Source organism: Paroedura picta, chromosome 13 (assembly GCF_049243985.1).
Source record: "Paroedura picta isolate Pp20150507F chromosome 13, Ppicta_v3.0, whole genome shotgun sequence".
NCBI classification, from domain to species: Eukaryota; Metazoa; Chordata; class Lepidosauria; order Squamata; family Gekkonidae; genus Paroedura; species Paroedura picta.
The window spans coordinates 43,175,036-43,243,410 of record NC_135381.1 but is presented as its reverse complement, the minus strand read 5'-3'; the positions used below and the strand labels follow the sequence as shown (position 1 = coordinate 43,243,410).

Genomic DNA, 68,375 nt, shown 5'->3' with positions numbered 1-68,375 from the left:
TGGGCATTCTTCTGCACCCACAAACACTGCACTTAGAGTTGGGCTGCCAACTCCAGGGGGGAGATTCTTGGAGATTGGCTGGGGGAGGAAGGCAGCTCCTGCAGCATGACCACCCTGCTGGTTGGGGGGGCCTGGGGAAGGAAGTCAGCAGGGGGGTCATGCTGTAGAAGCTGCCTTCCCTCCCAGCCATTTTCCCCAGGGGAATTGATCTGTCCTCTGCACACCAGTTATCGTTTTGGAGCTTCTCCAGCCCTCCCCTGGAGGCTGGCAACCCTAGCATAAAGGCAGGATGGAGACCACTGGGCTGCCAGTCCTGTGCTTCTTCCCAGCACTACCCAGAGTTGGTTTCCACAACAGAGGAAGAAAAAAGGGGACTAGCAAAAACATGTGAAGGAAAGATGTCAAAGAAATGTCTCCCTATTTTAGGTCTCCTTTACCACTATAAGTCAAAGAGGAACTAACAGAGGCCTTCTTACTTATCCAGGCAGGAGTAGTTGTGGTTGCCAAGGGAGCGGTCACACCTCCAGAAGGAAACATGGGCACTCTGTACTCCAGGGTAGCTGTTGGGTCCCGTGCAGCTGTTGTCGATGGTATGCTGTCGAGGGTCCTCATTGTGTCCGGAGAAGTCTTTGTGGGCTGCACCCCAGAAGTCACCCTTTCTGTCCCCTCAAAGGCACTTGCTACTCGCACCAGCAGCATTAAAACACACAAAGTTACCTTCCTCATAATGTATACTTATGTTAAACAACAGCTAAAATGAAAGAATACCCCCTTCAATAAGCTTAAAAAATACACAGCCACAGGAATGCCCCATCTTTTATACAGCCTCCCCACCCCTGGAAGCTTGAAAGTTTTCCAGTCTGCCCATCAGCCAGGTCTGCACTAACCACCTTCACCTGCCCCCCTGACGCCCCCCCCCCCCAGGACAGTCAATTGTGGTGGGCTGGGAAGACTCAGAGGTAAGACAACTCTGTGTGTTGACTCAGAAGCAAGCCCTGTGATGAGACACCCTTCCCAAATCCACAGGTCCCTGCCCTGGGAAGAGCCCCATGCCAGCTGTGTTTACTCCAAAGTAACCCAGGCCCATGTGTGCTTATTCAGAAGCAACCCCTTCACGGTCAATGGAGCAGCCAAGAAGAAAAGCAGACATCTATCCCAATGGCAAGTTGATAAAATGTAAATCAAAAGCAAAGCGTGTCCTTTCAGCCCCTGAATCCTGCATTTACTGGCTATTGCCCACCACTTTTTCTGCCAGGGTTCTGATCCAACGGGGTTCCCAGCTGAATGCTTCTCTGCCAATAACTCCCCAGGGCTTCTCCTAGTCCGTTTCTAGTTTTAACTTCACAGTGACTTTATAAGTGGTCTCTGCCACACAGTCGGCCTAAGAACGGTCTGGCAGACAACTATAGACACATTTTGGGGGGTCAGTCTTGGGTAAGGTGTCCAAAAGTGGGACAATCTGGTCACCTTAGTCTTGGGGTAAAACTCCACCTGTTGGATTTCTGCCCCTTTCAGGGCAACTGTTTGGGAAGTGAGTAGATTTAAAGGTTTCTGGGCTCAGTAGGTTGGACTCACACATAAAAAGGCTTGGATCCTAACCTTTACAGTCAGACCGGATACCAGTTGGCCTTACTCCCAAGTAAACATGTGGCTTGGTCACCTGGGCCAAATTTTGGATGCAGAGAATAAGCTTCCAAGGAACCCTCCTCAAGAGCATCCATTATCAAGCAATGAGCTCCACTGATCATCCTCGGGCTTTCTCCTGAGTAAGTTCATACAGGTTTCAGTGACTTGGCAGGAAACACAGCAGGTGGGTGTGGGGTTCTTCCCAGCACATGGTTCCCTGAAGCTGGAAAGGGTTAACTGCCCTGCTGGGTGAGTCCCAGGTGGTGCAGGTGAGGGTTGTTGGTGAAGATTTGGGTCATGATCTGGGGATTAATTAGGAACACCTGACAGGGTTGCATAAAGCCTAGCTGGTGGGGCCATTTCGTTTGTTGGGGATTTCTTTGGGAGGGGGGAGGGAGTGTGTCTTTGTGAGCCATGGGGCACGTGGGTCTGTACATTCTTGTCCTCATGAGCCTTCTCGTGGTGGCCTTTGAAAGGAACAGGGATGATGTGTCTCCGTGCTGGGCCAAGGGCAGGGAGCTGACTCTGGCCCCGGATCAATGCCCAGTGGAGTTCCAAGGAGCAGATCCCAAGTTTTGCTGCCGGCTTTGCTACGGGGCCAACTGTTGCCTGCCCAAGAGGCCCCGGGTGAATCAGGACAGGTGCCCCCCAGCTGCCCGGCTGGTGGGAACCACCCGAGTTGGTAGAGCAGTCCCTCGGACGGAGATTCCGCATGTCATGAGTAAGCCATGTAAGTATACAGGTCACTTAAACAGGGGGACTAGTTTCATTTGTGGACTTCCATTTATTTTTTGCCCCCACCCACCAAAGAAGAGGGAGGCTTTAAGTGGGCTTATTTTACTCTCTTCTGTTTTGTTCTCACGCCCACCTTGGGGAGGCAAGTCAGGCCGAAAGGGCACAACTGGCCATGGGAGCTCAATGAATGTTTGTGGCAGACCAGGGATTCAGACCCAGGCCTGTGTGACAGTCTAAGCACAACACTGTTCTTTCCTTTTCCTTTCTCAAGGGATGAGGCTCCTTACTCTCTTCCTTCCCTTTGTACTCTTACTCGCTCCGTCTGTCTGTTTTATTCTTTTCTCCAGAGCCTGAGTTTCCCCTTGGGCTACCAGCTCCAGGAAGGGAAGTAACTGGGGATTTTGGGGGTGGAGTCTTACAGGAAGGGCGGCAGGGACCTCAGCAGAGTCCTATGTCATAGAGTCATAGCAGCTTTTTAGCCCAGGGGATCTGGTCTGTATTGCTTGTTGATCAGTTATAGGAGTGGGAGCTCTCTAGGTCCCAGTGGGGGCTGGCAGCTCTACTTCCCCCTTACTTAATAGCTGCTATAGAAGCAACTCTGTGTGGTGTGTGTGTAGACTTTGTAGAAAGGGCCTGATGAGGCTACTGCTTCTATGATTGCAAACTACACCATCTTTTGAGCCCCCCCCCTTCCAGTTTTAAATTGGGGGGGGGAAGCCCAAATGCTTTCGTCACAATTACTAGATCCTCCCGAGAAATAGGCTGGCCATTTCTGGGTTGGGTGATACATGTGGAGATTGGGGAAGGGGCCTCTGCTGGGTCTAATACCCTAGAGTCCACCCCCCTCCCCAAAAGTAAGCATTTTCTCCCAAGAAACTGATCTATGTTGTCTGGATAAATAATTCTGGGAGATCTCCAGCTGCCATCTGGAGGTTGGCAGCTGGTAAAGGGGGTAGAACAAGCAACCCAGCAACAAAGGCCTGGGGGTTGTGCAGACATGTGTGTGTCCCGTCCCCCCCCCCTTATTTCACTTGAGGCCAGTCTTCCCTTAGGGAAGTCAACTTCCAGATGGGACCTGGAGGTCTGGAATGCCAACCGATCACCGGACTGCAGAGATTAATCCCCTTGGTGAAAATGGCTGCTGGGGGTGGGGAGGGGGGCTCTATGCCATTATACCCTACTGAGGTTCCATCCCTTTCCAGTCCATGGAAAAAACCTCCAGGAATTGTCTACCTGGAGCTGGCAACCCTAGGGGCAAAAGACACCCCCCCCCCCCATGCTGAATGTGAAGCTCATGGTTAAGTGACAGAGGCCCTGCTTGGCTTGAAGAGCCCCCTCCCCCCACCCCAATTCAGTGCATGGTATCTCTAAAGGATCAGGTAGGAGGTAATGGGAAAGACCTCTGCCTGAGACCCTGGAGTACAGAGTCTGAGTAGACAATACTCCATTTGGTGGACCAGTGGTTTGATTTGGAGTAAGGTAGCTTCATGTCATCAAATGTCATCCCACTGCTTAGCACAGGAGATGCTGCAGTTCCCCCTGCTGCAAGACTTTGGTTTAGCAAAATGCCTTTTTACCTGCAACCTAAACCAAACTTGTGAGATCTCAATAGATTTTTTTGTTCGGTTCCGCTCTTCCCTAGAAACTTCGGCCCTCGTGGGGTACCTGTGCTGTGTTTGGAACAGGCACACCCTGGGGCCTTTGGTGCCTGAGTAGGGGGCAGTCCCTGTGCTGCCCAATGTCCAAGTTCAAGGTAACAGAGGGCCCACATTCAGCCGGTGCTTCGTCATCTGCACTGGTTACCAGTCGTTTCCGAATCAGATTCAAGGTGTTGGTATTGACCTTTAAGGCTATACGCGGCCTGGGTCCTGTCTACCTGCGGGACCGCTTGGTTGCTTATGCCCCCCGCAGGGCACTCCGCTCTGCGGGTATGAATTTACTGGTTGTCCCGGGCCCACGGGATGTTCGCCTGGCCTTGACCCGGGCCAGGGCCTTTTCAGTCCTGGCCCCAACCTGGTGGAATGAGCTCCCAGAAGAGCTAAGGGCCCTGCGGGATCTACCAGCATTTCGCAGGGCCTGCAAGACGGAGCTCTTCCGCCAGGCATATGGTTGAGGCCAGGGCAGCTCTCCCACTAATCCATCAGAGGATCCCCTCCAATATTGAGATCTCTAACATCGAGATCATTGTTAGATCTATTGTATTGGTGCCACCCTCTTCTGCATGTTATTCTCCCCACCAGGCTGAACTTGGGGGGAACTCAGGTAACTAATATCAGAATTGTGACCACCACCGCTTATATGTTATATGTGAATTGTTGTTGATGTTAATTGCGGTTTTTATGGGGATTTTATTGTGTTTTAACTATTTATGTTGTAAACCACCCTGAGACCTATTTGGAGAAGGGTGGTCTAAAAATTAAATGATAATGATAATGATAATTAATAAATAAATAAACAGTGAGTGACCTCTCTTTGCTCTCCGGCTTTTCTGCCTGCTTGGGGCCTGGATTTAAGTGGAGACAGCGCAGGTCTTGTGGAGGTGGGTCTGGAGGACTTTGGGGGAACTGAGTTGGGGCCTCTGCAGTGATGGCTAACCTGGACTTTCTTTGTGTTTTCAGTTGGCTGGTTTACTACTGAGATCCTTGTTGCATTTGTGATGGTGACTTTTGTCCTCACGGTCTTCATGATCTGCAACTTGGACTGCAGGAAATGCTGGAGAAAACACTTTCGATTCTGCTACAACACTGAAGCCAGGCTAGAGATGGAAGCGGAGGATGAAATCGAGGCTGCCGTGGTCCGTTCCAGCAGCCCTCGTGCGTCTGACAGCTGCCCCGAAGCCTGTTGTCTACCCACTACTCCGTATGTGGAAGACCCACCACCTTACAGTGTGGTAGACCCATATCCTGAACAACCTGCAGCAGACCCTCAAGGAACTCATGATGGCGTGCCTCCATATCCTGCAGGACCTGTCGTGGTCTTCCAGCGTTCACATTCTCAACTGCAAGACGACAAGGTGGTTATCATCCCTGGGTCGGTGACCTCACCTGAGGCAGCTGCTTCTGGGGGTGAAGAGGGGGCAGCTGTGACTGGCAGTGCCCCAGAGCAGGTGGTCCCCTTGAAGGTGGCTGCTTCTGGTGATGCCCCAGAGCAGGTGATCCCCTTGAAGGTGGCTGGTTCTAGTGGTGCCCCAGAGCAGGTGATCCCCTTGAAGGTGGCTGCTTCTGGTGATGCCCCGGAACAGGTGATCCCCTTGAAGGTGGCTGCTTCTGGTGGTGCCCCAGAACAGGTGTGCCCCTGGGAGGCAGTTCCTTATAGCAGCGCCATGGACAAAGTGTGCCTGTTTGAGGTGGCTGCTTCTGGTAGTGAGTAATGAGGACACCTCCTTGTAGACCTGCTTTTAATGGAGAGGCTGAGACGCCTCCCTGCATACTGCATAACTGCAGCTTGCATTTAGGGTTAAGATAATGGAATAATAGCTGTTTCTGCTTTTAGGATTTAAGGTCCCCCATGAGTCTGATTTTAGGTTTTAAGGTGTCCACCCCCCTCCCCATGAATCTGTTTTTAGGATTAGAGGTTTGTGATTTCCCTATTTCTATGCTTTTAAAATTATGTATCAACTAGGCTTTTAATCCACACGTTTGAATACTTTGCTCGCCCAGTGCTGTTGATATCTTGAAAATGGTTTTTTTAACTGACAAGGGTGAATGAAAAAGCCTTTGAATGTCCCCCTCCCGACAATACTGCAACTCAGAGATGAGCCGGTCTTAGAGAGAGGCACCACTCCACCTGGGCATAACTGACAATGCCTGCATCTTAAGGGGGGGGGGGACAGCTTTCAGACGAGGCTGGAGGGATGGTTCATGTCAGCTCCATCCTTCTGGTCTTGCCACTGAGAGGGAACAAACTGGCTTTGGGGAGCCTAAGCCACCCAGTTTGCATCTGGTGATGTCATGAACATTCAGCGGTGCTTTGCCCAAAAGTTTAAAAGGCTCAGTGAAAGCTTCTGTATCTCTTCCAATGGAAATCTCAAGGAAGGGCTGCACCTCTAGAGGGACAGTACACTGGTATGTCCAAAACACAGGTGGTGATGGGGGTGGGCTATAGAGGGGAGTGGTTTTGTTTTCATCCAAGTATGGTTCAGTCCCAATTCTTTCTCTTTACGGGGGCAGCTGTATACAGTTCGAGGGGCATCACTTTGCAGCCACGGTTAGTCAAAAGGTTGATACACCTTCAGTTTTTAAAATCTGTTACATGAAGGGGAAATATGTTATTGGACAGCTGTGGGCAATGGGCCGACTTACCCAAGAAGAATTATTTTGTTGGCTGTCTGTTCTTGAGCATTAGCTGGGGATATTTGCAAAGCCATTTGATGCACTGAATTTCTTCAACTTGGGCATTTTAGGAACCATCCTGTGTATTCATGTTGACAAGGTCAAGTGGACACGCAGCAATGTCTGTCCACTGGATGAAATGTGTTGGTTTTTGTTGTCTGTTTTCAATTTTCTGTTCTGTAACTTTTTGAATCAAATTACCAATAAAAGTGTTGTGGTCTCTTTTCTTCTTTATATGGCTGGTGTCCTGCTTTTCCTTGTGTTTGCACCTTGCCCTAGCTGGGTACCTGGAAGCAGCTATTTAACAATCCTGGCCAGAGTTCTTGGGATTCTAGAGATGTCACTGTCCAGGGGTACAACTTGTTGGTTGCTTCAAGGCATGGGGCTTTGCTCAAAAAAGGGGCATTCAAGGGTAGCTCCAGTTAACAAGCAGGGGATGAGTTCACTGAATAGGCACTAGCTGTATGCACTTAGAGAAAGCAAAACTGATTTCCTTTATATCACGTTTTTGCTCAATGGGAGCCCAGGCCGGCTTCTAGTGTACTGCCCCTTCTCCAAAATGGGGTGCTTAATGCATTTTTGACAAGTGATTCTGTAGGACTTTTTAGTGCATATGTATTTCTTGTCCTTCCTAATTTGAAGTTACGATTATCCTGCTAAGAGAGCCAGCTTGGTGTCTTGGTTAAGAACACTACTTATCTGGGGAGTGGTCCCCATTCCCCCACATGCAGCCAGCTTGGGTGACCTTGGGCTACTCACAGCCCTGATAAAGCTGTTCTGACTGAGCAGGAATATCAGGGCTCTCTCAGCTTCACCTTCCTCACAGGGTGTCTGTGGTGGGGAGAGGAAAGGGAAGTCGACTATAAGCCACTTTGAGACTCCTTCTGGCAGAGAAAAGCAGCATTTAAGAACCACCTTTTCTTTTTCATTAATATCAGGGCTCTCTCAGCCCCACACCCCTCAAAGGTTGTCTGTTGTGGGGAGAGGAAAGGGAAGGCAATTGAAAGCCTCCCTGAGACTCCTTCAGGTAGAGAAAAGCAGTATATAAGAACCAACTCTTCTTCTGCTGTAACATCAGGGCTCTCTCAGCCTCCCCTCCCTCACAGGGTGTCTGTTGTGGGGAGAGGAAGGGAAGGTGAATGTAAGCTGCTTTGAGATTCCTTTGGGCAGTGAAAACTGGGGCATAAAACCCAACTCTTCTTCTTCAGTTACATTCCAGGAGATTTCCAGAGTCTACCTGGAGGCTGGCAGCCCTAAACGGAGAAAATGCTATATTTTTGAAGAAGAAGAGTTGGTTCTTATATGCTGCTTTTCCCTACCCGAAGGAGGCTCAAAGCGGCTTACAGTCGCCTTCCCATTCCTCTCCCCACAACAGACACACTGTGAGGTGGGTGAGGCTGAGAGAGCCCTGATATCACTGCCCGGTCACAACAGTTTTATCAGTGCCATGGCGAGCCCAAGGTCACCCAGCTGGTTGCATGTGGGGGAGCGCAGAATCGAACCTGGCATGCCAGATTAGAAGTCCGCACTCCTAACCACTACACCAAACTGGTAAAGATGGACTTCATGAAGGACAAAAATAAGGTAGCAGGAGGCACAGTGAGGAAAGCTACAATTTCTGCAGAAAAACATGATTTCCTTCAAGCTGGTATCATGTCAGCCCAAAGGCAGCCTCTTACATGGAGAAAGTGGGCTAGTGGGATTGCTGTCAGTGACCTGTTGGAGATGATGATCATCAGCTGGGGGCTGCCTCCTTTCTGCTGAGGACCTGCAAGGCACCACCCATTCTGATTCAGCCGTGTCTCTCCAGAGGAACAGCACTAGGGAGCATAAGAGGTTCTGCATCACAAGTTGGCAGGTGCCTCATCTTCTGGAGGTGGACAATGGAAGACTTCCACAGATGCCTCCATCTCCTTGGTCCACCCTGACACATTTCACCTGCCCAAACAGCCCCTGAAAACAGCAGCAGGAGACTCAAACCCTCTCTTGCCACAGCACCAAACTGCCCCTACTAATAGCATCTGTCTTGGGACCCTCTGCACAGAACAAATCCCCTAATAACAGTCCCTAAAATGTGCAGTAGACTTAGAAAGAGGAGCCCCTCCCTAGCAGCTTTTTTATGCCACCCCCCCCCCCCAAGCTCTCCTTAATGAGGACTAGAAACCTAACTGGTCACCAGTCAATCTGATGTTAATGAGTACCCCAACCACCCACACCTGCCCTTGTCAGAGGTTGGTCCAGGTGGTTCCAGAAATGTCAGGTCTGGAGAAAGAATTAACAGTTCTGTTTCCACTGATAGGGAGAGCCGGCCCCAAACCGCCTGTGGGGCTTACTCCCAAATATCGGCTTAAACTAGAGTTGCCAGATCCAAGCTGGGAAACTGGTTGCAGATTGCAGATTGGTTGCAGGAGTGTAGCGCTTTCCGGAGGGTGAATCCACTTTTGGGGATTTCCCTGAAAGCGCTACAAGGAAGCGCTTTTTGCAGATCGGTTTCAGGTGTGTGGCAGATTGTCAACGACGTTGTGCATAATGGCAAATCAGTAGCGTTTTCAATTGGCAACCATTGTGCGATTTTGAAGGTGTGCGAAAAGCCCCTTGCTCAGAAGTCCCCAAGGGGAGGGGGTATTTATCCCCCCTGTGAAGCTTCTTCCTTCCAGGGGCACATTTAGCAGTGCCCCTTCCCTGGCCCCGATTGTGAAGGGGATCTCCTGTGTCCCCCTACTCAGGAGTAAGTCTGCTGCTGGGGCTGAACGGGGCTTGCATCCGAGTCAAGGGCTGCTCGGGGGAGGGCCAGACTTCGGAGTCGACGCCAGCCCTCTGCACGGCACGATTCGGCTTGCGGGGAGGGGGGGGTCCTTCTGCCCGGGGAGCGCGATGGGCGGCAGGTGGCCAGTCCTCATTGAGGTCAGCTGTCGGGGAGGGGGCGGTAGAAAAGGCGGGGAGAAGCGGGGCTGCCGTCGGGCCATGGCGAAGGCGGCGGGGCTGGGCGTCGGGCTGCTGCTGCTTCTGGTTCTGCTGCGGGGGGCGTCTCTGGAGTGGCCCCCGGGGGGCCCCTGCTGCGCCTGGCGGGCCGAGAGCGTGGAGTGGCCGGTGGGGGCCTCGCAGTGCCCGGCCGAGGGGACCCGCCCCGACGCCAACGCCTCCTACTGCTGCGGCCTCTGCTTCTCCGGGGAAGCGCAGGACGACGACGGGGACGCCGCCTGCCCGCCCGCCCGCCACGAGGACTGGACGCCGCTGCGCTCCGCCGCTTCCCCGGAGCCCGGTCGGTGAGCCTGGGGCCCGCCCCGCCCCGCCCTGCCCTGCCCTGCCCTTCCCCGACGGCCGCCCTCCCCTCTCCCCCCGACGGCTGGCGGCCTCTTACGGTCCCCCTCCTGCCCGTCTCTGCGCCTCCCCCGACGGCCGCCCGCCCGCCCGCCCGCCCACGCACGCGGCTTCCTGCCCTGCCCGGCCTCTTCTGGCGCGCCCTCCTTTGCCCTTCCCCGGACGGGCGGGCGGGCGGCGGCGGCTTCCAGGCATGTGGGCGGGGGCGCCCTGACGGACCCTGCCTGCCTGCCTGCCTCCCTCCCGGGGCTGGGGCGGTGCCTGGAGCCGCGATGGCTGCTTTGGAGGGGGCTCCCTGCCGCCGCCCTCCCTCCCTCCCTCCCTCTCCGGCCTGCGCACCCCAAACTCCAGGAATCCCCCGAATTGGGCGAGGCAGCCAGAGGCCAAGAGCCCCGCTGGGATTTTGGGCAAACTGCCTGGTCAAGAGTGGCAGCCTCCAACCCAAAGAACCGCGCCTCCCCCATGTTCAGGTAGCTGGGTGACCTCGGGCAGTTCTCCATGAGCTCCCACAGCCTCAGCTACCTCCCGATGTGTCTGTTGTGGGGAGAGGAAGGGAAGGCGATTGGAAGCCGCTTTGAGACTCCTTTGGGTAGAGAACTCCCCCCCCCCCCTGAATCTTTTCCTCCCCATCTTGTCTACTGACATCCAGATGGTTTTCAGAAGTTGTGGTTGAGCAATCAAGCTTCATCCAAACTTGCTCTCAGCCTACCCTACCTCACAGGGGCGTTGTGTGGGGAAAGTGGAGGGGAGGCACATGTTGTCACCCCTGGGGAGGCAGGTGGGATGCAGTTGTGGTACATAAATAGTTGGCTTTCCGGGGTGGAGAGACCCTCCTGGCTGGCTTCTTTCCTTGCTCTCTCCTAGAGGGGTGAAAATATTCCAAAATCACTATCTGGATTGGGGGGGGGGGTTCTTTGATGTCTCCCCCCAAGAAGCTCCTGCTTAAGGACCTTGTTGGTTTGGTGCTTGGAAGCCTCAGCGACTGGGTGGCCCTGTGTGAAGTGGATGGGCAGGGCTCCCTGGAGCATCCAGCTCTGGAGACCCTTGGGGCTGGGCGGGGGGGGGCTTTATTGGGGCCCCCGAAGTTCCCCCTCTCCTGATGGGTCCTTTCCTTTGGTTGCTTTCCTCTCCTGAGAGCAACTGTAGGCTGGCCTAGGGACCTTCCTGCACCTTTCCTGTGGCCTGTGACAAGGTGTGCTCCTCTCCCCACCCGCCCCTCCCAGCGAGGGCTTTCTTCTTCCCTCCATGCTGAGCTTCACCCTGGGGAGGCCGGGAAGAGGGTGGCGAAGTGGAATGGAGGAGGCTGCTAACCCCCCCCCCCCTCTGTCTTTCCCCAGGCTTCTTGGCTCCGGCCCTCGCTCTGATTGTGCCGAGCGTGTTTCTTATCTTCTTCTTCTGTGCATGGCTGTGGCTCAAGGACCAGGAAGAGGGCCCCTCTTACATCTCCGGCCCTGTGGGTGGATCGTCTTCATCTCTTGTCCTGTCCCAACTGCAGTCCCGGGACCTCCCTCCTGATTATGGGGCCTGCGCAAGGCCAGCTGCGCCAGCTTTCCTGAGGGGCCCCCAGGAGCTCCGGGACTTGCCTGGTCTGCCTGGAGAGCCCCCCGTTGAGGACGTCATCTCATCTCCTCTGGAGATTCTGGGGGCCCCACCGGAGGAGGAGGTGGCCACTGGGGGCCCCCCGGGGGAGGCTGCCTTGCCAGCGGAGCATCCCAGGAGCCCACGGCTTGAGGGCTGACCTCCAAGGACTGCATGTCTTGCAGTCCGAGTGGTTTTTTTACCATCAAGGGAATGGCAGGGGCTATTTTTAAAGTGTTTCCAAGAACATTTATACTTTTAAAATCATTTCAGACAATATTAAGACTGTGTTTTATATGGAATGCTGGAAGGTGTCACTTAGTCAAATAAACAGATCCAGTAGGAAAAGCCACGTTTTGTGCTGACTCTTCTTTCCGTTCTGATACCCTGTGCTGTAGATCTCCAAAACGGACCCTCTGGAGCCCCCCCCCCCCAATTGACTGGCCTTGTCCTCTGCTGGGCGGCCAAGACCCCCTTCATCTCTACAGCCCAGCCCGGCCCAGGCAGGGAGGGGGATCCAGACGGGCAGCCCCCTTAGTCCCTCTGTAGCCGCCACACAGAGCCAGGGCCAGGAGCCCCTGGAAGGCTAAAGGCAGGAAAGCTAACTGGGAAATAGAATCGCCACCAGTTGGCCCCTGTCCCACAGAGGAGGTCAGCGGGGCTGCCAATTGGTGGGAACGGAGGCTTGGACAGGTCATGCCAGCCCTTTTTGCCTCTGGGCTGCCCTAACTGTCATGTCCAACTCTAACTTCCTTCCCTTTGCCTCAGACTACTGTCAGAGCTGGCAGGAGGCTGATGAGTACACTCCCTCCCACCCCTTCTGTGCTTCCGGCATGCTGTGAAGGAGCCTCTGACAGCCCCCCACTGAAGGGAGGGAAGCGTTTCCAAGAGTAAAGCAGGGGAGTCTGTTGGGGTCCTTGTGCTTTCCCTTTCTGCCAAACAGTTGGCTGACAGAAAAGCCCCTTCTCACTTAAAATACTGCTCTGGCCAGCAGATTAGAGGCCTACTGCACAGGGTTGTTGTGCAAACGAAACTGGATAGTGCTGCAGAGGTTGTTTTGCCTCCTGTTTAATCTGCACAACAACCCTGTGCAGTCGACCTCAAGTGTTTCAACTCCACAACAACCTGTGTGGGAGGCCTTAAATGTTTCTTCTCTGCAATAACCCTGTCTAAACTCCTAAGCAGCCCTTTCTGCCTGGGGAGCTGAACTTTATAGTCTGCAGGTGAGCTGCAGTTCCAAGAGTTCTCCAGGCCCCACCTGGAGGTTGGATCTATTCTTGGAGGTTTGGAGGCGGGACTTCAAAATCATACAGTGCCTCAGAGACTGGCCTCCAAAGCAGCGGTTTTTGCTTGCAGAGCCAATCATTATAATCTAGAGACGATGGTAGAGGATGGGGTGGAGTAGTGTGGGTGTGTCCCTCCTGGGCTATGGGCTTTGGCCAGCCCTTACCAGCAACTGTTTGTATTCTGGGGCACAGACCAGCATTGGTCCTGTGAGTCTGGAAAGTGCAGGAAGATCTAAATAAAGAATATTTACAGCCTGAAACTGTAAATAATGAACAAGTAAATGGCTGGATTCAAATGTAGCATTGTTGGTCTGATGTAGCACAATAAAATCAGAGTCCAGTAGCACCTTTAAGACCAACAAAGATTTATTCAAGGTTTCGAGGGCAAGCACTCTTCTCAGACTAAGAACAGTGGGAATATATAAACAAAAGTTAATTCTGTTACATGAGTAAACTGTCACAGCATCCACACACAGCCACATGATAATTCTTTGCTAAACCAATCAGTCAGACCCCTCAAATTCAGTTTTAGTTCACAAAAACATAGGAGAAATAAAATTGTCAATGCCAGTGATCAATTTATCCAATTTCATGTTAATGTATACTTTTTTGAGCATGTTATGCCAGTGTGGCATAGTGGTTGGACTATCCAGCAAGAATCTGGGAGATCTGGTCAAATTCTTCATCTATAGTGAAAGCTTGTTGGGTGACCTTAGGCCATGCCCTCTCAGCCTAATCTACCTCACAGGGTTGTTGTGAGGATACAGTGGAGGAGTGAATCTTGTAAGCTTTTTTGGATCCCCCATTTGGCAGAATAGCAGGGTATAAAAAGGCCTTTTCATGTAATGTACAAGTCTTGCTACTAGCATCCAGAATAGAAGCCTAGTATAGGTGAAATAGTTATCTTCTGTAATATTAAAGAATGTGCTGGCTTTTTGATTTTTGCAAGTTAAATTTTAGAAAGCAACTTTATTAATTTGCTTTGGGAATGACGGTAAAAAACTCAGAACTGGAATGATGTTTTATGTGTCCTTTAAGTGTATGGATAGTTATTATTTCATGTGGATATGACAAACTGTTCTTTTCCTATTAGTCTTGAAGATTAATTGTTCAGGTGTAGCTTGTGAGACTTGTGGGTCTGTGGTCATTGATGCAGTTTTGATAATCTTAGAAAATATGTAGTTTTCTACATAAGCAGAAAAGATTCAAGTTTTATCCAGCAGCCTGCTAACTGTAGAAGACAATTGAATCCCTCCAAGATATTTTGGCCCTTCAGTGATCTGATACCCCTGTTCTTCCCAGTTGCTTTCTGGTTTTTGCGTCGGTATCCATAGCAACTACTATAATTTCAGTTTCCTCTTTTTCTCTCTGTTGGCGAATGTTGGTGACACCATGTCAGCTGCTAAGCCTCGACCTCGCGCCTGATCTAGTCAATTTGTTCTTCTTTAGAGACTGCTTTGTAGCTATTTCATCTGCTTGAAAATGGAATGGTTACATTTAGGTTATAATTATAGGTGCAAGGTATGGGCTGCATACTCTGAACATTTGTCTCTGGTCTCTTTTGAAAAGATAAAAGTGGGAAGATTCAGAGATTCAGAGTTCAGCGAGATCTGAACATGCTGGGAAAGGGGGCAACTGAGGAAAAGATGCCATTCAATAAGAAGAAGTGCAGAGTTCTCCGTCTGGGTCACAAGAAGGAGAAGCAGGCACAATTGAAGGGGAGAGGCTGTTGGAAATTTGTAAGGAAAAAATAATAAATCACGCAGACGTGTGTAGAGGTTCGATAAAGCTGCACTGTTATAAAGACAACAGCCTGTCTTTCTAAATGACGCCATCCTGGCTTCTGTTGCTCTAACGGAACTTTCTCTTCAGTTGGGCATCTTGCCTCAGAGCAGGGGTAGTCAAATTGCAGCCCTCCAGATGTCCATGAACCACAATTCCCAGGAGCCCCTGCCAGCATTCGCTGGGAATTGTAGTCCATGGACATCTGGAGGGCTGCGGTTTGACTACCCCTGCCTTAGAGCCTCACGCACTCAAACTTCCATTTTGACTCCCAGACTGTTGGAGGGACCCCCTGTGGGCTGCATGCCAGCAAGGTGCAAGGATACAACAGGAACAGGGCTTTATGTCTTTCGTGACTGAGGTTGCTTAAGCTAGCTTTCCCAGCAGATATTCTTCTGGGTATCAGTGTGTGTGAAGGAGACCTCGGGGTACTTGTGGACTGTAAGCTGTAAAGAAGGGGAATACAGAGGCATCACATCTTTAAATAGGACAGGGTCCTATTAAATAAAAGAGTAAGGCCACCTGGGGAGGAGTTAGGGCGGGCCCTGTCCAGGATAAAAACTCAGAGGGCCCAATCAGGAGCCGCGAAGTGGCTCCTGATTGGGCCCTCCGAGTGTCCATCCAGGGCCAAGCAGCCAATGGGGAGGCGCGCAAAGTGCCTTCCTAATGTCCTAGTCCTGCTGTAGGCCACATGGGTCAGAACACACCTTATGAGCAAAAATGGGTACATTTGAAGTTGTGTTTCCAGTTTGTGTTTGTTGTACTTATCCATGTTATTAAAATGTTTGTTTTTGCATTCATTACTGACTGGCCAAGTAAGTTCATGATTTTTGAGGGAAAGTGGGTGAAGGTGCGAGATGAGTGATTCACTGCTTAAGCAACATACGTAGCCCGTTTGCATTTATTTGCCCCGGACATGGCTTGGCTGGCACACAACCCCAAGGTCCCCTTGGCACGTAACTTCCCTTGGATGACTCCAATTGTGGAAGATGACCATGGTTGGCAACACCAAACCACAAGATGACTTGCTGTTGTAAAATTTCCTAAACAATTTTAAAGGCCGCAGTTTCCGTTCGCTTTTGATTTTATCTCCTATGTATGACCTTAGGAGTGTTAAGCTCTGTGCTGCCTGCTAAAAAAAACTCTAGCCTATAGTTACCGCTGTGCTGTGGGAGGGAGGTGACACCCACAACAATCACCTGAGCATCATCTAATTTGGCTGAGACTTGATTTCCTAAAACTGTTGAGGGTGTGCTGTCACTTTAGACGGGCGGTTCTCAAGCTTCCTAATGCCGCGGCCTTTTAATTCAGTTCTTCATGTTGTGGTGAGCCCCAACCATAAAATTATGCAAGTGTTCTTTCACAGAAATTAAACCATAACTGACCAATGGTGTGAAGATCCATTGTTCAGGATTGGATATAACTTGTTTTATTCTGGGGTTTCTCAGTTCAGTTCTGCCTCTTGTCCCACCATGCTGATCTCGCTCTTTCCCACTGCTCCAGACAGACAAATGCTCTATCTCGATCTACCCCGCAAGGCTGTTGTGTGGATGGTGCCCCCCCCAGTCTAGCTGCTTGCCCTGCTGCGACCCCTGTGAAAGGGTCGTTTGACCCCCAAAGGGGTCCCAACCCCCAGGCTGAGAACCACTGCTTTAGAGTCATCGTGATCAGACTGACTTCTGTAACAGCCACATTGCCTCATAGGCCACAACACTGTGCGCCACCCCCCCCACACACCTCCCACACACAATAAGGAGCACAGCAGGGAGAGGCTGATGGGGAAGGGAGAGTAAATCAACTGACCATCCCAAGGCCAGGGGCAAGTGACCAAAAGAATATTCAAGACCACATTTTTCAGAAATAATTCAAACTCGGGGTTAAGCTTTTAATGGTCTCTAAGACAGATCACCGTCTGTGGGCCGGGAGAAGGTAATGCGGGGCAGGCAGCTCTTCATTTGGAGTCCCTTTTCTGTTCTGTTTTTAAATGTTGCTGAGGGGCTGTTTGGTAGTCTTTCAAAGTTCCATGCACGACATATTCTTTTGTGAAATCCTTAGGCCAGGGGTAGTCAAACTGCGGCCCTCCAGATGTCCGTGGACTACAATTCCCAGGAGCCCCTGCCAGCGAATGCTGGCAGGGGCTCCTGGGAATTGTAGTCCACGGACATCTGGAGGGCCGCAGTTTGACTACCCCTGCCTTAGGCAGACGCTGTTGGCTGGCAGTTCCAACACAACCACCCTGTTTCCCCGTGCGTAGAGAATTGTCCTTGCCAAGATATACCTTACTAGCAAGAAAGCCCATTGCAACCAGGAATGCAATGGGCGCTAGGACCCAGGGGACACCAGGAGGTGTTTTTTTTTCTGCTGCGTGGAGCTGTGAAAGGCTCCGACAGGGCTTTTTTGTTTTCTGCTGCTTGGAGCTGGGAAAGGCTCCTGCAGGGTTTTGTTTTCTGCTGCTTGGATCTGCGAAAGGCTCCTTCCGGGGTTTTTTTTCTGCTGCTTGGATCTGTGAAAGGCTCCTGCAGGGTTTTTTTTTTCTGCTAGCTCTCGTGGGCGTGCCGGCTTGGAGCTCCTACAGGGAGCTGCTGCTTGGAGCTGGGAAAGGCTCCTTCAGGGTTTTGTTTTCTGCTGCTTGGATCTGCGAAAGGCTCCTACAGGGTTTTTTGTTCTGCTGCTTGGATCTGTGAAAGGCTCCTGCAGGGTTTTTTTTTTCTGCTAGCTCTCGTGGGCGTGCCGGCTTGGAGCTCCTACAGGGGTTTTTTTTCCTGCTGCTTGGAGCTGGGAAAGGCTCCTTCAGGGTTTTGTTTTCTGCTGCTTGGATCTGCGAAAGGCTCCTACAGGGTTTTTTTTTCTGCTGCTTGGAGCTGTGAAAGGCTCCTTCCGGGGTTTTTTTTCTGCTGCTTGGAGCTGTGAAAGGCTCCTTCCGGGGTTTTTTTTCTGCTGCTTGGAGCTGTGAAAGGCTCCTGCAGGGTTTTTTTTTTCTGCTAGCTCTCGTCGGCGCGGCGGCTCGGAGCTCCTACAGGGGTTTTTTTTTCTGCTGCCTCTCGTCGCGCTAGCGAAAGGCTCCTCCGGGGGTGTTTTTTTTTTTTCTGCTGCCTCTCGTCGGCGCGGCGGCTTGGAGCTCCTACAGGGGTTTTTTTTTCTGCTGCCTCTCGTCGCGCTAGCGGCGAAAGGCTCCTCCGGGGGTGTGTTTTTTTTTTCTGCAGCTTCTCGGCGGCTGGAGTCTTGTGTTGTGTTTGCGGCAGGGGCTTCCTTGGGGCCGGCCTGACGCGGTGAGAGACGCTTCGCGCCTCTCACCACGTCAGGCCGGGAGCAACTGCGAGCCGCGCTGAGCGCGGCTCACAGTTGCTGGGGCTGGGAATCGGAGGGACCAATCGGCAGGCGCTTCGCGCCTGCCGTTTGGTCCCTCCGGTTGTCTGTCATGAGGAAGGGTCCAATCCGGACCCTTCCTCATCCCGGACACATCCCGCCCCAGAACCCCTTACTGTTTTATTTAGTCCGTGGCGCCCGCGGCGCCACGGGCGGTGTACAGATGTGTATTTGGGGAAGTGCTTAATTAAACGAATTTTGGATGTGGCCACCTCAGCTCACTGGACAAATCCCCTCCCCCTTTCTTAACACATGTCTGGTTTTTGTCCACCCCAAATGCAATTCAAGCCATGTCGCCTACATTTCTGTTTGCTAAGAAGTTGTCAAGTTTGTCTAAGAAAGACCACATGCACTCAAAAGCTCTTGCCTTGGATAAATCTCTGTTTATCTTAAAGGTGCTCTTGGTGTTTTTGTTGTGCTACTTCAGACCCACACGGCGACCCTCTTGATTCCATTCTGCTGCATGTCAAAGCAGTCGGTAGGGATGTGATAATCCCTCCCCCACAGCCGCCCTCTGTGTCCAGTTCCAGACAGAGGAGCACAGCCATTGAATGACGGTCCACCGAATCCCGGCCCCGTGGAGGCGCTGGGCCAACAACTCGGTGGTCAACCACGTCAAACGCGGCCGACGCATCAAACATCCCAAGGATGGCCGAAGGACCCTGTGAGGGGATCCCTTTGGGGCACTCCATGGAGACCTGGGAATCCCTGGTGGGAGGGGCCACTGCTGAGGGCGCAGGGGGCGTGGCCTCGGCGGGAGTTCTCTAGGGCTGTCAGTCAGTGAGCGGCAGTCGGGGAGGCGGGCCCTGAGGGAGTCCCAGTGACAGCTGAGCGGATGGCATGGAGGGAGGCTGGCTCTGGGCATGGAGGGGGGTCTAGGGGGGAGGATATGAGAGATCCTCTGGGCCAAACCAGGGGAGCACGGCGGCCTCAAGACTCAAAGGAAATTCAAGTGACCCTGGAGCCATGGCAGATCTGCCTGCTGGAGATAGTTGGGGGCACACTGACCCAAGCATATCTCACACAGAGCAGTTAATGAAAGACATATGAATGGACTTCCATATCTTCATGTTAAACCGTTTAAATAAAGACTCTTTATTAAGAATGTACCAAAGTCCCTTCTTCATAGGAACAATAAGTGGGAGTGTCGGAAGTGGTAAATCTTCCACACACCTACTGGGGGAAACTTTAACCCAGGTAGTCAAAATCTCACCCCCCCCCCCCGATCCAGCTGGCACCGGAGATCATCCACCACGGCAACCAACACCGTCTCCAGCCCATGGCCGGACGGAAGCCTGACTCGTATGGGTCGAGCACCAAAGCGTCCTCCACGTCGGCCAGGAGTTCTTCCGCCACAGCCCCTTCAACCACCTTGTCCAGAAACGCAAGATGTGAAACTGTGGGGTAGTTGGCTGGGTCCTGCGGGTAAAGAGATGGGTCAATCCACCGCCTTCTTCCAGGCCTCTGGGAACCGCCCTGTAGACAGTGAGCGGTTAATAACCTCACAGGCCTGCTACCTGCTGGTCCCGTGCCTTGAGCAACCAAGGCGGGAAGGATCAAGGGGGCAGGTGGTTGCCCTCACCAACCCCAGCAACTTGTCAACTTTGGTCTCTGAGAGCGGCCTGAAGCCCTCAAACATATCCCCCCCCCCAAAAAAATGGCCAAGTGGCCTTTAGTGCCCTCTCTGCATTAAACATCCCAGTACAGGATGAGAAATATTAAACTCCTTTTCCTGTGGCATATCTTGCCTTCGCAAAATTCTTGTCCTGAATTCAAATAGCAAGACAAGGTAGATGGGCCTGGGCCTGTATATCTAAACTCTTAGCTTTTTCTCATGCCAACATGATATAACTGGTACGGCCGAGCTTACGGCAGCTTAAGTTGCACACTGAATGCTTCTCCAGGGGGAAGACTTCAACACCCATCCCTTCCCAGGCTGTCCCCTACCCTCCCCGGCTGACCATACTTACCTCCACCCCGGAGTTGGTGCTCCCTGTTGCAGCTGGAGGGGGCCGCTCTTCCCCCTCAGGCCCTGGTGTCTTCGTGACATCAGGGGGGGTCTTCTCCACTGGGGGGAAGAGCGGAGGTCTTCCCTGGGGTGGGGCTGCTGCTGGGGGGGAGCCGAGGGGCCCTGGCTCTCGGATGGGTAGCTTTAAGCTTACCCACTTCGAGCCACGGCCGACCCTTACCAGCCCCCGCCAGGCTGAAGCAGCCCACACCCCGATCCTCCAGCCGCGGTGGGTTGGTCTTCCTGGCCGCCTCTGGGAATTAAAAACAAGAACAGCAAAATGAACAGAGTCACTGGGGGAAAATGACCCCCCCCCCCGCCAGCTCTTCCGAGGGCTCTTCCCTTGGGCAACAGTCAGGAACCCCGAGCGGCCCCAACCCTCTGCCTTTTGGAGCACGGAAATCCCAGCAGCCCATCCGGGGCCTCGTCACGGTCCGTTCCGATTGCTCAGCCCTGTGGAGCAGCTGGAGGACCTCAGGCAGAGGTAAGGCCTCAGAGGGAGCTTGTGGCCCTGGACAGCTCCAGACCCTCTCAGTTGGGGCACCCCCTCTCCCCGTTGTCCTGCTCATGTGGGGGGTGGAAAGAGAACCCTTTGGGGCTTCCTGGGACCCTCTGTGCTCTCCCTCTCCCCCTCCCCTCCACGGTGAGTGCTGGCCCCTTTCCTGGCCGCTGGAGGTTCTTACTGTTGTTTGTAAAAATAGGCGGCCGGCGGCCAGGTTCTCCGCTGCGGGGGGCAGATGTTCCCAAAATATTTCTTCCTTTTAGACGGAATCGATCTATTCCTGCAGAAAAAGTGGAGTCAGAAGAGAACTGAGCTAGTTAATGATCCAGGATCACACACCGGCTAGGGGGAGACCTTCAGCTAGAGGATTCCCTTGTTCCTACCAATTCCTCAACACACCTTTTTAATGCCGGCCAAGGAGCTTGCTTATTGTCCAAGGAGGCTTATCGGATGAGTACCCCAACTGGGGCCTGGACAATGGCTGTGAGATCAGGAGGAGGAGGAGGAGGAGGATCAGGCATCCTCTCCCTCCAGAAAGCAGACTACAGAAGCTGAGGCCTTTGTCCCAGGCGACCCCCTCGTCTTCAGACGGCCCCTCTAAATCAGTTTGCTCGCTTGGAGGAAACTCCTGACAGCATCAAGGGGGGTGATGAGGGGGGTGAGGTTAATTCTATCCCAAAAAGACCTGCTGGATATTCTGCCCCAAAAGATCTGCTCTAAGACCTCCGTAGCCAAGAGGTTAGTGGAGACCTGAGGGAGAAATGGGCGGAGCTAACTGCCAAAACTGCCTCTTTATCTCTTGGCTCTCTAGAAGAAAGACCGGCTCCCTTTCAGACCTGACACCTTGGCATCTTTGGGGCATGTTCTCCACATCCTTCACTGCTCAGATGCCCCCTCCCCAGCTAGCCCGAGTACACAGATTGGGTTACACAATGGAACAGTTATGCAAAACAAGGCTATACGCCGTCTGAGTCCAGTGTACCTGCAGGACCACCTCACTGTCTATTCCCCCCGAAGAGCCTCCAAGCGGCTGGTGGTCCCTGGCCCCAAGAACGCCCGCTTGACCGCATCCTTTCTACACTTCCCTCGGAGGCTGGCTTCTCAGAGAGGAGGAGAGGGAGAAGGTGTTTCCTGGCCTGAGAGATTCTTCTAGAGACCTTGAGGGGACCCTAAGCAAGGAATTTACTGAGATGGAGCCTTTGGCTGGTCTTACATTAATTGTAAATGTGGTCCTAGCCTCCCCTTCAACTCCAGAGGTCATCCTGGCTGGACTCCAAAGAAGTTTTGAGGGTTTCGGTTCATTAACTGAGTAGCCTCCTCAGCCAGGTGTTCCTTGTTTTCTTCAGCCACATTGGAGTCCAGCGCACCTTTAGGCCCCACAATGTTTGGCTCAAGGTGGGAACTTTCGTGCTCATGGTGGCTTCCTCCGCCATGCACAGAATAGCTCCCACCTGGAGTACAACTTTGTTGGGCCTCAACCTTTGCTCTGCTCCTTCAGACCCACTGGGCTCCCTTGTTTTCTTCCAACTGGGACTCACCGCTTGGCTGTACTGGCCTCATCCTGATCCAAATATTTGGAGCAAATGCCCCCACCGGTGCTGGGCAGCAGGATGTCCCACTGGACCGATTGTGATGCGAGAATGGTTCTGGCCATCCCCATGGCAACCCTGCAGCCAATGGGACAGAGGCAGGAAGGAGCTTGGAGAGGCCGGTGCTGAGGACAGCAGAGGGCCTCTGGGCAGGCAGGAGGAGTGACCAACCAGGCACTGCAGGGCAGAGACAGAGGAGGGAGGAGAGAGAGGGAGTTAGGGGACAGTTTGGGGAATCAGGCTGGAATTCGTTCCCTCTGTCTGGGAGACACTTCTAGGTTGCCAGTTCTGGGGGCAGCCTGGGGATCTCCCAGAATCCCAACTGCTCTCCGGCAGCAGAGATGAGGGTTCCTGGAGAACCAGGCTGCGTTGGAGGGCAGGCCCCGTAGCATGGTGTCTTTGGCCCCAATCCCTCCTTCCCCGGCTCATCCCCCCACCCATAATCTCCAGGTATTCCCTGCCTGCAGCTGGCAACCCCAGAGTGCTCCCTAAAGGCCTCCCTCCCTTCGTACATCCCCTTCATTTAAGGAGGGGAACCTGCCAGAGGTCCTGAGAGTCAGGGCTCCAGCATGCCAGGCTACCCCCCCTCCAGCTGTGCCTGCTGATCCCCTCCCAGTCCCTACCCCAGATCACTTAGAGAGCTCCCTGATGCAGCAGGGGGGGCAAAGGGGGGGCAAAGGAGGAGACAGTGGCAAGGCCAGGGGGCATCTTCTCCTCCTCAGGCCCTGCGATTAGTGAGTGGAGTCAGGAGAGAACCTTTATTTGCAGCACGTCCTTCCTGCTGTTCCTGCCGGGTGGGGCAGACCTTTTTGTCAGGGGTCTCTTACAGACCTGCCACCTTGGCATCTTTGGGGCATGTTCTCCACATCTTTCACTGCTCAGATGCCCCCTCCCCAGCTAGCCAGAGTACACAGATTGGGTTACACAATGGAACAGTTATGCAAAACAAGGACCGCCTCACTGTCTATTCCCCCCGAAGAGCCCTACACTCCACCAAGCGGCTGGTGGTCCCTGGCCCCAAGAAAGCCCGCTTGACCTCAACCAGGGCCAGACCTTTCTCTGTCCTGGCCCCCACCTGCTGGAATGAGCTCCCAGCGGAGATCAGGGCCCTGCCGGAGCTAGCTCAGTTCCGCAGGGCCTGCAAAGCGGAGCTCCTCCACCAGGCATTTGGTTGGCGTCGAGTGAACCAACAACCACCCAGAACCCCCCCCCCTTTCTGAACCGAATCCTGAACTGACGAGCTCCTGGGGTTCTAGTTAACATGTTACTGTTGCTCCGTTCTATCAGTTAGGAATTATCATACAACCACTGTTACTACTGTGGTTCATTGGATGTGGCTCTGAATTATAATGGTCTTACAGTCCTTATTTCCTGTATTATATGTAAACCGCCTTGAGCCGCAAGGGGAGGGTGGTAAATGAAGGCATGCATGAACAGAATCTATTGTGTAAAGACAACACCTAAAGAATTGGCAGTTCATCTTCCAAGGCAGCCCTTTTCTGAATGTGAACTGATCTCTGTATTACCTGGAGACCAGATTCCGTTCCAGAGACCTTCAGCCACCCCCAGGAGGTTGGCAAGGAAATAAGTTATGAGCACAGAGGTCTTTGGTTGAGGCCAGATCTGAGGGGCTTCTTCAAATTGGACATCAAATTAGTTGATGGACGGCACCCCTTGTCCCTCAGTGGAGGTTGCTGGATAATGGGGCAGAGGCTTAGGGGCTATTTTTTTCCACTGCCAGGGCTTTGTTCATTCCTTCCAGAAGAGGTAATTTTTCTCCATAAGCCTGTTTCCCAACTGACCATGCTGTGCAGCACAGGTGGTGGCCACCTTTAATCCTTTGTTCTTGACTGCTCTTTCCAAGAGCCTCCAGGTATTCTCCTCCTACCGTACTCAGAGATATGCTTAATTTGGGCCCTAACCCGTTAGCAGAATAAATAAGGCAGTGAGTTTGCACTCCCTAACTGTAAAGTAAAGATTTACCATACTTGATAGGGCAGAAGAGAGACAGATAGTAGGTAACTTCATGTATAGCTGAGATATAGAAACAGATTGAGCGGTGGCTTCCAAGAAGCAGCAGGGAATTACCCCTAAGAGTAGCAGTCTGGAGGAAGACAAGGGTGTAAACTGCACAGAGCTTTTATTCCAACCCCAGATCATTCAGTCCCTGCCCTCTACATAGAATGCGATTTCTGTTTGGATTTGGGGCGATTTAAATTTTCCTTCTGCAGCAAGGATTGATCCGGAGTGACCCTACCTTTATTGTGTGATATCTTAGAGTGCTTTTAATCCTCAATATCCAGATTGGGAAAGAAAGCTCCGTCATAGAGAACCTCTGATAGGCTACACCTGGTCATGTGACACGCTTGCCTTAAAGGAGAAGACCCTAATTTCTCTCAATTTCTGTCGGTCCTTGATTTTTTCTCCCTTCTCTGCCTTTTTCGATCTTCTCCCCCCCCTCCAAGAAAAGAAAGAGGCTTGACTCCCCCCACCCCTTCTGAACGACCTTAACCACATGCAGAAGACTTTCCTGTTTCAATGGGGAAGAGGAAGACCCGAGTTCAAAGCGATCTGAATTCAACAGGATTGACAATGGAATAAAGAAAGTAAGTGCAGACTCTGCCAAGGAATGGCACCTAACAGGACTCTCCTATCTAGCAGGTTTCTTGCTCACTCCTGTAGGGGCTTCTTCTCTTCTTTGTACACCAGACATTGCGTATTCCAACAAAAGGGGGGTGGGAGGCTTAATGACTTGCAGAGAGGGGTCCCCTTCCGGTAGAGCCTTGTGAACTACTGAGGAAGTTGGGCTTAAGGCTTGTGTTCCCTCTTCTTGCTGCAGGAGTATGTGGTTTGCAAAAGGTTAAAGAAACAAGGGTTGGCCAGGGTGTGTATGCGGGGGGGGGGGGGGTTGATGACTGATCTCAGGGGCCTCCTTGCCTTTCTAAAAGCTTGCCACACCTAACAGAGGAGTCTATTCACATGGGGCTTTTTGTTCAGCAGTGTCCTGAGATATATTTCCACAGAAAACTAGCATGCTACATCCTTATTCACCTCTTGGTCACTGTGCACATCAGGACACCCTGTAGATGTGTGACCCAGACATTAAACATCCTGCCTCAGGGCCCGTGAATGTTCAAATCCTTTCACCTGGATTGGTAACTTGGTCTGGCAGGTTTCTCCTTGGTGGCCAATCCACATAAGTGGTTCCCCGCCCCAGGTGTAGTACAATTAAGATACTTGACAATGTGCCTCTAAGTGTATGGAGAGTTCCACATCTTGAGTAACTTCACCAAGGAATGCCTTCATCTTTCTAGACATCCCACAGTTGGGTTGCCCCGTGCTCAGATGTAGAACAGATGGACACATCTACTAAGCCCATTGTCCAACTAGGATAGAACTACATGGGACTCAAGGATCCTTGACGTGACGCTGGAGTATGACAGAACCAAGGGCAGGCTTGCTTAACCATAGCTGCGTGGAAGCCTGGGGTCTACTGACAGCCTGGAAAGGCTTCCTGAATTGTTTGGAATGAATATTTCTCATTTTGTAAGCATTTATCAGGTGAAAGGATCTAAAGGATCTAATATCTAGCTCCCCCCCCCCAACTACATTTGTGCTTGGAAGGGAGAAGGGGAGGGATTCCAGGAGAGTGTGTCCACAGCTCTGCTTCCCAACCATATTCTGCAGGATCAGACAACTGCCTGTGTCTCTCGAAGCCTGAAGAATGTTTCAGGGACTTCCAGTAGGTTAACAGGTTGATAAAGGCTGGGGTGGGGGTGGAGGTGGGTCCCCAGGTATACAGTGACCATTCCCAGGGTGCTGGGTGCCACTACCCAGTTGGTGGGCTGAACTCTCAGAACAGACCTTGCCCATGCCAGAGGAAAACGAATGCCTAAGCCTAACCACCCCCCCCCCCCAACACACACACACACACACACTGGGGTCTCCTTAATTCTCAACCAAGCAGTCGCCCATGAATGAAGTAAAAGAAATACATTATTGCAATTAAAGGCAACAGGGAACAACCAAACAAACAGGGAGAACACTTATGAATATTTTATTTAATTATACATTAACAAACGAAATTGGCCAGCCAATCAGTCCAAATCCAAGCTTTGGGAGACATCATTGGGATGATCCTGCCATCCCATGTGTCTCCCGGCTGATTTTCCTGTAGGCTTAACATACAGATATCCCAGCATCAGAATGGACATGGCATTGTCGCCCACCCGAAGTGGCCAGGATTGGGCCCCACAAAGGAATAAAGACGTGAGGAGTCAAGGTGGGCTACTCAAAAATTTGACGATGTTGACTGTGCGCTTGCTGAAAATGCTCCGACTCCTTTGGGCCTGCAGCAAACTCTTTTTCCCCATTACAAGGATTAGCTTCTCTTCCCATGAGCATGAGAATGGTGCCTTAGGCTCAGCTCACTGGAGCAGCCTGGGCTGTGAAAAGCCAGTGGCCACCTATGAGGGCAAGGGCCTTCTCAGTGGCTGCCCCTGCCATCTGGAACCAGCCCCTCAAGGAGCTTTGTGCCCTGCAGGATTCCTTCAGACTGTGACCGAGGCTTGAGTTCTGCTGCTTCAGACCAACATGGCTCCCCACCAGAGCCCTCAAGGTTCTGTAGGCCATGCATGAACCCACGAAACTGAATGAGACCCTTGGCCTAGCAACCCCAGTTCTGCCTACACAGACTGGCAGGGCTTCTCCAGATGGAAGACTTCAACACCGATCCCTTCCCATGCTGTCCCCTGCCCTCCCCTTCGTCTCCCCGCCTGACCATACTTACCTCCACCCCGGAGTTGGTGCTCCCTGTTGCAGCTGGAGGGAGCCACTCTTCCCCCTCAGGCCCTGGTGTCTTCGTGACATCAGGGGGGGTCTTCTCCACTGGGGGGAAGAGCGGAGGTCTTCCCTGGGGTGGGGCTGCTGCTGGGGGGGAGCCGTGGGGCCCTGGCTCTCGGACAGTAGCTTTAAGCTTACCCACTTCGAGCCAGGGCCGCCCTTACCAGCCCGCGCCAGGCTGAAGCAGCCCACACCCCGATCCTCCAGCCGCGGTGGGTTGGTCTTCCTGGCCGCCTCTGGGAATTAAAAACAAGAACAGCAAAATGAACAGAGTCACTGGGGGAAAATGACCCCCCCCGCCAGCTCTTCCGAGGGCTCTTCCCTTGGGCAACAGTCAGGAACCCCGAGCGGCCCCAACCCTCTGCCTTTTGGGGCACGGAAATCCCAGCAGCCCATCCGGGGCCTCGTCACGGTCCGTTCCGATTGCTCAGCCCTGTGGAGCAGCAGGAGGACATCAGGCAGAGTTAAGGCCTCAGAGGGAGCTTGTGGCCCTGGACAGCTCCAGACCCCAGATGCCCTCTCAGTTGGGGCACCCCCTCTCCCCATTGACCTGCTCATGTGGGGGGGGGTGGAAAGAGAACCCTTTGGGGCTTCCTGGGACCCTCTGTGCTCTCCCTCTCCCTCCACGGTGAGTGCTGGCCCCTTTCCTAAGGCCTAGCCAGGTGGGCCCATGAGAGATCATCTCTACAGGGAGACCTTCTGGGTCTTTTGCTGCTCGTATCTATTGGCTCTAAGCATGTCAAGCTAAGCCAATCTGTTCTGTCAGCACTCAGCTGGAAAAAAAACAAAACACTTTGCTAGTCACCATCTGTCATGGGCCCAGTAGGGGGGATGCTTGTGCTGGGGCAGGTGCTCGGGAGAGTTCACTCCCCAGGGCATGGGGTTCCTTCTGTTCCTATGGTGGCTGGAAGCACTTACCATTGGTCTTTAAGATAGGCAGCAGGCAGCCAGGAGCTCCAATCCGGGGGGTATTTATTCCATAAATGTATATTTTTTGTCCAAGGACAATTAATTGGTCCATTCCTGGGGAAAAAGTGGAGTTGGAGGAGAACTGAGCTTGCTAATGATCCAGGATCACACACAGACTAGGGTGAGACCTCCCTCCCTGAATCCACCTTGTTCTTCAGCTAGAGAGGTCTCTTCCTCCTTCCGATCTCTAAATGTCCCCTGTGAACACCGGCCAAGGAGCTTGCTAAGTGTCCAAGGAGGCTTATCGGAGGAGTCCCCCAACTGGGACAGGGACAATGGCTGTGAGATCAGGAGGAGGAGGACAATAATGCATGTCAAACTAAGTCAGTCTTTTCTTGCAGCCCCCAGCCTGAAACCCCTCCTTTCTCAGGGATCCGTCCTTGTGCATCATCTGTCATGGGCCCAGTTGGGTGAGAGCTTGTACTGGGGCTGGTGCTCCCAGACTGGCAGGGTTCTCCGGGTGGAGGACTTCAGCATCACCTCCTGACTTTAAGGAGAGGTGCCCCTGGGGGTGGAACCTGTGACCTTCTGCATGCCAAGCAGACGCTCTCCCACGGATGCCAAATGAGATTCGGGGGCAAACAGTCCCTTTCCATGGCTGACCACAGAGCATCAGGAATGAAATGTTGATTGAACAGGGGTTTCCGGATATTCTTTTGTTTTTCTTCTATTAAACTGGTGGAATATCTTTTTGACAAAACTATTCCCCAGAAGGATCGTGGTTAAAGAAATCTCAGTTTGACACTTCAAGGATGAAAACAGTACTTCCCGCCATTGTTATTGTTTGTGACCAATGTGGCGGGGAGATGTGCCCTCCTTTACTAGGAAAGGATCAGGTGGCCTCCAGCCTCTGCTTCACTGCCTCCCCAGAAGGGCCTCTTTCCTCTTCTTCCCTGGTCTGCTTGGTGCCCCCCAATTACATATCCCCCTCCAGGGCACGACCTCAGCAGCCTCCCCAAAGCTCCCCATTGCCAACCCCCTGCCACTCTCCTACTTCATTGTTGGGGACTTGGCTACCCCCTGAACTGAAGGACAGGGTGACCCCTGCCCCCACACCCATCCTTCCATGCTGTCCCCTCCCCTCTCTTCCCCTCCCCCCGTCTCCTCTCCCATCTGACCGTACTCACCTCCACCCGCCTAGCACCTCTTCTTCCTCCCCAGCAGTGGGACTCCCTGCTGCGTCTGGAGAGAGCTGCTCTTCCCCCTCAGGCCCTGGTGTCCTCGTGACACCAGGGGGTCTTCTCTACTGGGGGGAAGAGCGGAGGTCTTCCCTGGGGTGGGGCTGCTGCTGGGGGGGAGGCGAGGGGCCCTGGCTCTCAGACGGGTAGCTTTAAGCTTACCCGCTTCGAGCCACGGCCGACCCTTACCAGCCCCCACCAGGCTGAAGCAGCCCACACCCCGATCCTCCAGCCGCGGTGGGTCTGTCTTCCTGGCCGCCTCTGGGAATTAAAAACAAGAAAAGCAAAATGAACAGAATTACTGGGGGGAAATGAGCCTCCCAAGCTCTTCCGAGGGCTCTTCCCTTGGGCAACAGTCAGAAACCCCGAGCGGTCCCAACCCTCTGCTTGTGGTGCTGGCCAGCTCCAGACCCCCCCCCCCCCCGATGTCCTCTCAGTTGAGGCACACCCTCTCCCTGTTGTCCTGCTCATGTGGGGGGTGGAAAGAGAACCCTTTGGGGCTTCCTGGGACCCTCTGTGCTCTCCCTCTCCCTCCACAGTGAGTGCTGGCCCCTTTCCAAGGGCCTAGCCAGGTGGGCCCATGAGAGATCATCTATACAGGGAGACCTTCTGGATCTTTTGCTGCTGGTATCTGCTGGCTCTAAGCATGTCAAGCTAAGCCTGTCTGTTCTTGCAGCCCTTTGCTGAAAAGTCCTCCTTTCTGAGGGATCCGACCTTGGGCACCATCCGTCATGGGTCCAGTCAGGAGGATGCCTGTGCTGGGGCAGGTGCTCGGAAGAGTTCACTCCCCGGTGCATTGGGATCCTGGTGTTTCTCTGGCAGCTGGAAACTCTTTCCGTTGGTCTTTAATATCGGTGGCAGGCAGCCAGGTGCTCCAATCTGGGGGGTATTTATTCCATAAGTGTATATCTTTTGTCCAAGGACAATTAATTGGTTATTCCTGGGAAAAGAGTGGAATTGGAGGAGAACTGAGCTTGCTAATGATCCACACACAGACTAGGGTGAGACCTCCCTCCCTGAATCCACCTTGTTCTTCAGCTAGAGAGGTCTCTTCCTCCTTCCGATTTCTAAATGTCCCCTGTGAATGCCGGCCAAGGAGCTTGCTGAGTGTCCAAGGAGGCTTATCGGAGGAGTCCCCCAACTGGGACAGGGACAATGGCTGTGAGATCAGGAGGAGGAGGACAATAATGCATGTCAAACTAAGAGGGCTTTTCTTGCAGCCCTCATCCTGAAACCCCTCCTTTCTCAGGGATCCGTCCTTGTGCACCATCCGTCATGGGGAATGCTTGTGCTGGGGCAGGTGCTCCGAAGAGTTCACTCCCCAGGGGTTCCTTCTGTTTCCCTGGCGGCTGGAGGCCCTCACCATTGTTCTTTAATATAGGTGGCAGGCGGCCAGATGCCCCGCTCCAGGGAGCAGATGTTCCCAAAATATGTATTTTCCCCCTTCTGTAAGAAATTGGTCCATTCCTGGAGACAGAGTGGAGTTAGAGGAGAACTGAGCTTGCTAATGATCCAGGATCACACTAGGATGAGACCTCCCTCTCAGAATCCACCTTGTTCTTCAGCTAGAGAGTCCCCTTGCTAGCATCGGTACTTAAATGTCCCCTGGAAATGCTGGCCAAGGAGCTTGCTTATTTTCCAAGGAGGCTTATCGGAGGAGTCCCCCAAATGATCAATGGGGGGGGGGGGACCTGGACAATAGCTGTGAGATCAGGAGGAGGAGGAGCATAATGCATCCTCTCCTGGCAGAAAGCAGACTGCAGGAGCTGGGGCCTTTGTCCCAGGTGACCCTCTCATCTTCAGGGGGCCATTCCAAATCAGTTTGCTTACTTGGCGGAGACCCCTGGGAGGATCCAGGAGGAAGATGCGGGGGTGAAGGTAATTCTATCCCCAAAAGACCTGCAGGAGCAGTGTGCCTGTGGCCAGAGTACAAAACAGAAGGCTGCCCGTCCAGGCCCCCACTTGGTAGAGGGAGCTCCCTGAAGAGATCAAGGCCCTGCCTGAAGTCCTACAATTCTGCAGGGCTTGCAAAAGGGACCTAAAAACATCCAGAGGTCCCCTCCATAATCTGAATGATTCTAGCCTCTGAGGGGCTCTGTTAAAATTGTTCTCTTGAAAATTGTTCAATGGATTAATTCTGGTGATTTGTTAAACTTATATTATTGTCAAACTTATATTACTGTTAGAATTGTTACTGATATGCTATGTTGCAACTGTTATCTGTTAGATGATGTACCATGTAAACAGCCCTGGGCCATATGGGAGGGCGGTATAAAAATCTACGAAAATAAAATAATCATAATCATAATTCTGGTTGGACGCCAAAGAATTTTTGAGGGTTTTGGGTTCATTAACGCAGTAGCCTCCTCAGCTAGGTGTTTCTTGTTTTCTTCAGCCACATTTGAGTCCAGCGCACCTTTACGCCCCACAATGTTTGACTCAAGGTGGGAACTTTCGTGCTCATGGTGGCTTCCTCAGCCATGCACAGAATAGGTCCCACCTGGAGTACAACTTTGTTGGGCCTCAACTTTTGCTCTGCTCCTTCAGACCCACTGGGCTCCCTTGTTTTCTTGCTTCTATTTGGAAATCTTCCAACTGGGACTCACCGCTTGGCTGTATAACAGGCATCTTCGCTGCTCCAGATCTCTGGTGCTCTTGGCAAGGGTGTGGCCCACAGTCCAGGCAAAGGAAAGTGCTGTTGGAGGGGGGTGCTGCAAATAAATATTTCACAATATATAATTACAAGTTGTTTTTGTGATTAATCACTATGCTTTATGTTCAGTTTGTAACAATGAAAATACATAGAATCATAGAGTTGGAAGGGGCCATACAAGCCATCTAGTCCAACCCCCTGCTCAACACAGGATTAGCCCAAAGCATCCTAAAGCATCCAAGAAAAGTGTGTATCCAACCTTTGCTTGAAGACTTCCAGTGAGGGGGAGCTCACCACTTCCTTAGGCAGCCTATTCCACTGCTGAACTACTCTGACTGTGAAAAACTTTTTCCTGATATCTAGCCTATATCGTTGTACTTGAAGTTTAAACCCATTACTGCGTGTCCTCTCCTCTGCAGCCAGCAGAAACAGCATCCTGCCCTCCTCCAAGTGACAACCTTTCAAATACTTAAAGAGGGCTATCATGTCCCCTCTCAACCTCCTTTTCTCCAGGCTGAACATTCCCAAGTCCCTCAACCTATCTTCATAGGGCTTGGTCCCTTGGCCCCAGATCATCCTCGTCGCTCTCCTCTGTACCCTTTCAATTTTATCTACGTCCTTCTTGAAGTGAGGCCTCCAGAACTGCACACAGTACTCCAGGTGTGGTCTGACCAGTGTCGTATGCAATGGGACTATGACATCTTGTGATCCTTCATATCAGATAGTTACATTATGATTCATAACAGTAGCAAAATTACAGTGACGAAGGAGCAACTGTAGGGGAGGGGCGAGCACTCTTGGGAGCTTCTAGAGTTTTCTATGTCTATCGCTTGCGAGTTCCTCTCCGCGGCAGGCCTGCGATTCTGCAGAACCCCCACGAGGGGCAGCACAGAAGCCACGAAGAGGAACTCTTAGGAGGAACTGCATCCCCCCAGCATGAGGAGCAGCGGCACTGCTTCAGGGTGTCTGAAAGAGCAGAACAGATCTCAAGTCCCTGGGCACCTTTAAGAGCAACAAAGCTGTATGACAAGATCTTTTGTGGAAGCCGGTCACCTCACACTCATCTCCCAGTCAGAGTTTTTCAGGGGAGTGAGAAAAATGTATATTAAAACTGCCAGGTGACAACAGCAATTCATTAGTTATTTTCTTCTTATTTTAAATAATAATAAGGTATATCATCTTCTACAGTAATACTGAATATGTTTATTTGCATCCTAGAGAATAGTCAAACACAATCTTTAACAGTAACTTTTTCTCTGAGGTAAAAATCTGACAACATTTTCAGAGATGCACTTTTTTTCCTTTTGGAAAAAAGCCACATTTCCTTTTGTTTGCATAAAGTTAGCAATCTGGTTCTGTTATGTAGTTTTGTTAGATATTTATTTATTTATTTTTTATTTCATTTAATTTAGATTTTTATACCGCCCTTCCCTACGGGTCTCTGCGGTTTACAGAAAACATTCTGGAACATTTACATGGAACATTGCATTCATAATGCAAAAGTAGTGATTCCTTTACATTTCCTGACAGATAAACCTGAACATGCACAAAGAGACTCTCAGTGTAATCTCTCTCTCTCTCTCTCTCTCTCTCTCTCTCTCTCTCTCTGCAACTGTCAACAATTGTCAAATGGAACACTCCCATCACGCGTCACTTCAGCCTCAGAAAGTACATGCAAGGATGCAAAGCAATAATTCCAACAGAAGGCACCATCAAGTCACACTTCATGTCGATGACCACAAATTAACCCCCCAAAACAGCAAGCACTGCCAAAGTTCAAACACTGCATTAAATACTTTGAACCTCAATGTTAGACTTAAGCGGGTAGCCGTGTTGGTCTGAAGCAGTAGAGCAATTTTTGAGTCCAGGGGCACCTTTAAGTCCAACACATTTTAATTCAAGGTAGGAGTGCATGCACACTTCTCCAAGGATCCTTGTGATTGTTAAATGGGCTCCACCAAAATACATTGGACAATGTCCATTGAATGACCCACAAAAAAAAGTATCTCAAATGGTTCTACATTAAAATGAACACTGTATTAAAATGGGAAATCACATTCACGTGCACAGCTTCCACTGTAAAGAATTGCATCTGATGCCACCAAGCTGCAAAAATATCCAAAGCAGAGATTGTCATGGCCTTATCTGTGAATGTAGAATATCAAACCCATGGAGAGCAGCAAAATAATCTGCCTTGTGTTGATTCAGCTACAAATGGTTTTTGGCGATTTCAGCCGCACATGCGCGATTTCAGCCGCACATGCGCGATGCGTGGGCGCGGCCCTGATTCCCTCTCCCCCCCTCCCGCAGTAAGAAGCTTCCCGGGCCGCAAGCTTGCGGACTGGGAAGTTTTTTACTGCGGGGGTGGCGGGGAGAGGGAGCTGCGGCCCGGCTCCATGGCCTTCATGGCCCGGCACCGGGCTGCGGCCCACAGGTTGGGGACCACTGGTCTATAGAATGAAGGAGGTTTTATTTCAGTGCAAAAATCATGAATTCATGAGGATCCGCTTGGAATCATCTAGATCTGGCTTTTATCCACACTCTGAAATATGCCTCATAGAATCATAGAATCATAGAGTTGGAAGGGGCCACACAGGCCATCTAGTCCAACCCCCTGCTCAACGCAGGATCAGCCCAAGGCATCCTAAAGCATCCAAGAAAAGTGGGTATCCAACCTTTGCTTGAAGACTGCCAGTGAGGGGGAGCTCACCACCTCCTTAGGCAGCCCATTCCACTGCTGAACTACTCTGACTGTGAAAAATTTTTTCCTGATATCTAGCCTCTATCGTTGTACTTGAAGTTTAAACCCATTACTTAGTAGCAGCTACCACAGCATAAACAGTTGTGATGTTACACAATGAAATCAGGGTCCAGTAGCACCTTTAAGACCAACGAAGATTTATACAAGGCGTGAGCTTTCGAGTGCAAGCGCTCTTCCTCAGAGCAGGGATGTTGTGAGATTGGTCACGGTGGTCACGTGTTTGGAGCAGGCAGTCGGGAAATAGATCATCGTTCTTGTTTCCCAAAATGTGTCTTTCCCTCCCTAGAAAGGTGCGTGGGGGGGGGGGGGGGGGATGCGAAGGACGGCCGGCGGAACTCAAGCGCGAGGGCACCGCGACCGAGCGGAAGGCGAACAGTGCGACGCCGCTGCCCCGCGGGAGCCATGGCAACGGCTGCGGCCTACGCGAAAGCCTGGCGCGGGTCCGGCGTGCCCGGAAGTTGTTGCTGCAGGAATCTGTGCGGCTCTTTGGAGGGAAGGGGAACGGTGCTTCCTTGCCGCGGGAGGACTCTGCGCTGTCGCTTGCGCTCTCCGTTGCTGGGTTGATACTGCAGGGAAGGCGGTAAAATGTGACGCTGCAAAGGACAATGACGAACAGGCTTTTCCCCCCTCCTTCTTCTTCTTCTTACAAAATGTTTGGAAGGAGCTTTTAGCATCTCATTGGTATTCCTCTCTTGCATGAGTGCTGGGAATGAAGAAGGAAATGTGATACTAGCAGGCAATTGGTCTTATAATTTCACTGCAGGAACCCACAGTATAAAACGGGGGTAGTCAAACTGCGGCCCTCCAGATGTCCATGGACTACAATTCCCAGGAGCCCCCTGCCAGCGAATGCTGGCAGGGGCTCCTGGGAATTGTAGTCCATGGACATCTGGAGGGCCGCAGTTTGACTACCCCTGGTATAAAAGGTCGAGATGAGCTGGATTCAAGTCAAGTAGCTTCTTCGGGACTGACAAGATTTTTTGAGTATGAGCTTTCAAAAATCGAAATTTTCTTTGTAAGGTCAAAAGGATATTGAGTCTCTCCTGTATAAACACCCCTTCTCCAGAGCCAGATTAGCTGCAGCGAACTTGCTGAGGGTGGCATTCAAAGAAAATCAAAGCGGTGATACTAATGAAGGGGAAAAAAGGGTTTATCAGCTACTGCTGCTTTGGAGAACTGCTAAAAATGAACAACTACTATGAACAGAAAAGACTATATTTTTATAATTGTTGTGGCAGCATTCTATATTTTTACAAATGAGATTTTTGTAGAGGTCAGTGTGATACTATGGAATAAAATTAGGAAGGGCCTCAACCTAGTAATACAGAATCGACTTCTATTTTAAACTGTGCTGAAAGGCTTCCGTAACAGACTGTTTCTGTAATGAGAAGCATCCACACGTGGGGCATTCTGCCATAGGCCTTCCTCAGATGTTCTTGTTATGTGTTCCTTAATCATGCCTGATAAGGAAAAGGGGTGTTCTGCTACTGCTGTGGAAAACTGGCTGGCAAAGGATGGATGGGAACAAGCAGCAGAAAAATCCTGGTGTGCATGTGGAAATCTTTCTTTTCGCTCAGGCGATCTTTTGATCCAAGCACCCGAGAAATTTGGCCAGTTAAGGCACTGTGTACTCTCCTTTCAAAAACAAAAACCTGAGTTATCCTTCTTGTGGCTAAACTTGCTAAACTAATATGTGAAGTGGCCGTGAAAACTACAGAGAACGGTTGCTGTTCTGTTAAGACTGTATATGTTTTTTGCCAATTTTGTCTGGCAAAAACCTGCCCCCCCCCCCCCGCCCAGTCAGTGGGCAGTATGAGTCTGAACTTGTGTAGTTTCTGGCTTCTGTTGCCCATTTCCTACAAAACTGCCTTTTAATGTAGGCTTTAGGTAATGGTATCACAATTTGTGGAACTTGGTGCAAACCACACTTGTTTAAAATAGAGTTATTTTTGCTAGCTGCATCATTAGACCTTTGCTATTTCAGATTATCTTAATTGAAAATCTGGTAACTGTCCCGTCTGCTTCACCTTTATCCTAAAGTCTATTGCCCGAATTACTGCCTTCTTTCCATGCTCAAAAGTATATGTTTCTTGCCCATATTATGCTCCTTTCCAAATCCCCCACCAGAGTCCTGTCTCTTTGCACATCACACAGAACTGACTGGTCCTTGTAGTTTTAAAGCAATTTGAGAGCCAGAGCCATTCTTGGGGGAAAGACCAGCACCTCTCTTTGTCTGTCAACTTCCTTTTCTTGTTCTAATGACAGTCTAATGACAGTTATTTTCAGTAGAGGTAGGTTCACACATCTCCATCTCTGTGATGGGGGTCCAACCTGTTTGCCTCCTGTATGGCTGCTTCTTAAAGCTGATCTACTTGTTGAGGTTCTATTTGTCTTCAATGTAATGTATATTTTGACCTTTCAATTGCAGTCTTTTTGTGGGGAGGAACTTCTGACTTATGGTCACTTCCTAAAGCTTTGTGTATATTAATGACAGTTAAGAATGAAACATTTCCAGAACTAGGAAGCCATGAAAAAATAACTTTTTGGGGCAGACCTGAAAATTGTGGAAAATTGAAATATTCTATAGCCCTAGTCGTATTTTTGTTTTATTTATTTATTTAGATTCTTATACAGCGCTTCCATATGGCTAATGCTCGGATTGCATTGTTTTACATCATGCAATCACCTTTCAGTCTCAGGGGAAAAGGCAGACTCAATAAACTTCAGATTTGAGTAGACTAACGAACTTCGGTTACTGGGCTCTGATGTTCTGGAATACATCATTTCTTCTTGTAGTAAGTACATTCCATCTCTCAGAGCTAAGCAGGGTTTGCCGCAACATAAAGGAAGGCAATGAAAAAACCATCTATCATCATCATCATTTTATTTATTACCCACCTCCCCCCAAAGGCTCGAGGTGGGTTACAACAGACAGTTAAAAAACCCAATACAACCTCTTAAAACTACAATATAATACAATACAATACAAGCAACCCTATAAAAACCAAGTTGCTGCAGTGAAAAAATTCCGTCCGGACCTAACCCCCCCCCCCCAAATCTTCTTTTAGAAAGGAAGGGTGCATACAGGGTGCAGCTTCCCTACTGCCACTCTTTTAGGGGGGCTCTACAGATCTTCCTTGCCGCCCAGCCTCATCCACAGACCTGGAGTAAGAGCTCCGTTTTGCAGGCCTTGTGGAATGCTGAGAGCTCCTGCAGGGTCCTCTGAACATCTCTTGTCTTGAAAACCTGAGATCTAATGAGATCAGGCTAGTCTGGGCTGTCCGGGTTAGGTCTGGCATCTTCAAAGCTATAAATAAATATGAAGTCAGTATTTCAGTCTTGGGTTTTACTTATTCATGTTAGGATTTTGCTTTGGCAGTTACAGTCTGCCATGCAGTTTTCCTGGATGTGATCCTGGACTCATTCTGTATTGTTATCTTTTCTTCATAGCGGTATGGGTCTGCGGGTTGGCACTCCCCCCCCCCTCCCACAAGACTAATTCATTTTACCATGATTATTTTTAGCTGAGCTGGGCAGATGACTTGAAGAGCAGAACAGATGGAGATGAGCAGGGATGGCGGCAGCACCATTCCTGAGTATTCAGAGGATACATTTGCAACATTCAGTGAAGAAGAGGGGGAAAGCTGCAGGCAGTATGAGAATGAATCATTTGAATCTTATTCCTCTGGTGAGGAGCCAGAATGGCCCACTGGGTCAGATCAGTCTGAAGACACATGGCAGCACTCGAGCCAGAGTGGTGACGGTATGTTCAGGTCCCTGCGCACTTTGGCTGCTTCTTTGTGCATTCTTAAAGTTCTTAGGCAGAGGGGCCTGGATTGCGAGGCATTCAAAAGCAAGGGGGGAAAGTGAAAGCAAATATCACCTGTTTCCTTGCTGCATGAAAAAGTCCCCAGCAATGATGTTTTTTGTGTTAAGTATTATTGCCTTATGCCCTCCACATAGCCTTGCGCTCTGCGGGTACTAATCTGTAGGTGGTGCCCGGCCCTTGGGAGGTTTCCCTGGCCTTGACCCAGACCAGGGCCTTTTTGGGTGACCTTGGGCTCATCACACCCCTGATAGTGTAGCTTTCACAGTCCTGTCAGAGCTCTCTCAGCCCCACCTACCTTACAGGATGCCTGTTGTAGGGAGAGGAAGGGAAGGCTATTAGACTTTGAGACTCCTTCGGGCAGTGAAAAGAGGGGTATCCTCTTCTTCTTCATTACCTGCTGTGTTTCTAATGCCCTTTTGCACCAGCATAATAACTTCTGGAGCAAGAGAAAGATGAAGGCTTTAACTCGCACCCCCCCCCCCATAAATCTACCCTCTATACACATTGTACAAAGGCTAATACTTGCAATGTATCCATTTAGGGTTGCAAACTCCAGGTTTGGAAATACCTCGAGATTTGAGGGTGGAGCCTGGGAGGGAGGGAAGACAACTTGGAAGGATGTAATAACATTCAGTCCAGCTTCCAAAGCAGCCATTTTCTCCAGGAGAATTAGTGTATGAAGAAATATGTATATAAATAAAATAAGCCTTTGTAGTTCACATCAACTGTGATTCTAGGAGAAGTCCACCTGTAGGTCAGCAACTCTACGTTTGTTAGACTGACTAAACAGAATTAGCTATTCTGATTAAGCTCAAGTGTAAAAATTGGCTTAAGTAATGCTTTTATTTTTTTTAATAGAACCAGAATTTTTAGAGTCAACAGTGACAGGAAAAGGTCTGATTCGAAAATGGGTGAACCGTCTGAAAGATGAGAGACCAAGCACTGGGCTCGCTGAATGGGCCAGTAAACCAAGTAATGGTATGTTATTTTTCAGATGTGACTTGAAAGCCAATAAAACAAATGTTGAAAAAGTTTATGCCCATCATGCATAAAAGAGCCTCTTGTGGCGCAGAGTGGTAAGGCAGCAGTCATGCAGTCTGAAAGCTCTGCCCATGAGGCTGGGAGTTCGATCCCAGCAGCCGGCTCAAGGTTGACTCAGCCTTCCATCCTTCCGAGGTCGGTAAAATGAGTACCCAGCTTGCTGGGGGGTAAACGGTAATGACTGGGGAAGGCACTGGCAAACCACCCCATATTGAGTCTGCCATGAAAACGCTGGAGGGCGTCACCCTAAGGGTCAGACATGACCCAGTGCTTGCACAGGGGACACCTTTACCTTTATTATGCATAAGGATATTAAAAAATCCTTGCTTGAACAGGCCAGTGGTCCACCTAGTGGCTCAGTGTCCTGTTTCACACAGTGGGCAACTGGTAATGCACAATTTAATTGTTTGCTGAGTTTGCCTATCAAGTTAATTGGGTGCCCCTGGGTTCCTCTATTATAGGAGAGGGGGGAATAAATGATCACTGTCCACCTTCTCTACCCCATGCGTAATTTTGTAAACCTCTTTCATGTCCTTCCTTACCTGTCTTTTTTCTAAACCCAAAAAGCTGTAGGAACTTCAGTCATTTCTTGCAGGGAATGTGATGAGACCCCCGTTTCTAGTTGTAACCAAAGCTGCATATAGTGTTCCAAATGAGGTCCTCCACAGAGCTGTACAGGGGGCACTATAATATTAACCATTTTATTTTTCTTTCCTAATAATTCATAGTATTGCATTCATTACCATTGCAAGCTGAGTTGACATTTTCATCAAATTGTCCACTACCCCCAAGGTCTCTTGCCATCTCAGTATCATTTATATGTTACTTTTTACCCTGATGAGAACTCACAGTGGCTTATATTATTCCCCTCCTTTCCTTTTCATTCTCAAATACTTAGGAGTAATTTTTCAGGCCTCAGGTATTAGGAAGCCACATGCTGAATATAGAATAATTCTACTGGACAAAACTTGCTGCAGCATCAAAACTATAATGGCAAAATCCCTCATACAACATATATGGGGCTCCAATGAGTAGACAAGTAGAAATGTTGTGGGGAATGTGCTGTCTAAATTCTTAAGAGCCATTCTACGAGTACTTGTTTTATTATTATTATTTATTTGATTTGATTTATTATCCACGAACTCCTGGGGATACAAGGTATGAGCTGGCTCTCTGACAACAACTGAATGCCAGGGCACTTTTCTGAGCCGTTATGCTTATGGAAATCATGGCTTGGTTGTCCTGGGCACATGTCATCCCTAGGGTCAGAGATTCACAGTTTTTACCCCATAGTTGGATGTCCCTGCAGCTTCTTCCTAGTTGTGCTGCTTTAGAACTCTTCATCTGGTTTCCTAAGCATCTCACAAAAGCTCTGTATTAAGTATTGTTATATTTGGATCAGCCAATATGGCCTTAATCACGTTGCCGGTATCTTGAGATTTCGTCCTTGAAAGCAAAACAGTAATGATGTGCGTAATATCAAAGTTGCTTTAACGTTCTGAAGTCCAAAAATGTATCTCTTAGATTTAATAAGTGCTGGTGTCCATAGCTGTGGGAGCCTCTCAAGGTTCATTTTAAACACGGAGAAGTGATTGAGATTAAAGTTTCTGTGCATAATTGAAGATTAGCTGCAGCATAATTAAGGCCTGCTCAGAAAATATTTCCTTTTGGAGCCTTACTTCTCAGGTAATGCAGGACATAAATCCCACCTTGCTTAATGATATTGTGAAAGAAGATGCAATTATCCCAGCTGCGTTTGAAGTACCCCAAATGGCATCATGCTTGAAATCCGTTTCCAGCTCCAGAAACAAAATCCCAATGATGCTGTTAGCTTAACCTGGAGTGCTTAACCTGAGCAACAAGCTAGATATTCATTACAGGAAATAATCCAAATGTAACCTTGGCCTAATATTTCTACTAGGGTAAAACTTTAGCTTTGTCAAATCATAAGCAAGAGTTCAGGTCTAGCAGAACTCATCTAAAAGTAATTGGAGCATAAAGTTCCCCATAAGGCCAAGAATCCAGGATTCTGTCCAACGCTCAAGAGAGAGCCCAATAGCCACTGGGTGATTGATTTCTAAATGGAGAGCAGCTATTGACTGTTTGTTCCTGCTCACAGTGTCAGGATTGTTGAATCTCTGTCATAAATTAGCCTGAGTTCTTCCATGACAGTTATATTGCTTGGCGCCTGGTTGCTTCAGGTCCTGTAATCGTGCTAACTATTAAAAGTGAAATATATGTTGTTGTAACTCTTATCACTTGTTGAGGCCTCTCGGCTGGGCCCGGTTTCGCTATCACCCAGTCAAGGCCATGAGAATGTATCACTGTTTTAATTGCATGTGCCTCTTTTCTCCTGACCCCCTCCCTTGGGAACTTTCAAGTTTTGGGCGGGAGAATTGTATTGATAAGAAGAAGCAAATCTGTACTCAGGTCAGATTTGACTTCGCCAGTCTTGATGCGTGTAGTACTTCTCAATAAAGCTTTCTGATAATTAAGAAGCTAGTTGCGAGTTCTCTTACGCTTGACACACAGAAAAGAGGTCTGGGGCTCCTCACAACAGCATCCCAAAATGGTCCAATTTAGAATCTGTCCTCTGGGAATTTTCATGGATAATTCCTGATTAGAAAGCAGTTGAATTAAGCAGTTACCTGAAACCATTTGTTCAAATTAATACCTAAACTTAAGGTAATTTATGTCATTTCCCCATTTTTTCTTAATTGACTTAGGCTTCTTGTAATATCAAGTAGTTTATTCTGAAATGTACACCTTTCTCTCTCCTGGGGCCATTCCTGACCTCGCCCCCATTTCTTCATGGAGCAGCTTGCATTTGAACAATTATTGTTTTCAGGTTTAGTGAATTATAATTCCCAATAACTATTTGTCCACATAGGAAACTGATGAGTCTTCGCCTTCCCTTCAAATAATTTAGCGATTGTTTCTAAATTTAGCTGGTGCAGCACTGATTAAAACGACTGAGGCCCCAGAGGAAGAGCTGGAGGCTATACGATCTTTTTGTGCCCTCAAGATTAACCAGCTCTGTCACCTGCCAAGGTCAGCACCTTCAAAGGTACAAAAGCGTAACAATCGGGGGCACGGATTCACTTCAGAGAAGTTCCTGATGCATGAGATGAACCATATTGTTCTGGGTCAGCTGGTGAACAGATTGTACCTGAAAAATTTCAAGGAAATCGTGAAGCAGGTACTAAGGAACCAAATTTTCTAATTTTGATCGGGGCTTGGGGGGTGGGGGGAGTTGTTCTTACTTATTTAGAGCTAGAGTCAAATCCAATAGCCCCTTAGAAACCAAAAAGATTACCTCCTTTTTCCAGTTCTGTATGGAAGAGTTTGGGGCGGGCAGGATATACAATGTCTCATACCCTCTGGGATTCTATAAACTGTTTGGAGCTCGGGCAGGTCAATTTCTTCTTCTCATTTGTATATTTCTGTCTTTGATCCCTCAACATTCTACATTTCCTAGATGACAGTGAGCATGCTCAGCCATCATCAGACCTTAAAAAACTCCCCCTCCCTTAATTCTGCAGACATTTTTTTTCTGAACACTGGAGAATCTCCCAGGTATGAGGGCCTTGTCAGTGAGTGTTTAGTTTGTGGCTTCATTTCTCTGTCTTCCTCACCTGTAATGGCACTTGACTTGATCACTGAGTTGGCAGCTAGGAGTGACAGGGTGGCCCAATAAGCAGACTTAATTGCCGAAAATCTCTTTGTTGAATATGATAATGAAGCAAGCATCTTGAAACCTTTGCCAAGACTGATGCCCCTTGAGACCGTTGTCCCTTATCAACCTCTAGCCTCTGCGGCTCCCCACAAGCACCTATCTGGGTGCAAAACCCTCCAGATGCCATCTCCCTAGTTCTATCTAAAGACAAAAGTTAGATACAACTGGCACCTCAGTCCCACAGGGTCAGAGAGACATTGTTAGGTGTGAAGTCGTGTCCGACCCATCGCGACCCCATGGACAATGATCCTCCAGGCCTTCCTGTCCTCTACCATTCCCCAGAGTCCATTTAAGTTTTCACCTACTGCTTCAGTGACTCCATCCAGCCACCTCATTCTCTGTCGTTCCCTTCTTCTTTTGCCCTCATTCACTCCCAGCATTAGGCTCTTCTCCAAGGAGTCCTTCCTTCTCATGAGGTGGCCAAAGTATTTGAGTTTCATCTTCAGTATCTGGCTTTCTAAGGAGCAGTCCGGGCTGATCTCCTCTAGGACTAACCGGTTTGTTCGCCTTGCAGTCCAAGGGACTGGCAAGCGTCTTCTCCAACTCCAGATTTCAAAAGCCTCAATTCTTTGACGCTCAGCCTTCCTTATGGTCCAACTTTCGCAGCCATACATTGCAACTGGGAAGACCATAGCCTTGACTAAACGCACTTTTGTTGGCAGGGTGATGTCTCTGCTTTTTAGGCTGCTGTCTAGATTTGCCATAGCTTTCCTCCCCAGGAGCAAGCGTCTTTTAATTTCTTTGCCGCAGTCCCCATCTGCAGTGATCTTGGAGCCCAGGAAAATAAACTCTGTCACTATCTCCATTTCTTCCCCATCTATTTGCCAGGAATTGAGAGGGCCGGATGCCATGATCTTCTGGAAGTTATCGGTCCACATATTGCTGGAGCCTAGCTTGTAGGATTTTGAGCATAACTTTGCTAGCATGAGAAATGAGTGCAATGGTGCGGTAGTTTGAACATTCTTTGGCATTGCCCTTCTCTGGGATTGGAATGTAAACTGACCTTTTCCAATCCTGTGGCCACTGTTGTTTTCCAAATTTGCTGGCATATTGAGTGTAGCACTTTTAGTGCATCGTCTTTTAAGATTTTGAATAGTTCAACTGGAATGCTGTCACCACCACTAGCTTTATTTTTGCTCATACTTCCTAAGGCCCATTTGACTTCACATTCCAGGATGTCTGGCTCCTAGTCAGTAACTACCTCATCATGGTTATCAGGGATGTTAAGCTCGCTCTTGTATATAAGCTCGCTCTTCCTCTGTATAATTTTGCCACCTTTTTAAAATCTCTTCTGCTTCTGTGAGGTCCCTACCATTTTGGTCCCTTATCATACCCATCTTTGTATGAAATGTTCTCTTCAGTTTTCTTGAAAAGATCTCTGGTCTTCCCCATTCTATTGTTTTCGTCTATTTGTTTGCACTGTTCATTTAAGAAGGCATTCTTATCTCTTCTAGCTTTTCTCTTGAATTCTGCATTCAATTGGGTGTATCTTTCTCTTTCCCCCTTGTCTTTCACTTCCCTTCTCTCCTTAGCTATTTGTAAAGCTTCCTCAGACAGTCATTTTGATTTCTTGCATTTCTTTTTCTTTGGGATGATTTTAGTTGCTACCTCTTGTACAATGTTGCGAACCTCCGTCCATAGTTCTTAAGGCACTCTGTCTATCAGATCTAATTTCTTAAATCTATTTGTCACCTCTACTGTATATTTGTCAGGGATATGATTTAGTTCATACCTGAGTGGCCTAGTGCTCTTCTCTACTTTCTTCAATTTAAGCCTAAATTTTGCAACAAGAAGCTGATTGTCTGAACCACAATTAGCTCCTGGTCTTATTTTTACTGACTGTATAGAACTTCTCCATCTTTGGCTGCAGAGCACATAGTCAATCTGATTTCTGTGTTGACCGTCTGGTGATGTCCATGTGTAGAGTCATCTCTTGGGTTGTTGGAAAACCCAATGGACAGTTCCAGAGAGACATAACTGTTTCCAAAACATCAAATGGATTATGATCAGATTCCCAAGCACAGCTATACTATTCTAACCTGACTAAATGCACACCTACCACAATCAATTATACAAAATCTAAGGCAAAACAGAGCAAATGGCAAAAGCTTGTGGATATAGGGTTTTGATATAGGGTTTTGATATAGGGTATAGATGAATTTGACACAGGGATACTTCAACTTGTGTTAATTTCACACACTTTCCCCTTTTCAGAAAGCTTTTTGAAAAAATAATAATTGGAAAAATCCACAGCAATTCCATCTATGGTTGCTGAGTACAAGAAAAGATGGGATATAATGGATTTTATAATATGGTAGCAAAAAGGCCCCTATTTTTATCCCAAAACAAATCACTGGTATAGTGCTAGAGCTATGCAGAGCAAAAAGGCAAAGTAATTTAGTGTGTTAAGAAACGGAACTGAAGCTGAACTATTGTGATGGTTCTGTGAGGAAGGTTTATGAAGTTGTTCCATATGCCTGGAAAGAGCCTTCACTTCTGACTTGACAACGTATTTGTAATGAAGAGAGGTCTCTAAGAGGTCTCTAGCTGAAACAGGAGCCGCTTGGCTGCTTGTTACTTAATTTCCAGTTAGCAGAAATGGAAATGCATCAACCATCACAATGTCCGGAGTGCGAGAAGAAAAGAGCAGAGCTGGCTGAGGAGGCTTTTCTGAGACGAAAGAGGACCTTATTGGAAGGGGGCTTCCTTCAAGACAAGCTGGAAGAACATATCTACACCAAAGTAAGCTGTTACTCTCACAAGCAGAAACTGTGACCCCACTGGCAAATAGCTCCGCTAACAGTGCGACCCTGCAAACTTTAATTTTCCTTGCTCACTCTTAAAAGTTCAACTTGCTGCTGCTGCTGCTGCTGCTGCTGCTGCTGCTGCTGCTGCTGCTGCTGCTGCTGCTGCTGCTGCTGCTGCTGCTGCTGCTGCTGCTGCTGCTGCTGCTGCTGCTGCTGCTGCTGCTGCTGCTGCTGCTGCTGCTGCTGCTGCTGCTGCTGCTGCTGCTGCTGCTGCTGCTGCTGCTGCTGCTGCTGCTGCTGCTGCTGCTGCTGCTGCTGCTGCTGCTGCTGCTGCTGCTGCTGCTGCTGCTGCTGCTGCTGCTGCTGCTGCTGCTGCTGCTGCTGCTGCTGCTGCTGCTGCTGCTGCTGCTGCTGCTGCTGCTGCTGCTGCTGCTGCTGCTGCTGCTGCTTCTTCTTCTTCTTCTTCTTCTTCTTCTTCTTCTTCTTCTTCTTCTTCTTCTTCTTCTTCTTCTTCTTCTTCTTCTTCTTCTTCTTCTTCTTCTTCTTCTTCTTCTTCTTCTTCTTCTTCTTCTTCTTCTTCTTCTTCTTCTTCTTCTTCTTCTTCTTCTTCTTCTTCTTCTTCTTCTTCTTCTTCTTCTTCTTCTTCTTCTTCTTCTTCTTCTTCTTCTTCTTCTTCTTCTTCTTCTTCTTCTTCTTCTTCTTCTTCTTCTTCTTCTTCTTCTTCTTCTTCTTCTTCTTCTTCTTCTTCTTCTTCTTCGGAACTCTGGCACAGGGTGATGGGCACAACCAGTGCCACAGGCAGTGGAGCCAACCACAATATGTCACAGAGCGAGGTTGTGCATAACTCTAATAATAAATGTTTGACTTTTCAGCCAGCAGCTCTGTTTAACAGGATGCCTTTTAAAATGAGCATATTATATAAAATATTTTCTTGCATATATGTAGGGAAGATTCTTGTGCTATCTTGTCATCTCCTAATGAAACAGTGTATTTAAAAATCTGTACTGCCAATCAGAAACCCTGATCATTAAAAGCCCCACCTGCTTCCTAAAATGCTTAGGGCTCTGACAAAATACTAGGACCTGTCCTAGGTAATGCCTGTGCAATCTGTTTAGCTTTCAGACTCATTTCAAGCCCACATGCTCAGTGTTGGTGGCAGGAGTTGAATACAAATGCACAGATGGCTGTAAAATTGTTTTTATAGCACTTTGGGTGCAATATTTATATTGTTATGTTATATAGTTATATATGTGTATTTTACATAAGGAAAGCAAGGTATTTGCTCCTTACGAGGCCTTTGTGAAGGTAATTGAATATGATACATCAGTTCCTTAGAATCTGTGTGGAGAAACTGCAACCTACATAGACTTGCTGATTGTTATAGATCATGGTTTTCGAATATCCAAAAGGATTGTCCCCTTTTTCTCTCTCTTTTCAGGATGCTCTTGTCCTCATTGGTGAAATACATCAAAGTCTTCCTAAACTTTCTGAGGATCCTGGGAACATCTGGCAGAAACTGAATGAGAGAACTCTGCAAGTATAGAGCACAGCTCTGCTGAGACTGTAACCATGTAAAATCCAATTCACCTATACTGAGCAATGAAGGGCATTGACTTCTGGTGCTGACAGACCAGTCTGTGATCTGAGATGCTCCTTTGGATTGGCTCCAGGTCTAGGATCCAGCTCCCATCCCAGGGCATGCCAAGTAAAGTGCCATCACCTTAACTAAATACATTTTTCAGATTACAGACGGGGACTTTTTATTATAATTTTGACAAGATGATAAGTATTTTTTGTGTGAAATTGCATTTTGGAATGGGGTGCCGATTGCAGCTGCTCCCACTTGCAAAGAAAACAAATGGCTTTTGAGACAGGGAGATGTCAGTTCAATCTGTGCCTGCTGCTGCTTGTTAAATTGAAAGCTGGCGTCCCAGGTAGAGGAATGAGACTGCAAACGGCAAAAGAGCAGCAGAGCAGGCACAGTGGAGTGCTTTTGTAGCACTGATGGCCACAAGGCTACAACCTAGAATTGATCCACAAAACAGGATTCCAAGGCGGTAAGCAAGTTATTAAATGAGTAATGTCAGATTGTGGGTGCAGAGGGTAAAGAGAGAAGTAGCTGATAAAGTTTTAATGCACTACCCAGATATTGTTCTGGCCTCAGAGCGACCCTCCGCACAGAGCCCAAGCAATCCCCTGACAAGCCCTACTCCACCCCACCCCCGAGGTAGATTTTGCCTTCTTGTCAGCCATCGTTTCTTGTTTAGTGTCAGGACATTTGTGGTTGTGGAGCCCCTTGTAAGTGAGCACCCTTGGGTGTCTTGCAACCTTGGCCTTGTTCTGCTAGAGCCCTCATGGTGACTCTGTTATGAGTTGTTAGCACCAGTTGTGCTACGTGAGTTCCAGGACTGTCCTGTTGGCTTCCTGCTGGGAAGCCTTTCAAGAGCACTTTCAGAGCCTGAAGCACGTCTCTGCCAAAGACCTGGCCGCACCACTGCTTGCGTATTGTTTTATTCAGTAATAAAATAGTATTGATTCCACACAGCATCATGTGCATGATCCATAAATACATTTTCAAAATACCTCTGTAGCAATTAAACAGAAGCTTACTGAGAATGTCCTGGGGAAAACCCAGAGTTTATTATTCGTGAGGAGCATTGTGATGCCTTGAAAGAGTCCTTGCCTCTCAACAGTTTGGAAGGGGACACTTCTCTGCCTCCTGAAGAAATACGTATGGAATTCTCACAGCACCGCAGATCATTGAAAAAGACACGTTGCACTGACTCATGGTATTTTTGCAAGCAAGTTAATAGTTCAGGTTAAAAACTGATGGACACACCCAAATGTCTATGTATTTATAAATGTTTTCAGGTTAAAAAACAAACAGCTATTTATTTTGATGTTACATCTAATGTTCCAATTTAAACAAAATTCCTTGAATATCACATTTTGATCCCATATTCTTTTGACTGGTGAAATGTTGGGCCAAGAGTCATGGGACCCACCTGAAGAAAGGCCACTTGGGAAAGGCACCTGGGGAAAGAGGATACTTGAGCAGAAAGACTGAGGAGTGTATGGGAAAGCAAAAGGAGCAACAGATTGTGCAGTCAAGAGATGGAACCGTGTCTTTAGGAATTGATGGAGGATAAGTAAAAAGCCTCACTATATTAAGAAACCTTCATCCTAAACAAAATCAATCCAGAAGAAATAATCCATGGACAGATGTGTCTCTTTAAACCAGGGGTAATCAAACTGCGGCCCCCCAGATGTCCATGGACTACAATTCCCAGGAGCCCCCTGCCAGCGAACGCTGGCAGGGGGCTCCTGGGAATTGTAGTCCATGGACATCTGGAGGGCCGCAGTTTGACTACCCCTGCTTTAAACCAATGCTGAAAGCTAAACAAGGTCCCAGTAAGTCCTTGTTTCAAAGGGATTTCCTCAGCAGCAAAGCCTACGAGGCGTACAAAATGGCCCTAGGAAGGAGCCAAGCTGTTTTAGCCTGTCTTGCTTGAGCGATCAGTTTGACGTCCTCCTGCCCATTAGTGCATCTGTCCTCTGAATCATTTTTATTTACCCTTTTTCATTGTCCTCCTAAAGACAGAGGTCCATATCTTGGCCACATGTCTCATTGTTTCTTTTGGTTTCCTGACTAGAAAAACGGGCAGGACCTACCCTTTATCTTTCGTAAGAAGTGAAGGGAAACAGAAACATGCCACTACAAGCTTAGTTAAAACCATAATCAAATACCGTTTGTTTACAAACTAGCTTTACAAAATTCAGTTGATTAATTGAACAGGTTCTCATTGATTAAATCTGCTTATGAACATAGGCAACAATGTATGTGCAGGTTTGATCTTAGAAGAGGCATTTTTTTCTGCCACAAATTAAAATACATCTCGATTAGCACCTGGCATACATGATTTTTGTAAGTTCCTTTATGAAAAAAACCCAACTCCCCCTTGTAGAAGCACCTGCCTGTTTAATTGGATGTGCTTTTCAGTCAATCAAAAGTTATTTATTCGTTGAACTTACCCGTTGACCTCAATACGCAGTTGGCATGATCTTACAGTGATTTTAATTGCATATGTTTTTATGTACAAAGTTGGAACCCACCTCAAGCTGGTGTTGCCAGGAGGGGCAGGATATAAATAGAAAAGATGAAATAAAATAAATAAAATACTGCAGATCTGTTAAAAATGTTTGAGTAGATCAGAAAGAGTTTGTCACCTGCCCTCCAGAATGCTCTTGTCTCTCAGGATGGCCTCTTTTGAACTACTCTGGATATACGTGTAGGGATTTTATCCACCAAGGAGTTCTGAGGCCCAGTTACAAAATGCTTTTGAACGTGCTTTCACTTTCCAAAGTGGTATCATCGGGACCATGTAGGGAAATGGGGAGGCTGTGTTTCAAACAGGCCTCCAGACACGCACATTGCATAGCATATGCCAAGTTACTAGTCCTCCTGGACATGTAAGAACAAAGTGCCTGTATTGTTTGATCCCTGCAGTGGCTTCTCAAAACTGACCTTAAAAATGTGCTACCACCTAAAAATGCTTGAAGCCTGCCTTCTTTGAAATAGAACACATGATTATTTGCTACATGTTGTGAATTAGGGCTTGAGTGAGCCATTATGATGGGGTGAATTTCTACATTGATTAAAAAGTAGATGGGTTTTTACTACAAAATTAGACATGCCTGGATCTCACGAATCTTGGGAGAACAGATTTGCAATGATAAGAATGTGCAGGTTCTTGCCATAGACATTTTTTCATTCTGTTTATGTCTGACCATATGAGGGCACATTTTTAAGAAAAAGGAACCTGCACAGAGAACAAAGATTTCTCGTTGTGACAGATTCCTGTAAGAAATGTGTTCATGCCCCCTTAATTTACAGTGAAATTTCTGTGCAGCTGGGATTTCTATTGAAGTCAGGACAGTTTTGAGGTGTGAGGCTGCCACCAATCGTAACCTGCTGAGTGTTATCCAGCTGTCTTTGGATCAGGCATGCTTCCCTCTCCTTTCAGGATCTGGGATTGTATCCTTAGCTGCATCAGATCAGCTGATTCAGATTTATTTCTGCAGCAGCCTACCCTTTGAAGGAAAACTTGCAATTCTCAAGCTAGCAATTCTGTTAGTCCTTTTGCAGACTTTGGGGCTATTCCAGTGGGACCAGTTTGAAAATACACATTAACAAGTCAGGTTGAAGACTGTAGCCTGTGAATGCAGCAGTGGACAATGAAACTGGAGCAGTTTTGCAATAAGATTTGATAAAGATAACTGAGATGGTGGGCAAACCATTAATGAGTATTGCCTGTTGGGGCAAGCAGTGAGAGAGCAAGCAAGCTTAGTTGCTGTGCCCATATTATTGTTCAAGTCCCTGACACCCATCCTTTTCCAGTTGCGATTAATGGAGACCTATCCCATACAAGCTTAGATGGATGTCTCCCTTTTAAGTAGTCCTTATGAAACAAGTTTTGATGTGCTTTGAAACACATCTTTTTCATGGTCCCTCTGGTATTCCTCGTGGGCTTTCTGCACTCTTTTCTCCCTTAATTTCCATTTGTGAAAGCAATATGTCACCAGGGACATGGTTATCAAAGAGAAGAGGAGAACCAGCACTACAGCCAGCACCACTGTAGAAGACAGGGACTCCCCCACCTGCTCGGCTCGGCCGTCTCTCGTGGCATTCAGGATGGCAGATGTCTCATATCCCTTGGCTGGTAAAAATGCAGGGATCGGCATCTCGCTAGACTTGGGCCTCATTAGGATTCTGTGAAATTCCTTCTTCTGAGTCAACGGTTCTTTCAAAGAAGCATATGCTTTGTTAAGGCCTGCAAGTTCAGAGGGCAGATGTCATATGAACTGCCTATATGAACCACTGGCCCATCTCAAGATTTGCAACTTCTCCCCGGGGGGGGGGGGGGGTTGGTCTCAGTTTCTTTCCTACCACCTGAGATCCTTTCAACTGGAGATGGAGGGGGCAGATGGAGACCCTTCAACATGCAAACCAACAGCCTCTCAGCAAGGTTCTTATAAGAGTCCACAAAGTCACAAACAGAACCAAATTCCACAAGACATTGTGTGTCCAAACAGTCTTTGGGCTTTCTCTGTTAGAAAAATTGCTTGGTAAACTCTTTATAGTTCATTTGTGCTGGAAATGGTTAACCAGGACATAGAAGATAATCCAAGGAGTCAGAACTAACTAGAGCTTTGGACACCATTGAGATTGTCCAAATCAGAGAACATGCTTGAATTCCAGAGACGTTCTACAACTTCTATGATTCCTTTCTGGGGAGCAAAGGCTGTGGATGTTACATAGAGTTCCAGTGAGGATACTTTCTTTCAGATGTTTGAGCGTATTTTCTCTCTTCAGTCATTTTGGAACTTCTCCACAGTCAGTTTCTCTGGCTCCTGAACATGGGGAGTTTTCTTCTTTTTTTTTTAATTTTCCATTCCAGACTTCTCATGAAGTTAGAGAAAACTGTTGCCACAATTTTGTGTCCCTGGAAAAATGACCTAAAGAAAGAGAAGGGCAGAGTTAGTCCACACTAAAGAACACGATGGTTATTTCTTCTCACAATGGAAGGTCTCCCTCAGCTCCACCGATCCCACAGGGGGTCTGTTGTGAGAAAAGCAACGGAAGGTGATGGTAAGCTACGTTCAGGCACTGGGATGTCCTGCGAAAGAGGCCTTTTTAAAAAGAAGCCCGGCTGTGCCATAGTACTTCATTACAGGACTGCATTGCAAGCTCTGTGTCCCTTAGGCAATTTTTTGCTGTTGAACAAAAGAGTAGAACCATAGAGTTGGAAGGGGCCACACAGGCCATCTAGTCCAACCCCCGGCTCAATGCAGGATCAGCCCTAAGCATCCTAAAGCATCCAAGAAAAGTGTGTATCCAGCCTTTGCTTGAAGACAGCCAGTGAGGGGGAGCTCACCACCTCCTTAGGCAGCCTATTCCACTGCTGAACTACTCTGACTGTGAAAAAAAATTTTCTGATACCTAACCTATATTGTTGTACTTGTAGTTTAAACCCATTACTGCGCGTCCTCTCCTCTGCAGCCAATGGGAACAGCATCCTGCCCTCCTCTAAGTAATAAATTGCCACATCGTGCTGCTTTTTGAATTACACTCAGACATGCATAAAATCCCTTACTCAGAAACCGGGGTTTTGCAGACCCCTCAGTCTTATTTGAGAGGCATTGTGATACAAACTCTTTCGTTTCCTCAGCAAATCATTTCCGAAGCAAACTCTTGTACTGAACTAATGCTTTTCACTTGTACACTGAAACAAGCAACTGTTATCCAGCTGTGTGCCTGTTCAGCAGTAAGAGATCCAAGAGAGAATAGCAGCTTAGACATTATGGGCTGGGGTGTTTCCAAGATGTCCAGGGAAGTGTCTCTGTGTAACACAGGCATATACTTTGAATTCGCAGGATCTGTGCATTAAGACTTTGCTGGGTTTCATGCCTGGTACAGCAGAGTCAACCAACCTTCGATTCCCCTCAGAACCAGCCTATGACAGGAGCTATTTCTCTCTTAGATTTGGGGACACTTCATGTGATCAGACTCGTTGGAGAAATCATTAATGCTTGGCATGGTCAGCTGCAAAAGGAAACGTGGTCACCAAAGGATCCGCAGGCTCGACACGATCAAAGCCGATACAGGGATGATCATGAACCAACTGAAAGAAGCGGTCAGAGACAGGGGCGCATGGCGAAAACTTAGAATCACCGAGGGTCAGACACGACTGAACGGATAACATCATCACCATCAGATTTGGAGAAGAATGGAACAGATTTGGGGAAGCGTGATGGGGCTGCATTTCATCAGAGCTTCCGCCCAGAAGCGAGGAGAATTCCCCTGCCGTGTGTGAGGGCAGATTTGCCCTTATGCCACAATCTGGTAAATTCCAATGCAAAGGTGGAGAAAAGAAGCCCCAAAATCACAAGCAGGTTGCCACCAAGGTTGCCGATATGTGTCTTTGATGAATGTGTGCCTTGCAATAGTCGCATGGGCAACCTCTACATTCCCTTCCATGTAGGAAATTTTGGAAACGCCCCTTCAGTGTGCTCATGGAAGCAGTAGCACCGGGGAGAAAGCCAGAAGGTGTAAGGCAGGGGTAGTCAAACTGCGGCCCTCCAAATGTCCATGGACTACAATTCCCAGGAGCCCCCTGCCAGCGAATGCTGGGAATTGTATTCCATGGACATCTGGAGGGCCGCAGTTTGACTACCCCTGGTGTAAGGTGTCATTAGCTTTATTCTTTGTGTACTGCCATAAGGCATAGATATTATTATGGCACTGCATTAATAATAATAATATGTCAGGCATCTTGCTAAATGGAAGGAAGCACACCTTGTTCTGGCACATATGTGGTACATGATTTGTGTGTGCATCAAGGCATAAAGTCAAAATTGCCACCCTCAGCAGGTTCACCTGGAAGTCCATCTGATTTAAAACACTAGGACTTCCTGGTATACCCGAAGCTGCTTTCTTCTACTGAGTCAGTCTCAGGGTCCATCCAAGCCAGCCGGGCTCTCCAGGGTCTGGGGCAGCAGACTTTCACATCACCTACTGACTTCTCCTTTTGACTAGAGATGTCGAGATTTGGCGATCAAGACGTATGAGGGAAGGTTGGGGGAGCTTAGATTGTTTAGCCTGGAGAGGAGACAACTGAGGGGGGGATCTGATAACCCATCTTCAAGTATTTAAAAGGCTGCCATATGGAGGATGGAGCAGAGTTGTTCTCTCTTGCCCCAGAGGGACAGACCAGAACAAATGGGATGAAATTAATGCAAAAGAAATTCCATCTAAACATCCGGAAGAAGTTCCTGACAGCTAGAGCGGTTCCTCAGTGGAACAGGCTTCCTCAGGAGGTGGTGGGTTCTCCATCTTTGGAGATTTTTAAGCAGAGGCTGGATAGCCATCTGACAGAGAGGCTGATTCTGTGAAGGTTTAAGGGGGGGGCAGGTGACAGTGGATGAGCGAGAGGGTTGTGAGCGTCCTGCATGGTGCAGGGGTTGGACTAGATGACCCATGAGGTCCTTTCCAGCACTATGATTTTATGATTCGGTTTCCATGAACCACGGGCTGTAAGCACGCCGAACAGAGGGTCTGCCGCTGAGCTGTGGCCCTTGTCCAGGCAAAAAAGGAACAGGATCAGGCTGCGGAGGAGAGGACGCGAGGGCGGGGCTCTCCAGTGCCGAGCGGATCCTCAGGAAGCGCCGGGAGGAGGGCGGGCGCCGTGTGCTGTCCAAGGTGCTGAACGGCTCGCTGCCCGCCTGCCTTGCATGCAAAGAGGCGAGAGCTTGCGGTAATTGACTCAGGCAAAAAACGCAACGCCGCCCCGGATTACCGGCCGGCTCTGTGCTCCGAGCAAAATCTGTGCGCAGCCCGCACAAAACCTCCTCCCCCCTTCTCTCTCCCCCACCCCGGGCAATCCTTCCAGGTTCGTGGATCTCCTGATGGTTTTTTACGGAATACCCCCCCCCCCACACACACACACACACACACTAAACGAGTCACATGTGTTTTAAATCCCATTTCCATTCTCGGGGAGCTGGGTGGAATAAGCACTCTTCTAGGGAAGCGAGGAAACACGAAACAGTTCCTTCCCTGTCCCCCCTCCCTGTCCACAGGACAGATTGCTTCCCGACCCATGGGCACAGAAGGTTCCTCTGATTCAGCAGAATAACGTTGCGCTTACCTGGGCTGGCCACACTCCCCTCTCCTTCCCTGGGCTTGTCCACCGAGAGGATTTGGATTTTCACCGAAATTTCCTTCCCAGCGATCAAGGAAAGGTGGGCTTGGCCAGCAGCAGCGCCGTCTCTCCCCCCTGTGCTCCTCCGCAAGCCAAAGGCGTATAATAACGCTGAATAGGCGTGCTGTTAGCACTGCAGGCTGGAAAAGGCTGTCGTGGCACCTGCACACTTGCGCGCACACACACCAGAGCATCCCCCTCAGCAGCAGTGCTGCCAGCCCAGCCAGATTCTCCAACTTTATGTAGGGAGAGATCACATGGGGACTTCCACCAAACCGGGAAGAGGGCGGGTGTGTGCTGAAGCGGTGCTCTGACTCAAGGCTTCCAGAGTTTCTGAGCAGCTCTTCAGAATTCTCAGTAGCCAAAAACCTTTGGCCAGCCCAAGTTTGCTTCTTCTCTGCCCTGCTGCCTTGCTCAGCTGCAGTCTATTCTTCTGGCTCCCTTCACTTGTAGAACAGGAAAAGCAGACGGCAACTGGGCTGGCAGTTCCGTAGGAGAAAAAAGCAATCTGCATGAAAGGAAAATTAAATCCCATGTAGGCCAACACTAGAGTTTGAACCAATCTTGTGGATAGGGAGGATTTGCTCCTTTCAAAGTATTGTAAAAGTACAAGGGTCAATTTCCCATAAACGTAAATAATACAAATAATATGCGCCCACAGGATTCTGTATTCAGCGTCTCCCCCCCCACACACACACTCACAAACACGCTCAGCACATCATCCACCATCAATCATCAGAAAGACCAAACCTGAGAATGAGCTAAGATTGGCCAGGGAGGCCCATTGTAACAAGAAAAGATTTTTCAGTTATGTGAGGAGCAAACGTAAAGTAAAGGAGGCAATAGGCCCACTGTTGGGTGCGGATGGACAAACTCTAACGGAGGATGCAGATTTTGTGGGATAGGTTACACAATGCTCCCTTGTCACAAACGTCTCACAGCTGAGAGGAACGGAAGTTCCGAGCTGGAGTGATTCAAGCTCTGCCCTTGCAGAAACTCAGGTTTGCTTCCTGTCTGCATCATGGAAATTAAGCACAGTTCCGTTTTACTCACACTTGGCTTAATTCTGCCATTTTGCCTAGCTGAGGGCAGTTGTGCTAATTGTCCAGAGAGCCAAGGGGCTGTGAAAGAGGCTGGTCGATGCTGCACCTCCTAAGGATTGGAAATCTTCCTGAGTCACCCATCTGCACTTTGCGGTTTCAGTTGGGCTTTCCCATAGGATTCTGAACGCAGGGCTGATATATTGTGGCGCCACATGGTGTGTTCAAATCCCAGCTCAATTATGACCTTTCCGGAGTGATCTTGGACACCATCACGCAACTTCTTCACAATGTCATTGCGATGACAAAACAGAGGAAGGGAAAGCTGTGCATTTTATCCTGAGTTCCTGGGACAGAGAGTAGGATTAAAATAATTCCCTTTAATAATGCATAGAAAGTTTATGGGTCTACAAGTGTTCAGTGCATTTCAAGCATAACTTCTTACAATTACCTAGTCCCTGTGAAGCAGAAGAAGTATTGGTTTTTTATACCCCACTTTTCTCTATCAGAATGAGTCAAAGCGGCTTCCAAGGGCCTCCCCTTCCTCTCCCCACAACGGGAACCCTGTGAGTAAGGTGGCGCGGAGAGAGCCCTGATATAAGTAAGCCAACATTTCTCACATGTTAGATCACCGTCTGGGAAGGGGCGCTTAAGGCCGTCTGCTGAGTCCACGGCAAAGGCAAGATTTTAACGAGGGATGTCCTGCATTACTCTTCCTTCTTGGCTGTAAATTATCTCCATAACTGGACAGGGTAGAATCTGATTTTTTCAAATGAAAGCGGAGTTTCTCAAAGGCTTAATTCCTTACTCTCCCTGCCTGCAGGTATCGTTGCAGGTGTCCAGCCCCGTCTGATGCAAAAGATGAAAAGTACCTTTTTGCTTATGGTAGAGGAAGTAGCCAACTGCTCCTTGAGGGTCTCCCACCTAAGGACTACCCAGGGCTGACCCTCTCTCTGCGATCTGATGAGAGCAGGCTAGCCCCAGCCCTCCCAGCCATGGCATCTTTTGACTGTGCAGTAATCTGCTATTCCCCTTCCTGCTCCAGGAACGTGTGTGAATCTGCATTTCAAGGAGCCTGGCCCAGTTGCTGCTGCTGTTGTTACTATTTGGATTTATAGCCCGCCGCTCCCCTAAGGCTCGTGGCGGCTAACAGCATATAAACCCCCCTGATAAAAACCCCTTATTCATACAAACCATCCTAAGCCCTAAACATATCTGCACTCAGTGAAGTCCCCAGGTTATGAATGGCCTGGTTATTGAGTCATGCCGAGCACACGCATCATCCTCTATCCGGCCTCATGTGCAGAAATCTCCAGTTCCTCAAGTAGCAATGTAGACCAGTGAAGCTTCCAACCTGCACAGCCCATAGACAGCCCCCAGCGGCAGATTGCAGAGCTCGGTGTGGTTCAAGGACCCTTCCAAATCACTCAGATCCACTATCGGAAGCTGGTTTAAGCTGGATTTCAATGTTATCCTTTGCTTTGGGGTCGATGACATTTTAGAGGCAGCCTTTAGGGTGGGCAATTGCATCACTTTTCTACATTCTGGTAATTCCTCCTCGGCTGTCAGCTTTGTCGTCCAATCTGAAGCTGTGACATTCGTCCCCAAACGGGAACCATGGAGTTGAAAACAAGCTGTAACTCTGCCCAGATAAAATTTACTCAGGCCCCCTTTCAATCTTGTCTCCTGCCACTACTCCAAGTCAGTGAGGACCGCAAAGGTTAGGGATAAAGCCAAATATAGAAAAAAAGGAACAATTTATTATTTGAGCTCAAAAATGTTTAAAAACCATAAAAGAATACCACATCTGTTGGGCACACAGAAAACATCACCACAAATGCCAACCACTTCAGACTTAACACCTTTCAGTCATACTGATCTTAATCAGAAATCAAAAGACAGATATTATTATTGGATTGGATTTATTATTGAATTTATACATACAGATTTAAGTGAGTAGCCATGTGGGTCTGAAGCATCACGCCAAAAGAAAATCAGAGTCCAGGGGCACCTTTAAGACCAACAGAGATTTATTTAAGGTGTGAGCTTTTGAGTGCAAGCTGTATTAGTCTGAGGAAGAGGGCTTGCACTCGAAAGCTCACGCCTCAAATAAATCTTTGTTGGTCTTAGAGGTGCCCCTGGACTCTGGTTCAGATACATACAATTGTACATATTTTTCTTTCAATTTATGGGGGAGATGACTTATTTGATAGGGCAGGTTCTGGCCCTGCAGAGTATTCGTAGTGGCAGAACCCTCAGCCAGCAAATATTTTTTAGTCCTTCCTGGAACCTAATTTTCCCAGCGAACCTAATTTTAAGCAGTAGCCCATCCATGAAGTCAAAAAAGACATTATTGCAATAAAAGACAACAGGAAACAACCAAAGAAAGAGCAGGATCACTTATGAACATTTTAATTAATTATACGTTAACAAACAAAACGGGCCAGCCAAGCAGTCCCGATCCAAGCGTCAGGAGACAGCGATGGCCCAAGTGGTCTCCTGGCTTGTTGTCCTGGTGGTCCCCTGGAGGTTAAACAGACCGAAATTCCAGCATCACACATTGTGCCCTGAGAACATCTGGGCCACCCTGGCCACTAAAAGCCTCGCCTCTCTCTAACCCGCCAGCACATCGTGAAATCTCCTGTTAACATCCCCCAGGAGTTAGAGCGGAGCCTCTTGCCTCGTAGTAAATCTCCCCTTCAGCACGTAATGAAATGTTCTTCCACACATTGCTGCTGCTTGGGGGGCAACGGTAGGAGGACATCTAGAGTTCTGGCCCTCATGGCCACTTCGTTTTGACCACCGAGAGTCTGACTTGATGTGCCCCTGGCCAAATACGGCACGGCTGGGCTTGGTCCTGCATGGTTGCTCTTGTGCTCTTATGACAGGGCACGCTGTGCTAAGACAAGTGAGGTGTCAGATTTACACACATGGACCTACTCCTGAACGGTGTAATTGGTGGAAATGTGCTTCTCGGTGTGGGAGTAGAAAATGACCATACTCACCTCCGTCCGCCTCCCGCCTCTGCTTCCACCCCATGCCACGGCTGGAGGGGGCCGCTCTTCCCCCTCAGGCCCTGGTGTCCTCGTGACACCAGGGGGGTCTTCTCCACTGGGGGGAAGAGCGGAGGTCTTCCCTGGGGTGGGGCTGCTGCTGGGGGGGAGGACGAGGGGCTTACCCACTTCGAGCCAGGGCCGCCCTTACCAGCCCCCGCCAGGCTGAAGCAGCCCACACCCCGATCCTCCAGCCACGTTGGGTTGGTCTTCCTGGCCGCCTCTGGGAATTAAAAACAAGAACAGCAAAATGAACAGAGTCACTGGGAGAAGATGACCCCCCCCCCAGCTCTTCCGAGGGCTCTTCCCTTGGGCAACAGTCAGGAACCCCGAGCGGCCCCAACCCTCTGCCTTTTGGAGCACGGAAATCCCAGCAGCCCATCCGGGGCCTCGTCACGGTCCGTTCCGATTGCTCAGCCCTGTGGAGCAGCAGGAGGACATCAGGCAGAGTTAAGGCCTCAGAGGGAGCTTGTGGCCCTGGACAGCTCCAGACCCCAGATGCCCTCTCAGTTGGGGCACCCCCTCTCCCCGTTGTCCTGCCCATGTGGGGGGTGGAAAGAGAACCCTTTGGGGCTTCCTGGGACCCTCTGTGCTCTCCCTCTCCCCCTCCCCTCCACGGTGAGTGCTGGCCCCTTTCCTGGCCGCTGGAGGTTCTTACCGTTGTTTGTAAAAATAGGCGGCCGGCGGCCAGGTTCTCCGCTGCGGGGGGCAGATGTTCCCAAAATATTTCTTCCTTTCAGAAGGAATCGATCTCTTCCTGCAGAAGAAGTGGAGTCAGAAGAGAACTGAGCTAGTTAATGATCCAGGATCACACACCGGCTAGGGGGAGACCTCCCTCTCCGAACCCACCTTCTTCTTCAGCTAGAGGATTCCCTTGTTCCTACCAGTTCTTCAACACCCCTTTCTAATGTCGGCCAAGGAGCTTGCTTATTGTCCAAGGAGGCTTATCGGATGAGTACCCCACCTGGGGCCTGGGCAATGGCTGTGAGATCAGGAGGAGGAGGAGGAGGAGGAGGATCAGGCATCCTCTCCCTCCAGAAAGCAGACTACAGAAGCTGAGGCCTTTGTCCCAGGCGACCCCCTCGTCTTCAGAGGGCCCCTCTAAATCAGTTTGCTCGCTTGGAGGAAACTCCTGACAGCATCAAGGGGGGTGATGAGGGGGGTGAGGTTAATTCTATCCCAAAAAGACCTGCTAGATAGTTTGCCCCAAAAGATCTACTCTCAGACCTCCGTAGCCAAGAGGTTAGTGGAGACCTGAGGGAGAAATGGGCGGAGCTAACTGCCAAAACTGCCTCTTTATCTCTTGGCTCTCTAAAAGAAAGACCGGCTCCTCTCCGCACGGGAGGCCTTGAGCTCCCTTCAGGAGGGACGGCTGGAAACCCTCCCTTGTCCGCCTTCCTCCAGGCCGCATTTGGAGGAGAAACCTGCCCCTCAAGGAACAGAGTGTAAAAAACACAAGGCTACATGTCTATTGAGCCAGTTACTCAGGAGGAGAGGCGTCTTCCCAGACCTGACCTCCATGGACCTCTTCACAGAGTGGAGTCAGGAGAGAACCTTTATTTGCAGCACGTCCTTCCTGCTGTTCCTGCCGGGTGGGGCAGACCTTTTTGTCAGGGGTCTCTTACAGACCTGCCACCTTGGCATCTTTGGGGCATGTTCTCCACATCCTTCACTGCTCAGATGCCCCCTCCCCAGCTAGCCCGAGTACACAGATTGGGTTACACAATGGAACAGTTATGCAAAACAAGGCCATACGCCGTCTGAGTCCAGTGTACCTGCAGGACCGCCTCACTGTCTATTCCCCCCGAAGAGCCTCCAAGCGGATGGTGGTCCCTGGCCCCAAGAAAGCCCGCTTGACCGCATCCTTTCTACACTTTCCTTGAGGCTGGCTTCTCAGGGAGGAGGAGAGGGAGAAGGTGTTTCCTGGCCTGAGAGATTCTTCTAGAGACCTTGAGGGGACCCTAAGCAAGGAATTTACTGAGATGGAGCCTTTGGCTGGTCTTACATTAATTGTAAATGTGGTCCTAGCCTCCCCTTCAACTCCAGAGGTCTTCCTCCAAAGATGTTTTGAGGGTTTTGGGTTCATTAACGCAGTGGCCTCCTCAGCCAGGTGTTCCTTGTTTTCTTCAGCCACATTGGAGTCCAGCGCACCTTTAGGCCCCACAATGTTTGACTCAAGGTGGGAACTTTCGTGCTCATGGTGGCTTCCTCAGCCATGCACAGAATAGCTCCCACCTGGAGTACAACTTTGTTGGGCCTCAACCTTTGCTCTGCTCCTTCAGACCCACTGGGCTCCCTTGTTTTCTTGCTTCTATTTGGAAATCTTCCAACTTGGACTCAACGCTTGGCTGTAGTGGTCTCATCCTGATCCAAATATTTGGAGCAAATGCCCCCACCGGTGCTGGGCAGCAGGATGTCCCACTGGACAGATTGTGATGCGAGAATGGTTCTGGCCATCCCCATGGCAACCCTGCAGCCAATGGGGCAGAGGCAGGAAGGAGCCTTGGAGAGGCCGGTGCTGAGGACAGCAGAGGGCCTCTGGGCAGGCAGGAGGAGTGACCAACCAGGCACTGCAGGGCAGAGACCGAGGAGGGGGGAGAGAGGGAGTTAGGGGACAGTTTGGGGAACTGGGCTGGAATTCGTTCCCTCTGTCTGGGAGACACTTCTAGGTTGCCAGTTCTGGGGGCAGCCTGGGGATCTCCCAGAATCCCAACTGCTCTCCGGCAGCAGAGATGAGGGTTCCTGGAGAACCAGGCTGCATTGGAGGGCAGGCCCCGTAGCATGGTGTCTTTGGCCCCAATCCCTCCTTCCCCGGCTCATCCCCCCACCCATAATCTCCAGGTATTCCCTGCCTGCAGCTGGCAACCCCAGAGTGCTCCCTAAAGGCCTCCCTCCCTTCGTACATCCCCTTCATTTAAGGAGGGGAACCTGCCAGAGGTCCTGAGAGTCAGGGCTCCAGCATGCCAGCCCCCCCCCCTTTCAGCTGTCCCTACCCCACATCACCTCCAGAGCTCCCTGATGTAGTGGGGGAATGGGGGCAAAGGAGTGGACAGTGGCAAGGCCAGGGGGCATCTTCTTGCCTCCTCCTCCTCCTTGGGCCCTGCGATTAGTGAGTGGAGTCAGGAGAGAACCTTTATTTGCAGCACGTCCTTCCTGCTGTTCCTGCCGGGTGGGGCAGACCTTTTTGTCAGGGGTCTCTTACAGACCTGCCACCTTGGCATCTTTGGGGCATGTTCTCCACAACCTTCACTGCTCAGATGCCCCCTCCCCAGCTAGCCAGAGTACACAGATTGGGTTACACAATGGAACAGTTATGCAAAACAAGGCCATACGCCGTCTGAGTCCAGTGTACCTGCAGGACCACCTCACTGTCTATTCCCCCCGAAGAGCCCTACACTCCACCAAGCGGCTGGTGGTCCCTGGCCCGAAGAAAGCCCGCTTGACCTCAACCAGGGCCAGACCTTTCTCTGTCCTGGCCCCCACCTTCTGGAACGAGCTCCCAGCGGAGATCAGGGCCCTGCCGGAGCTAGCTCAGTTCCGCAGGGCCTGCAAAGCGGAGCTCCTCCACCAGGCATTTGGTGAACCAACAACCACCCAGACCCCCCCCCCCATTTCTGAACCGAATCCTGAACTGACGAGCTCCTGGGGTTCTAGTTAACATGTTACTGTTGCTCCGTTCTATCAGTTAGGAATTATTGTACAACCGCTGTTACTACTGTTGTTCATTGGATGTGGCTCTGAATTATAATGGTCTTACTGTCCTTCTTTCCTGTATTATATGTAAGCCGCCCTGAGGGGAAAGGAGGTTGAACACAGACCTGGGAGGAATTGGCTGCCATGTAATCTCCCCCTTAGAAGCTGCTCCCCTGCCACCCATCCGGGGGGTCTTTCAGGCGCTTTGACACACACACTGGTCTCAGGGGTACGCAGTAGAGCTTTCAAGCTGCTGGAGAGGGGAGACCCCGGCCTGGCTCATGGACATTCCCCAACCGCCCCATCTCCATGGAGTTTGGCCTCACAAAAAAATAGCTCTCAGCCCCGGTTGATTCTTCCGGTGGCTTGATGTAGTTTTTGCTGTATGGTTATGTGCATCTATAGTTGGACCTCAGAGGGAAGCCATAATTACGGTCCAAGGGCAGCAGGGCTGAACGTCACTCCTGTATAGGGCAGATTATGTTTTCATATGAATCTGCCTGTGTGCATCATGCACCCCTTTAGTTTTATACATGTATAAGGTGCACACAACCAATGCTTATAGTTTCCTTCCTCCCACTGTACGGACATTCAGCCATTTTCCAGTTAGCTTTCCTGCCTTTAGCCTTCCAGGGGCTCCTGGCCCTGGCTCTGTGCGGCGGCTACAGAGGGACTAAGGGGGCTGCCCGTCTGGATCCCCCTCCCTGCCTGGGCCGAGGCAATCAAGGGGTCTGGGCTGCCCAGTGGAAGATAAGGCCAGGGAAAGGGGAGGGGGGGCTGGCAAAACCTGGGGCTCCAGAGGCTCCGTTTTGGAGATCTACAGCACAGATAACAGAAAGAAAACACAAAATTTGGCTTTTTGTCCAGGATTTATTTGATTGTTACTTTCCCACATTTGATATAAAACACATTCATTTAAAATAATTTCATTTCTGACAACAATAAAAGCATAGACATTCCTGGAAACCCTTTAAAATGGTCTCTGTCATTCCCCACACTCAGGCTGCAGGACATGCAGACCCTCCGAGAGACATCCGTGGAGGTCAGCCCTCAAGCCAACGTGGGCTCCTGGGGTGCTCTGCTGGCAAGGCTGCCTCCTCCGGGGGGGCCCCAGTGCCCACCTCCTCCTCGGGTGGGGCCCCCAAAACCCCCAGAGGAGATGAGATGATGCCCTCAACGGGGGGCTCTCCAGGCAAACCGGGTGAGTCCTGGGGGCTCCTCGCCAAAGGTGGCACAGCTGACCTTGAACAAGCCCCATAAGCAGGAGGGAGGTCCCAGGACAGGACGAGGGATGAAGATGGTCTACCAAGAGGTGGTCCAGAGAAGCTGGAGCGGCCCTCGTCCTGGTCCCTGAGCCACAGCCATGCACAGAAGAAGAGAAGAAGGAACACGCCCGGGACAATCAGATCGAGGGCCGAAGCCAAGGAGCCTGGGGAAAGACAGAAGGGGGTGGTTCTCTACCCAAACAAGTCCCAAAGCAAATTCCAATCGCCTTCCCTTCCTCTCCCCACAACAGACACATCGGGAGGTAGCTGAGGCTGTGGGAGCTCATGGAGAACTGCCCGAGGTCACCCAGCTACCTGAACATGGGGGAGGCGCGGTTCTTTGGGTTGGAGGCTGCCACTCTTGACCAGGCAGTTTGCCCAAAATCCCAGCGGGGCTCTTGGCCTCTGGCTGCCTCGCCCAATTCGGGGGATTCCTGGAGTTTGGGGTGCGCAGCCCGGAGAGGGAGGGAGGGAGGGAGGGAGGGAGGGAGGGCGGCGGCAGGGAGCCCCCTCCAAAGCAGCCATCGCGGCTCCAGGCACCGCCCCAGCCCCGGGAGGGAGGCAGGCAGGCAGGCAGGCAGGGTCCGTCAGGGCGCCCCCGCCCACATGCCTGGAAGCCGCCGCCGCCCGGGGAAGGGCAAAGGAGGGCGCGCCAGAAGAGGCCGGGCAGGGCAGGAGGCCGTCGGGGGAGGCGCAGAGACGGGCAGGAGGGGGACCGTAAGAGGCCGCCAGCCGTCGGGGGGAGAGGGGAGGGCGGCCGTCGGGGAAGGGAAGGGAAGGGCAGGGCGGGGCGGGCCCCAGGCTCACCGACCGGGCTCCGGGGAAGCGGCGGAGCGCAGCGGCGTCCAGTCCTCGTGGCGGGCGGGCGGGCAGGCGGCGTCCCCGTCGGGCCAGGCCCCCTCGTCGTCCTCCTGCGCTTCCCCGGAGAAGCAGAGGCCGCAGCAGTAGGAGGCGTTGGCGTTGGCGTCGGGGCGGGTCCCCTCGGCCGGGCACTGCGAGGCCCCCACCGGCCACTCCACGCTCTCGGCCCGCCAGGCGCAGCAGGGGCCCCCCGGGGGCCACTCCAGAGACGCCCCCCGCAGCAGAACCAGAAGCAGCAGCAGCAGCAGCCCGACGCCCAGCCCCGCCGCCTTCGCCATGGCCCGACGGCAGCCCCGCTTCTCCCCGCCTTTTCTACCGCCCCCTCCCCGACAGCTGACCTCAATGAGGACCGGCCACCTGCCGCCCATCGCGCTCCCCGGGCAGAAGGACCCCCCCCTCCCCGCAAGCCGAATCGTGCCGTGCAGAGGGCTGGCGTCGACTCCGAAGTCTGGCCCTCCCCCGAGCAGCCCTTGACTCGGATGCAAGCCCCGTTCAGCCCCAGCAGCAGACTTACTCCTGAGTAGGGGGACACAGGAGATCCCCTTCACAATCGGGGCCAGGGAAGGGGCACTGCTGAATGTGCCCCTGGAAGGAAGAAGCTTTAGGTGGGGGAGGGTCCAACCTCTGCATCCTGGCACACTCTCCCAGCCTGGCATCGCCAGCTTCCTAGTTGGGCCCTCTCTCTGCCCCTTAAACGTAGGTCTGATGATCTGCAGGGGAGGCTGTTTCCCTCTTCAAGCTGCCCACTTGGAGGGCACCATCTGCCACGATGGGAAAGGAAGCACCATGCAAGGGAGAGGGGGGAGCCATGTGGGTCAGAAGCAGCAGAACCAAGTTGGAGTCCAGGCTGGGGCCCCTTTAAGTCTACGCTTTGGGGAGTGGGCCCTGTTGGACTCAAACCTAGTCCTACCCAGATAACCTTTAGTGTAAAGATCTTTTTTAGACACCCCCCCCCCCCAGGAAATAGGCGTGGAGAAAGCAAGCTTATGATGGGCCGCTGGTGGCAGAGAGGAGACCATCCGCTGGTCACAGCCAGGGCACCAATCCTGCTCCAGCCAGGCCTCTGCAGAGGAGCAGCAACAGGGTGAGGTGCTGGGCAAGCCGCACAGCAGAAAAGGGCTCCAAGCCCTGGAGGGCCCCAGCAGGTGGCTTCAGCTCCTCCGTACAGGGATGGGAGATTGCTCCCTGGAGCCCAGCCACAGCCACCCCAAGAGACACCAGCAAGACCAGGATACACAGACCACCCCCCCCCCATAACTGCACCAAGACCCTCCCATCTGAATTAAACCTAATAAACAAAGCATTCAGGGGACTACCATTCAAGACAGGGCTCTTCTCAGCCACATTTATGCTGCCCACAAGACAAAGTCCTTACCGAGGACTAGAAACTTAGATGGTTTCCCTCTACCGGCTCTCACCTGCCCAGCCAGTAATTCCCTCCCTCCAAGGATAATTAACAGCTGGAGGGGGAGGACGAGTGGGTTGCTTCATTCATGCCCCTGTGGCCTAAGCAGGTCTGTGTGGAAGGAAGCTTTACTCTACTGAGTGCAGTTTGTAGGCCTACTCCCTTGCATTGTTAACTTAGAAGCACGGGACACCAAATTGCATGTGTCTTACTCCAAAGTAGATGCATCCCTTCTGCTCTACTTTGAACACAAGAGGAGCCATGTTGGATCAGGCCAATGACTTAGCCAGCACTTGTGGGTGGAGACGGACAGGGCAAACAACTAGTCTCTTAATTGTTTCTTTTCACAACTGGGAAAGTGCCTGCTAATTACTAATCTCGACATTTTTATTTCTCCAGTGCTTTTGTGAACTATAAGTGAACTGAAAAGGGCAGATTTAGTAAAGAATTACCATATTGCATAATCTGGATATTATGATACAGTTTACTAACTGGTGTAATGGTTAGGAGTGTGGATTTTTAATCTGGTGAGCCAGGTTTGATTCCACACTCCCTCATGTGCAACCAGCTAGGTAACCTTGGGCTCCCCATGGCACTGATAAAGCTGTTCTGGCTGAGCAGTAAGCTGCTTTGAGACTCCTTCGGGTAGAGAAAAGCGGCATCTAAGAATCAACTCTTCTTCAGTCATATCAGGGCTTTCTCAGCCTCCCCTCCCTCAAAGGGTGTCTGTGGTGGGGAGAGGAAAGGGAAGGAGATTGTAAGCCCCTTTGTGACTCCTTTAGGTAGAGAAAAGAACACGCAGTAATGGGTTTAAACTACAACAATATAGGCTAGATATCAGGAAAATATTTCTCCCAGTCAGAGTAGTTCAGCAGTGAAATGGGCTGCCTAAGGAGGTGGTGAGCTCCCCCTCACTGGCAGTCTTCAAGCAAAGGTTGGATGCACACTTTTCTTGGATGCTTTAGGATGCTTAGGGCTAACCCTGCGTTGAGCAGGGGGTTGGACTAGATGGCCTGTATGGCCCCTTCCAACTCTATGATTCTGTGGTTCTATGATTCTAAAAGTGGCACATAAGAACCAACTCTTCTTTTTCTTCAGTAATATCAGGGCTCTCTCAGCCTCCCCTCCCTCACAGGGGGTCTGTTGTGGGGAGAGGAAAGGGAAGGCAAATGAATCATAGAATCATAGAATCATAGAGTTGGAAGGGGCCATACAGGCCATCTAGTCCAACCCCCTGCTCAACGCAGGATTAGCCCTAAGCATCCTAAAGCATCCAAGAAAAGTGTGTATCCAACCTTTGCTTGAAGACTTCCAGTGAGGGGGCGCTCACCACCTCCTTAGGCAGCCTATTCCACTGCTGAACTACTCTGACTGTGAAAAACTTTTTCCTGATATCTAGCCTATATCGTTGTACTTG

At 50.0% G+C, this 68,375-nt stretch overlaps 4 protein-coding genes and 2 long non-coding RNA genes across 13 annotated transcripts; 3 read left to right on the top strand and 3 right to left on the bottom strand.

The window, feature by feature from the left end:
• Positions 1-2,002: 2,002 nt before the first annotated feature.
• On the top strand, positions 2,003-6,926 carry LOC143822787 (uncharacterized). Its single transcript, XM_077308368.1, has 2 exons — positions 2,003-2,356; positions 4,980-6,926. The coding sequence occupies exons 1-2, from the start codon at positions 2,041-2,043 to the stop codon at positions 5,729-5,731; spliced, it is 1,068 nt and encodes a 355-aa protein (XP_077164483.1). The 5' UTR covers positions 2,003-2,040; the 3' UTR covers positions 5,732-6,926.
• Positions 6,927-9,551: 2,625 nt separating this feature from the next.
• On the top strand, positions 9,552-11,941 carry LOC143822592 (uncharacterized). The gene is made up of 2 exons (XM_077307927.1): positions 9,552-9,954; positions 11,351-11,941. The coding sequence occupies exons 1-2, from the start codon at positions 9,567-9,569 to the stop codon at positions 11,749-11,751; spliced, it is 789 nt and encodes a 262-aa protein (XP_077164042.1). The 5' UTR covers positions 9,552-9,566; the 3' UTR covers positions 11,752-11,941.
• A 7,161-nt stretch (positions 11,942-19,102) lies between these two features.
• On the bottom strand, positions 19,103-20,780 carry LOC143823252 (uncharacterized). Its single transcript, XR_013226426.1, has 3 exons — positions 20,717-20,780; positions 19,996-20,286; positions 19,103-19,444 (listed from the first exon to the last, which is right to left on the bottom strand). It is a non-coding gene; the product is annotated as an uncharacterized LOC143823252 (long non-coding RNA).
• Positions 20,781-34,956: 14,176 nt separating this feature from the next.
• C13H8orf48 (chromosome 13 C8orf48 homolog) lies at positions 34,957-49,104 on the top strand. 7 transcript variants are annotated; one of them, XM_077307700.1, is made up of 7 exons: positions 34,957-35,107; positions 37,150-37,322; positions 38,052-38,290; positions 39,215-39,334; positions 42,346-42,596; positions 45,723-45,875; positions 47,319-49,103. In XM_077307700.1, the coding sequence occupies exons 3-7, from the start codon at positions 38,086-38,088 to the stop codon at positions 47,421-47,423; spliced, it is 834 nt and encodes a 277-aa protein (XP_077163815.1). In that variant the 5' UTR covers positions 34,957-35,107; positions 37,150-37,322; positions 38,052-38,085; the 3' UTR covers positions 47,424-49,103. The 7 variants fall into 7 exon arrangements, with proteins under 7 accessions (XP_077163815.1, XP_077163818.1, XP_077163814.1 ...); XM_077307699.1 differs by having other exon boundaries at positions 34,970-35,208; XM_077307701.1 differs by lacking the exon at positions 34,957-35,107 and adding an exon at positions 35,427-36,818.
• LOC143822495 (uncharacterized) lies at positions 48,491-55,877 on the bottom strand. Its single transcript, XR_013226169.1, has 2 exons — positions 55,588-55,877; positions 48,491-52,396 (listed from the first exon to the last, which is right to left on the bottom strand). It is a non-coding gene; the product is annotated as an uncharacterized LOC143822495 (long non-coding RNA).
• Positions 55,878-64,277: 8,400 nt separating this feature from the next.
• On the bottom strand, positions 64,278-65,936 carry LOC143822608 (uncharacterized). Of its 2 annotated transcripts, none has more exons than XM_077307948.1 (2): positions 65,500-65,936; positions 64,278-64,856 (listed from the first exon to the last, which is right to left on the bottom strand). In XM_077307948.1, the coding sequence occupies exons 1-2, from the start codon at positions 65,919-65,921 to the stop codon at positions 64,730-64,732; spliced, it is 549 nt and encodes a 182-aa protein (XP_077164063.1). In that variant the 5' UTR covers positions 65,922-65,936; the 3' UTR covers positions 64,278-64,729. The 2 variants fall into 2 exon arrangements, with proteins under 2 accessions (XP_077164063.1, XP_077164062.1); XM_077307947.1 differs by having other exon boundaries at positions 65,504-65,936.
• Positions 65,937-68,375: the final 2,439 nt, after the last annotated feature.

What these genes read in the sequence shown, in the direction of transcription:
- LOC143822787 (XM_077308368.1), top strand. Translation starts at nt 2,041, where the DNA reads ATGGGGCACGTGGGTCTGTACATTCTTGTCCTCATGAGCCTTCTCGTG. An exon ending in GCATGTCATGAGTAAGCCAT is followed by an intron (nt 2,357 to 4,979) that starts GTAAGTATACAG and finishes TTGTGTTTTCAG; the next exon opens with TTGGCTGGTTTACTACTGAG.
- C13H8orf48 (XM_077307702.1), top strand. Translation starts at nt 38,086, where the DNA reads ATGGAGATGAGCAGGGATGGCGGCAGCACCATTCCTGAGTATTCAGAG. An exon ending in GGCCAGTAAACCAAGTAATG is followed by an intron (nt 39,335 to 42,345) that starts GTATGTTATTTT and finishes TTCTAAATTTAG; the next exon opens with CTGGTGCAGCACTGATTAAA. An exon ending in AAGAACATATCTACACCAAA is followed by an intron (nt 45,876 to 47,318) that starts GTAAGCTGTTAC and finishes CTCTCTTTTCAG; the next exon opens with GATGCTCTTGTCCTCATTGG.
- LOC143822592 (XM_077307927.1), top strand. Translation starts at nt 9,567, where the DNA reads ATGGGCGGCAGGTGGCCAGTCCTCATTGAGGTCAGCTGTCGGGGAGGG. An exon ending in CGCCGCTTCCCCGGAGCCCG is followed by an intron (nt 9,955 to 11,350) that starts GTCGGTGAGCCT and finishes GTCTTTCCCCAG; the next exon opens with GCTTCTTGGCTCCGGCCCTC.
- LOC143822608 (XM_077307947.1), bottom strand. Translation starts at nt 65,921, where the DNA reads ATGGGCGGCAGGTGGCCGGTCCTCATTGAGGTCAGCTGTCGGGGAGGG. An exon ending in CGCCGCTTCCCCGGAGCCCG is followed by an intron (nt 64,857 to 65,503) that starts GTCGGTGAGCCT and finishes GTCTTTCCCCAG; the next exon opens with GCTCCTTGGCTTCGGCCCTC.